Source organism: Rutidosis leptorrhynchoides, chromosome 3 (genome assembly GCF_046630445.1).
Source record: "Rutidosis leptorrhynchoides isolate AG116_Rl617_1_P2 chromosome 3, CSIRO_AGI_Rlap_v1, whole genome shotgun sequence".
NCBI classification, from domain to species: Eukaryota; Viridiplantae; Streptophyta; class Magnoliopsida; order Asterales; family Asteraceae; genus Rutidosis; species Rutidosis leptorrhynchoides.
Window position 1 is genome coordinate 670,863,335 of NC_092335.1, and position 72,089 is coordinate 670,935,423.

The 72,089-nt window shown below is 34.3% G+C and overlaps 2 protein-coding genes across 4 annotated transcripts; one reads left to right on the top strand and one right to left on the bottom strand.

Annotated features, from left to right (window-relative positions):
• Positions 1-17,790: 17,790 nt before the first annotated feature.
• LOC139903006 (serine/threonine-protein phosphatase BSL1-like) lies at positions 17,791-27,986 on the top strand. Its single transcript, XM_071885758.1, has 21 exons — positions 17,791-18,480; positions 18,595-18,655; positions 18,735-18,813; positions 18,915-18,994; positions 19,079-19,173; positions 20,126-20,225; positions 20,403-20,472; positions 21,350-21,451; positions 22,081-22,162; positions 22,243-22,404; positions 23,162-23,339; positions 23,535-23,733; positions 24,155-24,322; positions 24,777-25,015; positions 25,638-25,722; positions 25,802-25,900; positions 26,066-26,265; positions 26,392-26,467; positions 26,801-26,936; positions 27,026-27,165; positions 27,489-27,986. Exons 1-21 carry the CDS (start codon positions 18,276-18,278, stop codon positions 27,567-27,569), a joined length of 2,637 nt encoding a protein of 878 aa, XP_071741859.1. The 5' UTR covers positions 17,791-18,275; the 3' UTR covers positions 27,570-27,986.
• Positions 27,987-29,312: 1,326 nt separating this feature from the next.
• On the bottom strand, positions 29,313-37,647 carry LOC139899349 (sister-chromatid cohesion protein 3-like). Of its 3 annotated transcripts, none has more exons than XM_071882186.1 (22): positions 37,498-37,647; positions 37,204-37,378; positions 36,639-36,748; positions 36,407-36,499; positions 36,051-36,214; positions 35,728-35,964; positions 35,469-35,613; positions 35,181-35,359; positions 34,927-35,072; positions 34,715-34,842; positions 34,449-34,622; positions 34,156-34,317; positions 33,869-34,069; positions 33,547-33,684; positions 33,254-33,457; positions 33,000-33,144; positions 32,419-32,525; positions 31,693-31,830; positions 31,114-31,382; positions 30,905-31,020; positions 30,261-30,556; positions 29,313-29,610 (listed from the first exon to the last, which is right to left on the bottom strand). In XM_071882186.1, exons 1-22 carry the CDS (start codon positions 37,540-37,542, stop codon positions 29,602-29,604), a joined length of 3,381 nt encoding a protein of 1,126 aa, XP_071738287.1. In that variant the 5' UTR covers positions 37,543-37,647; the 3' UTR covers positions 29,313-29,601. The 3 variants fall into 3 exon arrangements, with proteins under 3 accessions (XP_071738287.1, XP_071738285.1, XP_071738284.1); XM_071882184.1 differs by having other exon boundaries at positions 29,313-29,607; positions 36,639-36,751; XM_071882183.1 differs by having other exon boundaries at positions 36,639-36,751.
• Between the last annotated feature and the right edge of the window lie 34,442 nt (positions 37,648-72,089).

The following is a 72,089-nucleotide window of genomic DNA, read 5'->3' on the forward strand; positions in this document are numbered from 1 at the left end:
TGTGGCAAGTTAATTTGCCACCGGTGCCAAGGAGTTGGTCATAAGGCCAACGATTGTAAAAGTGCCACTCCCGTTGCTCGAAAGTGGCCCAATGCACCAAAGACGGGCACTTGTTACGAATGTGGTCAAACGGGTCATTATAGAAATGCATGCCCGAAAAGGAAAGATAACACCAATACGCGCGGCCGAGCTTTCAACATCAACACCGAGGAAGCCCGGGATGACACTGAACTAGTCACGGGTACGTTTCTTCTCAACAATTCTTATGTCTCTTGCTTATTCGATTCAGGTGCCGATAAATGCTTTGTATCCAAGACTTTGACTCCTTCTTTTAGCACTCCACCTCTTCCATTAGATACCACTTACACCATTGAAGTGGCTAACGGGAAACTATTAAGTGCCGACACATATTACCGGGGGTGTACGATAAACATTTTGGGTAAGGAATTTGAAATTGATTTGATACCCATGGAACTAGGAAGCTTTGATGTAATAATCGGTATGAATTGGTTAGTCAAAACGAAATCTCACATTCTTTGTGATCTTAACGCAATCCGAATTCCTATCGAGAATGGTGAACCTTTGATCGTCTATGGCGATAAGAGTTGCACCGGACTCAACCTCGTTTCGTGTGTTAAAGTTAGAAAACTACTCCGTAAGGGTTGTTTTGCGATCCTTGCTCACGTTAAGAAAGTCGAGTCCGATGAGAAGCACATCGATGATGTGCCAATTGTTAGTGACTATTCCGATGTATTTCCCGACGAATTGCCGGGTCTTCCGCCTCATCGACCGGTTGAATTCCAAATCGATCTTATTCCGGGAGCCGCACCCGTAGCACGTGCACCATATAGACTCGCTCCATCTGAAATGCAAGAATTGCAAAGTCAAATCCAAGAACTACTTGATCGTGGTTTTATCCAACCTAGCCATTCACCTTGGGGCGCTCCGATTTTGTTTGTTAAAAAGAAAGACGGATCCCTACGAATGTGCATTGATTATCGTGAACTAAATAAATTGACGGTTAAGAACCGATATCCTCTTCCTCGCATCGATGACCTCTTTGATCAACTACAAGGGTCTTGTGTATATTCGAAAATCGATCTCCGCTCGGGTTATCATCAATTAAGGGTTAAGGGGGAAGATATCTCCAAAACCGCTTTCCGGACTCGTTACGGTAGTTATGAATTCCTTGTCATGCCATTTGGTCTCACTAACGCACCGGCGGTGTTCATGGATCTTATGAACCGCGTGTGCAAACCGTATCTCGATAAATTTGTTATTGTGTTCATCGATGACATATTGATCTATTCTAAAAATGAAGAAGAGCACGAACAACATCTCCGACTCGTGCTTGAACTTTTAAGACAAGAACAACTCTATGCCAAATTCTCCAAGTGTGAATTTTGGTTAAAGGAAGTTCAATTTCTTGGTCATGTTGTAAGTGACCAAGGTATTAAAGTCGATCCAACGAAAATCGAAGCCATTAGCAAATGGGAGACTCCTACTACTCCTACTCACATTCGTCAATTTTTGGGTCTCGCCGGGTACTATCGTAGATTCATCGAAAATTTCTCTTTGGTTGCACGTCCTCTAACCGCATTGACTCACAAGGGAAAGAAATTCATTTGGGCGACCGAACATGAATCCGCATTCCAAATCTTGAAAACGAAGCTAACCACCGCTCCTATCTTGTTACTTCCCGAAGGCAATGATGACTTTGTTGTATATTGCGATGCCTCAAAACATGGTTTTGGGTGTGTATTGATGCAACGAACGAAAGTCATTGCTTATGCTTCTCGACAACTCAAAATTCATGAACGAAACTATACGACACATGATCTCGAACTCGGAGCCGTCGTCTTTGCACTTAAAATGTGGAGACACTATCTTTATGGAACCAAGAGTACTATCTTTACCGACCACAAAAGTCTCCAACACATTTTCGATCAAAAGCAACTAAACATGAGACAACGACGGTGGATTGAAACTTTGAACGATTACGATTGCGAGCTTCGTTACCATCCCGGGAAGGCAAACGTAGTAGCCGATGCCTTAAGTCGAAAAGAAAGAGCGGTGCCTCTCCGTGTCCGAGCTTTAAACATCACCATTCACACCAACCTTAATAGCCAAATTCGGGTAGCCCAAGATGAGGCTCTCAAGGATGAAAACATCTCTCTCGAACACTTGAACGTCCTCACCTCTCGATTCGAAGTTAAAGAAACCGGACTCCGATATTTCGCCGGAAGAATTTGGGTGCCTAGTTATGGGGATCTACGAAGCCTTATTTTAGATGAAGCCCATAAGTCACGATACTCGATTCACCCCGGTGCCAATAAGATGTACCACGACCTTAAATAACTATATTGGTGGCCGAACATCAAAAGGGACGTAGCTACTTATGTTTCCAAGTGTTTGACATGTTCCAAAGTCAAAGCCGAACACCAAAGACCGTCCGGACTACTTCAACAACCCGAGATCCCGCAATGGAAGTGGGAAAGGATAACGATGGATTTTATCACCAAGCTACCAAAAACGACGGGCGGTTATGATACCATTTGGGTTATTGTTGACCGTCTCACCAAATCCGCACACTTCCTTGCCATGAAAGAAACGGACAAAATGGAGAAACTTGCACAACTTTACATTAAGGAGATCGTAGCCCGACACGGTGTACCTTTATCGATTATCTCCGACCGAGATGGCCGTTTCGTTTCTAGATTTTGGCGTACATTGCAAGAAGCGTTGGGAACGCGTTTAGACATGAGCACCGCATATCATCCTCAAACCGATGGACAAAGCGAACGTACAATTCAAACCTTAGAGGACATGTTACGAGCTTGCGTGGTTGATTTCAGAAAAGCTTGGGACAAGCACTTACCTCTCGCCGAGTTCTCTTACAACAATAGTTATCACGCGAGTATTAAAGCCGCACCTTTTGAAGCGCTATATGGCCGCAAATGTCGTTCACCTCTTTGTTGGGCCGAGGTAGGCGACGTGCAAATCACCGGACCCGAACTCATTCACGAAACCACCGAGAAAATCGTTCAAATCCGAGATAGGCTTAGGACGGCCCGAAGTCGTCAAAAGAGCTATACCGACAAACGACGCAACGATCTTGAATTTCAAGTCGGTGACCGAGTAATGTTAAAAGTCGCACCTTGGAAGGGTGTAATCCGTTTTGGGAAACGCGGGAAGCTAAATCCGCGGTATATTGGTCCTTTCGAAATCTTGGAGCGTATTGGAACCGTTGCTTATCGTTTAGATCTTCCGCCTCAATTGAGCTCCGTTCATCCTACTTTCCATGTATCCAACTTGAAAAAGTGTCTTGCCGAACCCGATATCGTCATTCCTCTCGAGGAGCTTACCATTGATGACAAACTTCATTTTGTGGAGGAACCGGTTGAAATTGTGGACACCTCCGTCAAGACATTGAAACAAAGCCGAATCCCGATTGTCAAGGTTCGTTGGAATGCCAAAAGAGGACCCGAGTTTACTTGGGAAAGACAAGATCAAATGCAAAGGAAGTATCCTCATCTATTCGTGAATTCGGAAACGCAAGATCTCGAGGAAGAAACAACGACTACTACGCCTACTTAAATTTCGGGACGAAATTTCTTTTAAGGAGTAGGTAATGTAACATCCCGCCTTTTTCCATTTACTTTTCCGTTATACTAATATAAAGTCCGTTATATGTTTATAACATCTCCCGTTGATACGCGTTTTAAATTATCTCGTTTAGGTAATTCCCGCACCCGAACGAAAGTTGAGGGACTAAACTTGACAAGGGATCAAACCCTTGACTAGGTCAAAGGGTCAAACCCCTTTCACCCATTCACTTTCATCTCCATCTCTCTCTTTCTCTCTAGCAAGAACACACACCCAATTTCCAAATTCATTCAATCATCATCTAAATTCGATCTAGGAGGCTTACAACAAAATAAATTACATATTCGTGATCCTCTCTTCATCCTCTTCATTTTGGTACCAACTTCATCTCGTTTGGGTAACTTTCTAAAATCACTAGATTTTGTGTTCTTGATGTTTTTAACTTATAAAAGTGTTAATTAGTGTCTATGGCTCAAGTCTAACATGAATATATGATTTATATGCTCGATCTCGTTATTTTAGTGTAACTAGCATGAACTTGAATTTTGGTGTGTTGTTCTTGAATTTTGGATGATCATATGTTGTTAGATGTTAAAAGTTGATGTTTTAATTGTGTTACTAGCATCACTAGCTTCAATTTGATGTGTAGGTTGCCTTAGAAAACTTCATGAACTTGATTATGGATTTTGGTGAATTTGGGTTAGGGTTTGATGAACTTGAAATGGACTTTTGATGCATTGAATGCCATGGATTATTATTGGTAAGTGTTTAGTTGGATTGTATGCTTGATTACCTTCGAAACGGCATATCATTCATGTAAATTGGTTGCCCGAATCATTGAATTGCATTTATGAACTTGTATGCGGTTAATGTTAAGCATTAGATGCGGTTTTGGTTGTTGTAATAGGTAGATTGTTTGATGAAACATGTTTAGTTATGTTCTTTGTCAAAAGAGCTTTCCAACGATATAAGGTGCGAGTTCTAAATGTTTACGGTTTGCATTTTGTGCTAAAACGAATTTTGGATCAAGACTTGAACATTTGAAACTGGCCAGGTACCAGCTCCCGTGTATTGTCGCGGCGCGACAATTGTGGGCCGCGGCGCGGCATAAGCCGTGTCCAGGCTCTGACCTCCATGTTCAAAAAACGAAAAATGTTTGGCATACTACGGACCTCCGATTCACATGAAACTTGTTCTAACATGCTCATATATGATTAAAAACCTCAGAAAAATAGTTCGGGACCTGACCCGAACATGTTGACTTTTTCGTTGACTTTGACCACCAAGTTGACTTTTAATCAAACTTAACCAAATATTTGTGCAATCGTTCTAACATGTTTTTATACTTGTACCTTGCATGAAACATGACAATTTGATTCACATGCTATTATGATCGAGTCTTAACGAGCCATAGGACTAATTGAACATCTTTGACCTATCGTGTTTACCGTTATTGATACAACCTATTGTTTAGGTCAAGACTAGCATTGTTCTTTGCACACGTTTACTTGTTGAAGTACTTTACTACTCGTGCACTCAAGGTGAGATCATAGTCCCACTTTTACTCTTTTTGAACTTACATTTGGGATGAGAAAACATAAACATTTCTTTACTAAGTGAACACAAGTACAGGAAAACAAACATTCTACATACGAGTTTAGAACAAAATCCTCAATTCGATTATCATTAGTTACACTTGCCGGGTGTAAGCGAGAACTTATGTTGTATGGATCCATATGGGTTTGACAAACCCTCATTTAAACGGTTCGCTACCGTTTACGAATGAAATATATTTTCGAGAAACAGTGTATGTTCTAGCACTAAGTGATGGGGTTCAATGGAAGGAAATGTTAAGCATTGATAATTGGGTGCTCGTGAAACAAACTTTTGGAATGTATTACTATTATTTCATTGATGCAAATCTTGTGGTTCACTTGTACTTACTTACTTAAACCTATGATTTCACCAACGTTTTCGTTGACAGATTTCTATGTTTTTCTCAGGTCCTTGAACGATACATGATACATGCTTCCGCTCATTATTTTGATACTTGCATTGGATGTCGAGTATACATGCATTTCATGGAGTGTCTTTTGACTTTCTTTAAAACTGTGTCGCATAGGTTTCACATGTAACTATAACTTTGTAACGTAACTTTTGGATGAACAATTCTTGTAAACTTTGAAACAATCTTTATTTTTGAAAGGAATGCGACATATCTTTGGTCAAATGTCACGTTAAAGACCTATGACCACGCAACGGGACCTAAGTAGTCGACGCCGTCAATTGACGATTTGTCGGGGTCGCTACATATTTTTGGGACTGAGAATACATGCGTTGTTTTTATAAATGTTGACGAAATAGACACAAGTACTTGAAACTACATTGTATGGTTGGATTACTATACCGAATATCGCCCCTTCAAGTCTGGTAACCTAAGAATTAGGGAAATGACCCCTAATTGACGTGAATCCTAAAGATAGATCTATGGGCCTAACAAACCCCATTCTGGAATTTGGAATGCTTTAGTACTTTGATTTAAATGGTGATTGCGATTGCCAATATTTATGGCATACTTGCGAGTATGCAGGGAATATTCTATATGTATTATGTTAATGTCGGTTACCAGGTGTTCATCATAGAATGATTTTTATACACTTGTGAGTGTAAGATTATTGAATAAATGAAATCTTGTGGTCTATTATATTAATTTAATAATATATAGGTTAAACCTATATTTCATCAACATTTTTTTTGTTGACGTTTTAAGCATGTTTATTCTCAGGTGATTATTAAGAGCTTCCGCTGTTGCATACTAAAATAAGGACAAGATTTGGAGTCCATGATTGTATGATATTGTGTAAAAACTGCATTCAAGAAATTTATTTCGATGTAATATATTTTTATTGTAAACCATTATGTAATGGTCGTGTGTAAACGGTATATTTTAGATTATCATTATTTGATAATCTACGTAATGTTTTTTTTTAAACCTTTATCGATAAAATAAATGTTATGGTTGTTTTAAAAATGAATGCAGTCTTTGAAAAATGTCTCATATAGAGGTCAAAACCTCGCGACGAAATCAATTAATATGGAACGTTTATAATCAATATGAACGGGACATTTCAAAGTGATAACCGAAAGATGCATTGGATAAAGTGGGATCAAGTTTTGGCATCTAAGGAAAATGGTGGTCTTTATATCGGTAGCCTACGTTCGTTTAATCATGCATTGCTTCTTAGATGGGCATGGCGTTTTCTAATTAATAAAGAGGCTATGTGGGTTTCAGTAATTGAGGCTATTTATGGTATCGATGGTGGGATGCAAGGTGAGATTAAAGGAAATGGTGTTTGGGCCCAATTGTGAAATTGCTTCAGAAGTTAAAACATGATGGTTTGTTGCCCGCCAACGCGCTTCGAGTGAAAGTGGGGAATGGCCGGTCTATACACTTCTGGAAGGATAATTGGAAGGGTGATGAGACTCTCGCATCTAAATTTAATCGGCTCATGCATCTCGACTCTAATCCAAACTGTTTCCTATTTAATCGAGTTGAGAATGGCTTATGGGCCTGGGACTGGTCACGCACTATTGGGCCCAGAAATGCTGCTACTATACAGCAACTTGTTGATTTCATTGGGCTGTGTGAGTTGCGGGATGAAACGGACTCATGGTTGTGGTCGATATCAGAAGATGGCATCTTTAATGTCGGGGTCACGAGAAAGTATCTAGATGATCATAGTTTACCGTCAGTGGCTAGTGATCATATTTGGTTGAAGGAAATTCCTAGAAAGATAAACATTTTTTGTGGCGAGTGGATTGGGATAGATTACCTACCCGGCTGTAACGACCCGCCAAAATTGCTATTGACACTGTACGTTATTCATTGATTTCATAGTGAGGTTTTGACCTCTACATGATACGTTTTTGTAAATATTGCATTCTTTTAAAAAGGCACACCATAAATGAATATCTAATTCCAAGGTTTTTGACATCTGATGATTTCTACATATAGACAATCACCGTAAATAATAGTTTACAGTAATACATCCGTTGACAATGCAGTCAAAATAAGATACATGGTGATGATTTTGTGAATGCAAAGTTTTCTCGAATAAAGCATGTATGACTCCATGCACATAGCTTGTATAACGTATAAGCAAACAGCGGAATACTTCTAGGAACCTGAGAATAAACATGCTTAAAAGTGTCAACACAAAGGTTGGTGAGTTCATAGTTTTAATATTTCGCATACTCTGTATATAAAGGTGGATCACAAGATTTCAGTTATTTCATCCAAAACGTTTATCAAAATATTCTACGAAATTGAGCACCCTGGTAACTAAACTTAACGTATATATAATAAGTACCCATGTTTTAACATACATGCAACCAACATGTACAATACACGCAAACCAACGTGTACTAAACTCAAATAGTATACATCCGTTTTATAGTTCAGGCTAAGGGCTCTATACCTGGAACGGACGGGGATATCAAGCCCTATGGATCCATATACAACTACACGCGCCCAACAGTTCTTATAACTGGCAGTTACTAGTTACCAAAGCTAAGGGATTTTGGGGTCAAACTCAGTGTAGAATTTAGTATGTACTTGTGTCCATTGCGTTTAAATTAAAGTGCATGTATTCTCAGCCCAAAAATATAGATTGCAAAAGCAATTAAAAAGGGATCTATAAACTCACATATCAATATTGTGGTTCAATATTGTAGGAAAAGTATGCAGACGCAACGGAGATGATAAATGAAAGGTTAGCCTTTTATTCACGATCAAAACTCCCAAACAATACCCATAACCTCCTTAACTATAACCCATAATTTCCTTAGCTCTATCCCGCTCAAAAACCAATTTTGAAAATAACTCGCTCATGACCTCGTCGTAATATTTTATGTATAATACTAATAATAATAATACTAATACTACTAATAATAATATTAGGATTAATAATAATAATATTAATAATAATAATAATAATAAATATAAATATATATATATAGAGTGATATCGAGATTGATAGAAATGAAATGGATGAACCAGAAATCGAATTCGATCGATATATATAGAATAAATATAATAATATAATAATATAAATATAATATAATAATTAAAGAGAATCAAACGTGTTAAATTAAAAGTCGCCATTCATTTGTTATTTTATGCCGACAGTTTTTCACAGAACAGTATTTCGTACTCTGTTGCTAATAATTGACGGGTAAAAGTATAAATAAAAAGAATTCCACTTTTATAATTGAATACATATATTTATTTTGGTCTTAAGTTTTATAAAACTAGTTGTAAAAAGGTCCATTTATTTATAAAATCACTATATACGTTCGATGTAGAGTGTACGTACTAGTCTGCCGATCATTCCTTGCCACCGTAAATCACGGAATTCATTCAATCGAATGAATTTTAAAATTTTAAAAAGTCGTATTTCTTAAATACTTCAGGGGTATGTTGCGTAACTTATAATTAATAATTTCTTTCATGTGAATAGTAAATTAATTAATTTCGTTTCATTTACTATTCATATGAATAGTAAATGAATTAATTTCGATTCAACTATTTAAGTTACATTGTTGTACGTTGTGCTTTAAAGCTTGTAAATCTTTGATTTAATTGCGTTTTTCTTATAAATTAAGAAAAATTACATCATAAAAATAAAACGATTAAATACGTAAAATTTTTAATTTAAAAATTGCATCATTCAATAGTAAATTTTTATCATTTCATATATAAATATTATTCGCATGTTTCCATATATATATATATACACAATTATATAATTATCACAAATTATGACGTTCGTGAATCGTCGGACAAACAAGGTGGTCAACCGTTATATAAAACTCGTTTACAAAAGTTTTAAAACTTGTCAAAATGCATTGCTTATCATGACGAAAATATTAAATTATATAGAGAATTGGTTTAAATAAGTCAAAATTTTCCGGATCATCACAGTACCTCCCTGTTAAAGAAAATTCCGTCCCGAAATTTTGACAGAGGTCGTCATGGTTGATCGTAAGAACATTTTTATGAAGAATATAAGTTGAAATTTAAAGTTTTATCACCATTGAGTAATATGGATAAAACAATTCGATTACTCGAAGCGTATGAGAGGAGCTATCGCAAAAGAGTGAAATGATGAAATCAAAGATTCGTTTCAACTCTTGACGTAGTCACAGTTAATTTCCGAGATTTAAGGAAATTAAAGAAGATCTTTGTAATCTATATAAGATTTGATTCTTCGGTGATTAAGGAAATTATGATTTTCTTTTATTAAATGCGTAATCTGCCTCGATTGCTATGTCCGTTATTTCGCTATAAATCAACCTCTTCCGTTCCATTATTTTCATCACTCCTACATCTTCTTTCTCATTTCATACCTTTAAAAGATTGTGAAAATGCTTCATCCAGTTCTGATCCTTGATCTCATTCTGACTATCACCACAATCATCCTTCTATTCCAACTTCCACCGGAGGAATCTGTTTACTTCTACTTCGCTTTTGGGGTAGTGGTTTTCATAATCCTTCCTTGCATCTGTCTTTCCATAATTATTGACATCTACGATTAATGATCTCTTCTATTTGCTGTGATTTATACTCCTCTTTATATTTTGAAGCTTTGTGTTATTGTTTTCTCTTCTCGACTTTGTGTGAAGCAAGTAATGGTCCAGAATTCGTAGGTATGAAGTTTCGGATGAACATAACTAATATTCTAAGAAAGAAATGGTAATAGCACGATCTGACTTGTTAAATTACCAGAAAATCACGGAAAAGACCGAATCATCAAGACAAATATTTTCTTGATATGTTTAGAGGTTAAATAGAATGAAAGAGTTATGTACATGGTTCATGATGAGGGTATGATCTGTGAACTTTTATCACGTTCCATTAGAAACTCAGCATGACTTACTGTAATATAACTACGTTGGTCCGACATCATTATATTATACTAATTCATGCTTCAATTCCCAACACTTCTCCAAAAACATTCATAATTTAAACTCGAAGGTTTTAGAAGTTTAGAAACTAAAACAGTTTCCTTTTTGATGTAACACAGATAGCGCAAAGAGATAAATAATCTCGGGAAATGATAGCTATGAAGATATCTTCAGAACATCTCGAGGAATTTTATACCGAAAGATACGATGATATTTTATAATTTTAAAATATCTAGAATCAAAAGATGATGCAGAAAATTTGTCTGCAAAGGTTTAGACTAAGGAGCAAGGTGTTCGCTAAAGACTTCAGCAGACCCTGAATCATTTGGATTCTTTGAAGGCAGGTTTAGTCTGTGTGATTTGTCCATAGCCTCCTTCATGGTTCGCTCAACCGTTTTGCAGTACCAAATTTTTCTCATTTTCTGAATTTTTTCAACACGCTATTTTTTATCATCAAACTTTCGACTGTTAAGGTCGTTTATAGTTTTTGCTGCTTCATCAGCTTTTTCAAAATTCCGATAACTTATTCGTAAATTGAGGTGCTTTTCAGAAATTCACAATTAAAGTACGTAAGCCTAGGAGATAGAAGTTATATGCATATATATAACTGTTGATGCTGCGAAATTCGAATATGATGATTGATGCTTCCCGGTATTTGGTATGGAAATTATCGTTAAAAGATGTAGACGAGTACATGATAGGGTTTTAATGAATAAATATAGTGATTTTTCGGAGAGACTTAAGTCACAGATTAAAGAAGTTGCTGGTGGGTTTACTGTTAATATGGTGGAATATAAAAGTTTCCCCGGTAACAAGAACGTATATATCAAGGTAATAATAAGGCTGATCTAAAAAGTCGAAGTTGACTTGTTGGAAGGGTGATAACACTGGGTACCTTAAAAAGTAATTGCAAGGTTATTTTCGGTAATAACAAAGCTAAAGGATCTAACACAGATACGTGTTAAACTTTTACTTAGGTTTCAAGAGTTTTTCAGGTGCATATCTATATGCATAAATCTTTCTTTTCATAGATAACGTGTGGTTGGATCATCCTCTCGATTGTTTCTTAATTGACTTGTTTTCAAGAATCATGAAGGGTTTGAACGCAGATTGTAATCGTCAATATACATATGATGTTTTATAATCTTGAATGATACGAATATTTTTCTGGGTTTTATGAATAGAAGTGATGTTCTAGCACAGTTTAGAAGTCAAAGTATAGCTTTGAAAGATGTAGAGATCTAAGAGTGATGTCACCCGTTAAATCTTGACCTGGATTCTGTTTCGTCAAAATCAGAATATGTAATTGAATTTGTATGAAATGATTGTGTATCACTGTGAAGGTAGTGAGTATAGTTAATGATTTTTGAATCAAAATTGAAGAATGTACAGTGTAACATATTAATTGTGAACTTAAATATTTTCCGGGTATTATCTACCCGTTAAAGATTTCACAAGTAATATTTTGTACAAAAGAATTTTTATTACATTCTTTATGAAAATATATGTAGGTATATTTTCTTCAGATGTAATACAGATTTAATGAGTTAATGTTAAATTAAACTCATTTGATTTATTGTTGGACTATAAATGAATAATCCCTAAAACTTTAGAAATTATGTAATCTTCGCGGATTATTTCTTCAACGTTAATGAAATTATGAATCAATACTTCATTATTCGTTTTTATTGACATTTCTTGGTGAAGGATGTTGGTGCTCGTGGAATTCTTGTGAACTTCGCAAGGTACGAATGATGTTTTCTAGAAAGTTTCGAGTACATTGAAGATGAAAGTGTAAAATCAAACATGTAATTGAATAATACACTTGGTTTATTATGAAATGGAATTCATTGAGTTGAAACAGAGATTGTATTTAACGATGGTTAAGTCGTTAACGAAGGATGTACATCATAGCATATTAGTAATATGAATTAACCGAGTAGTACCTACTCTTTAAAATTCACACGTAATAGCTTAGTACGAAAAGATATATTATGGTTTTCAAAATTCATATATATATATATATATATATATATATATATATATATATATATATATATATAAAATATAAATTCTTTAGAAATAATGAGTTAATACTCCATAACTCGTTATTTCAATATAACCATTGGTGATTGTGTTGTCGATATCATCGGTGGTTATGGAGCTGGTGGAGCTTGTGGTGCTACAGGTGTTGCTGGTGTTGGTGATACTGATGGTGATGCTGGTGATACCGCTGGTGGCACTTGTACAACAAGTCTAGCTTGTAAATCACACACCATTCTTAACAGAGTTTCCTCTATCATCTCTATCCATCTACTCATATGGTTTACAGTTAGAACTAGAATAAGTAATCTCTAAAACTTTTAGAAACTACATATTCTTTGCAGAATATTTCTTCAATGAAGTGATGAATTAATACTTCATCGTTTGTTGTTGTTGGTACTCCTTGGTACCTATGGTGCATATGATGTTGATGCTCGAGGTACAGATTATGATATTGAGGCGTGTGATGTGGAGGTGGTTGTTGGTGGTACTGGTGTTGTTGCTGGTGCTTGTAATCTTTGCACCATATTCTCCAACGCCACTACTCGAGCGCGAAGATCGTTGACTTCTTCTATTACACCGGGATGATTGGCAGTTCGAACGAGCTGATGAATAATATTTAGAATAGTAGATGTTACGTGATCGTTGCGAGCTATTCTGGAAATGAGGGTGAAAATGGTGTTACGGTTTGGTTCGCCGGTAAGTGCTTCAGGTTCTTCGCCCAGAGGGAAATGTGGTGGATGGAAGGGATCACCTTCTTCTTATCTCTCATGATTAAGTAGATTACGAACCCATCCCCAATTCATCCAGAATAGATGATGGCTAATTGGTTGATCCATTCCGGTTACGCTGCTTTCGGAGTTCAGGTAGAAATCCATATCGGAATAGCTGTCGGAATCTGAGGAATTTGAACTAGATACGGGATCCATCTTGTGTAATCAGGAAAATGATTTTTGATGTGAAATAGATTATAGGACTTAGATTTGGTTTTCTTCAATGCATAATTTACATATGTATATATAATACCAAAATCCCATAAATTACGGAGGAATCTTTGGAAGATGTCAGGCAAAGTTTACAGTAACATATATGCTAAGATATGAATTCGTCTGTACACTATCTATGCAATAAATGCAGAAAAACGTGTCTAGACTTAAGAATGATAAGCAGGTAATTTCCGACAAGAAATGATAAGCAAAAATCGGTAAAAACAGATACGGTCATAGTCCAGGCTCACTAATGCATCCTAACAATTACCAGTTAAACACACTAATACAAATTCTGGTTCCCTATGACCTCAAGCTCTGATACCAACTGTAACGACCCGCCAAAATCGCTATTGACGCAGTACGTTATTCATTGATTTCATAGTGAGGTTTTGACCTCTACATGATACGTTTTTATAAATATTGCATTCTTTTAAAAAGGCACACCATAAATGAATATCTAATTCCAAGGTTTTTGACATCTGATGATTTCTACATATATACAATCACCGTAAATAATAGTTTACAATAATACATCCGTTGATAATGCAGTCAAAATAAGATACATGGTGATGATTTTGTGAATGCAAAGTTTTCTCGAATAAAGTATGTATGACTCCATGCACATAGCTTGTATAACCTATAAGCAAACAGCGGAAGACTTCTAGGAACCTTAGAATAAACATGCTTAAAAGTGTCAACACAAAGGTTGGTGAGTTCATAGTTTTAATATTTCGCATACTCTGTATATAAAGGTGGATCACAAGATTTCAGTTATTTCATCCAAAACGTTTATCAAAATATTCTACGAAATTGAGCACCCTGGTAACTAAACTTAACGTATATATAATAAGTACCCCTGTTTTAACATACATGCAACCAACATGTACAATACATGCAAATCAACGTGTACTAAACTCAAATAGCATACATCCGTTTTATAGTTCAGGCTAGGGTCTCTATACCTGGAACGGACGGGGATGTCAAGCCCTATGGATCCATATACAACTACTCGCGCCCACAATTTCTTATAACTGGCAGTTACTAGTTACCAAAGCTAAGGGATTTTGGGTTCAAACTCAGTGTAGAATTTAGTATGTACTTGTGTCCATTGCGTTTAAAATAAAGTGCATGTATTCTCAGCCCAAAAATATAGATTGCAAAAGCAATTAAAAAGGGATCTATAAACTCACATATCAATATTGTGGTTCAATATTGTAGGAAAAGTATGCAGACGCAACGGAGATGACAAATGAAAGGTTAGCCTTTTATTCACGATCAAAACCCCCAAGCAATACCCATAACCTCCTTAGCTATAACCTATAATTTCCTTAGCTCTATCCCGCTCGAAAACCAATTTTGAAAATAACTCGCTCATGACCTCGTCGTAATATTTTATGTATAATACTAATAATAATAATACTAATACTAATACTACTAATAATAATATTAGGATTAATAATAATAATGTTAATATATATATATATATGTGTATATATATATATATATATATATATATATATATATATATATATCGAGATTGATAGAAATGAAATGGATGAACCAGAAATCGAATTCGATCGATATATAGAATAAATATAATAATATAATAATATAAATATAATATAATAATTAAAGAGAATCAAACGTGTTAAATTAAAAGCCGCCATTCATTTGTTATTTTATGCCGACAGTTTTTCACATATCAGTATTTCGTACTCAGTTGCTAATAATTGACGGGTAAAAGTATAAATAAAAAGAATTCCACTTTTATAATTGAATACATATATTTATTTTGGTCTTAAGCTTTATAAAACTAGTTGTAAAAAGGTCCAATTATTTATAAAATTACTATATACGTTCGATGTAGAGTGTACGTACTAGTCTGCTGATCATTCCTTGCCACCGTAAATCACGGAATTCATTCAAAATTTTAAAATTTTAAAAAGTCGTATTTCTTAAATACTTCAGGCGTATGTTATGTAACTTATAATTAATAATTTATATCATGTCGCTTTCATGTGAATAGTAAATTAATTAATTTCGTTTCATTTACTATTCATATGAATAGTAAATGAATTAATTTTGATTCAACTATTTAAGTTACATTGTTGTACGTTGTACTTTAAAGCTTGTACATCTTTGATTTAATTGCGTTTTTCTTATAAATTAAGAAAAATTACATCATAAAAATAAAACGATTAAATACGTAAAAATTTTAATTTGAAAATTGCATCATTCAATAGTAAATTTTTATCATTTCATATATAAATATTATTCGCATGTTTCCGTATATATATATATATATACACAATTATATAATTATCACAAATTATGACGTTCGTGAATCGTCAGACAAACAAGGTGGTCAACCGTTATATAAAACTCATTTACAAAAGTTTTAAAACTTGTGAAAATGCGTTGCTTATCATGACGAAAATATTAAATTATATAGAGAATTGGTTTAAATAAGTCAAAATTTTCCGGGTCATCACACCGGCTTAATATTTCCAAGCGAGGTATTGAGATAGAGGATATTGGTTGTATTACATGTGATTGTCATATCGAATCGATTGACCACATTTTCTTCGAATGCCCGTTAGCGTTGGACTTATGGAGCAAGATACGAAGATGGGTTGGTATAAACATTCCGATTTGCAGCTCGTGGGCAGTATGGCTAGATTGGTACTCTTCTGTCCATTTATCGAATACTGCAAAGATCCGTCTATTCTCGATTGTTGGCGCAACTTTATGGATTATTTGGAGATTCTGGAATAGTATGCTTTTTGGTCCGACTCGTTTGAAGAAAGATATTTTATTCGACTCCGTTAAGATTTTTTATTTTAATTGGATTGTTAGTAGAAGCAAATGTAATCCGAGTTGGAATTCTTGGCTTATTAAGCCTTTGTAATTTTCAGGCCCTCTCCCTAGTGTCTTACTAGGGGGTTGTGGTGTTTTTAATATATTTTAGCTGTTAAAAAAAGCGATTATCAATTTCCTTGAAGGATTATACTCCAAATCATCATCGAATTCCTCAATTTCATGATGAACAATGACGAATGATGAAGATGAACTGCAACTTTGATTTTTACGATTCAGTTGTTTTCAGACCTTGAATCCTTCACAAAATCTTCTAGTCGCTATTAATGGAACAAGGTAACATCAATTTCAAACATTAATTCGATTGATTTAAGAATCTGCACATTCGATTGAGTAGGTGAATTTTGTAGATAAACTCAATCTGTGTACAGATTGAGTTCAATCTGTACACAGATTGAGTTCAATCTGTACTCATATTGAGTTCAATCTGTACTCATATTGTGTACTCATATTGAGTTCAATCGATAATAACATGTTTGCTTTAATCATTTCGTGTAGTTTTTATGATGTTGAGGAGTTAAATTAAAAAAAAATTCAATCTGTTGCAGATTGAAGGTCAATCTGCATACAGATTGAAGATCAACCTGCAACAGATTGAATATCATATGTTGATTTCATATCAATCTGCACATAAGATAAGCTCAATCTGCAAGCAGATTGAAGGTTAGTCTGAAGGTGAGTCCGCTGGTTTTCTGGGTTCTCTACTACCTTTAGTTCTCTATGGATCCTCACCCATATATATATATATATATATATATATATATATATATATATATATATATATATATATATATATATATATATATATGGTTTAATTAGGTTATTTAAGGTTGTTTTATATTTTTTTTCTCTAACAATTCAATATATGCATATATTATAGTGTATTGAATTTGAGTTTTTTTTTCTTTCTTTTTTTAAAGAATAACAAATCATTATTTTTATGTCATCATATCTTATGATGTTAAGTATATAAGCAATAGCACCAACAAATCAAACTTTAATTGTAATTGTATGTTTCAATTCCACTACTATGACTCTTGAAAATAAATGAATACTAACAAAATACAGTATCCTGAGAAGAATTCTAATTGTTGTTTTTCTCAATATTTATTTATATTATTTATTATTTATTTATTATTTATTTATATTTATATTTATATTTATATTTATAATATGTAATTATATATTTAATATTTAATAGATTTATTATTTATGTAATACTCGGTATTTAATTAATTAACACTTTCCAGATTGTAACTACAAGGAAACTTTACTTCTATCAGATGCAGCTTTTCAACGTCTTTGCTGTCCCCACTTAAGTCTATACATACATATTTTCTGTATCTACATGTCTCCACCAAAATTCAATTCTAATTCAAAACATTCAATCGTCAAACTTTTTGTTCTTTACACTAATTTAATTTTATTAAATGTCAACATTTATATGCATACATACAATTGGATGAATTGAATTGCTCTTCTGCTTCACATAAACTAAAAAAAACGAAGTTTCAGGCACACCGCCGCCGCCGCCGCCGCCATCATACACCGTCCTGATACGGAGGTCTGGATTCGGTTGATTCGCCGTACTTCGATCGTTGATATGCTTCTGAATTCTGAATTCCCAGAATTATTATTTTAGTTATTGTAAGGTTAGGGTTTGAGAAAGGTTGGGGTTTATTTAGGGTTTGATACTTCTTTAATTATTAATTTAGATTTGTAATCTAAGGCTGTAACTAGTAGGTGTAAAAGGAGGGTTTGAGAATAATTTGGGGTTTAATTAGGGTTTGATAGATGGGATCAAAGCCATGGTTGCAACCTGCACCAACGTATCAGGCTTTAGAATCTTATTGGGATACAGAAGATGATGCACCCGGACCTAGGTGTGCTCATACACTAACTGCTGTTGCTCAAACTAAATCTCATGGTCCTCGGCTTATTTTATTCGGTGGCGCTACGGCCATCGAAGGTGGTGCGGCGTCCCCTGTCCCAGGAATCCGTAATTCTATCAACTTTACTTGTGTTATTGTGTTTGTATAGTTGATATTGATCTGTTAATGTTGATGTAAGTATGTGTGTTTATGTGGTTTTGTTGGTTTCATGATGATTTCAGGGTTAGCTGGTGTGACAAATTCGGTTCATTCGTATGATGTTCTTACTAGAAAATGGACCAGGTAATATTAAGTTAATTATGTTGTTAATGAAGTGAATTTGATAAATAATGAAACGCTGAATGTGTGGAAAATGATTTAGAATCCGACCGGCTGGAGAACCGCCATCACCTAGGGCAGCTCATGCAGCTGCTGCTGTTGGAACCATGGTTGTATTTCAGGTAATGGAGGTTTGTAATTAAGAAATTAAGTAGAAAATGGGCTGAGCTTTTTTATGCTTTGTTATGAGTGATTTTTTGATGAATTGATGGTTGATCATTAGGGTGGGATAGGTCCAGCAGGGCATTCAACGGATGATCTTTACGTGCTTGACATGAGTAATGATAAATACAAATGGCATAGGTAAGTTTTCTGAAGTGCATTTATGATCTTTCTTTACGATGATTGTGATTTTCTTGAACTTTTGTTCTTATCTGTGGGGTGTAGACTTGTTGTTCAAGGACAGGGACCGGGCCCTCGATATGGTCATGTTATGGACTTGGTTGCACAACGATACCTTGTTACTGTCAGTGGCAATGACGGTGAGTTCGTTTCTTGTTTAGTTTATTGATTGAAAATATAACTGATGTATTACATTAGCAATGATAAGTAGAATGCAAATATAGCTTAAGTAAATATTACTGGAAGCATTTTTCCATCCATTACTACATGGCAAAATAAAGATACTTGTTACTGAAATAATTAGACCTTCGATTAGTGATTCACCACGGCTAAAGTTCCAACGTTCATGGAATTTTTTGGTCCCTGATATCTGTAGTTACCAAATATTGGAACTGTTCATTGTGGAAAGAAGTTAATGGGTGATTGGATTCAACGACGGTTCCATTTAGTAATTTTACGTAGCGTTCCATCATATTTTTGCATAAATTCTATTATTGCTTTGTTCAATTACTAAACTAGGTAAAAGTGTTACTCGTATTTTTGCAATTCTGCACATCATTGGAGAGGTTATATGGCTTGAAAGTAGGTTATTCTAGAGAGACGGACGACTCTCCAAAGCAGGCTGATACATTCTTAGTTCACTTTTAGGTCTTATCATGTTATCCAATTATTATCTTACACATATTTGTTGATGTTTTGTAAGCATATCTATATTTGATTACTTTACAATCTACCTAACAAATTGCTTTGTGGAGTGAAGATACTAGATGAAAATAGGATCAAGCATAAGTATTTGACTTCTCCATTATAAAGTTCCATCTTTTAATTGCTTCAAGTTTAAGTTCTGGAATGGCGGAACCTTTGTTAGAATGTGAAGTTGGTTGTATACTTGTATTTAACTTGCACACTGGCAATATATGCTTTAAATTTGTAATTAAAGGATTCTTCTTGCATGTAGATTACTAGAATATAAACAAGCCTGAAGATATTCTTAGATTTAAACTTGTATAAGTAATATCAAATATGGGCTGGATTATATATGTTATCATTTTATTCGCAGTTACTTATAATAGCATCTGTGTTTTTCTCTAGGAAAGAGAGTTCTGTCAGATGCTTGGGCTTTGGATACCGCTCAAAAACCATATGCATGGCAAAAGCTGAATCCAGAAGGTGATAAACCTTCAGCCAGAATGTAAGTGGATGTTATAATTGTAATTTCATATTAGGCAGTTCCTAAGGACATTTTGAAATCAGAGGTGTTACTTTGTTTCTTTGTAAAGAACATTTTACTTTTGTTGTTACCTTAATTGAACTTGTGATTTTATAGATTAAATACCCTGTGTTAGATTACACCGTTCATTATTTGCAGGTATGCTACAGCAAGTGCCCGCTCAGATGGTATGTTTTTGCTTTGTGGTGGAAGAGACACCTCTGGCACGGTAAGGAATATCATTATCATGACACTTAGCATAATATATTACTTGCGTACTTCTTGATATATGCAATCTGATTATAGTTACAACTTCTAAGGTGTCTTAAGTTTGCTTTATAAGAGACCTTGTCATTATAAGTTATAACTATAAAACTCACGATGAGCCTATTTTGATCAAACAAAAAGTGAAAGAAAACAAAGATTCTCTCCCGGAGAAGCTTAATAAACCCTTATTAAATATTTTTAAACAAGCATAATAAGCTAACATCCTTAACCATACTTATTTATATAGACTCTCATGATAAGGAAATGGTAAAATTATCATTATAGGCAAGGAAGTAGCATAATAAGCTAACATCCGTAACCATACTTACATATATAGTCTCTCTTGATAAGGAAATGGAAAATAATCAATTTAGGCATGGAAGTAGCATAAATGCCTTATTTGACTCTCCAAATACCACCATACTACATGTCCAAATACACCCTGTATTATCTCATGTGGTAATAATAAGGAATTGCTTGTATTGTAACGCAATGTGATTGATGCCTGTTGATCTACATAGTGTTTTTTCTCATTTTATGAATGATATACTCATTGCACTTGCGGCAGTCCATTTTATACATATTGACTAGCCAACACTGTCACACCAATATTAACTCGCATAGTCCCTCTTCATGAGTGTTGCTTCATTTGGTACAATACATATGGAGCAGCTGATATATTATGTTCATTCTTCATGTATGTTTTATGCCCAGTCTACCTACATTTACATATGCCTGTATATTTTTTAATCGCTGTGATATAACCAAAACTTATAAAGTATTGTAATTAGCTATAAAATGCTATCCTCTTAACTTTGCTGATATTTATGGTTGTACAGCCTTTAGCAGATGCTTATGGATTACTCATGCATAGGAATGGCCAATGGGAATGGACTCTTGCTCCTGGAGTTGCACCTTCATCGAGATATCAACATGCCTCAGTAAGTGTTATAATTCTAATCTAAGCCTGTTCGAAGTTGTGTATGTGTGTGTGTGTGTGCAGAGTTTCAAACTCGAGGTGGTTTTTTTCTAATAGTCTGAGTTCGAGGTGCAAATTTGACCCATTTACTCATGAATGGTATTTTTATTTTTTATCAATTTTAAAAGGTCAACATGAAAAGTCTGTTAAACGCGTTGAACTGATTAAATGGGTCAAAGGTTGCCTAAAATGTATTTTCTATGCATACCAGTTCCATAAACATATCAAAAGATTTAGACTATTATGGTCACGATATTTATTACATATGTTATCATATGCCAACTGTTCAACAAATAAGTTTGTTAAATGTGCTGAACTGATTATCTATTATGTATACGTTACAAGTTCTAAATTCGATTTGGAATATATAGACAATTATTGTAACAATCTTTACTACAGTATGTAATCATATGCGCCAACTTTTTCCATGTCACCCTGGCCCACGGCGGTCCGTTTTCACCTGTGTTAAAAATATTCTATATCAACTTTTAGTTATCTAACCCATTACCCTATCGACTCAAGCTCTTAGAATTGATAACGGTTGTACTCTTACTAAGAGTCTTAATTATGATTTCTTCTGCTGGTCATCAGGTATTTGTTGGGGCCCGATTGCATGTTACAGGAGGTGTGGTCAGAGGAGGTCGGGCAGTAGACGGTGAAGCCGCTGTTGCAGGTTAATATTGCAACTGTTATAGTATTAATTGTATTATCGAAGATGAAAAATAAAAAATAATCACAAATGTGATTTTACAGTTTTGGACACTGCTGCCGGAGTTTGGTTAGATAGACATGGCTTGGTGACTGCCCCTCGCACTACCAAAACAGACGATCCTTCTTTAGAGCTTATGCGTCGATGTCGGCATGCTGCTGCATCTGTTGGCGTTCGTTTATACATCTATGGTGGTCTTAGGGGAGGTAAAGTATTTCAATATATTATAGTAATGATGTAATAATAATAATCTTTTATAGTGTTTGCATAAACAAACGGTGCTTGATTAATAGTCACTTTCCAATGCCTGATCACTTTCCAAATATTTTAGACTTCCGTGATCGTCTTACATTCTAGATAATTAATAGTCAAATATAAGTTTCTAGTTAAAGGTTTAGTAATTAAATTCTTATTTTATGTAAGCTTGATCAAGTAAAATTAGGTATTCATAAAGTTCCTCATATTTGTTTTCAATGTATATACATATTTTAAGTTTCCATTATAAATCATTAAAACATGATCATTTTTCTATCTCCAAGATTGCACACACCAATTTCAACAAAATAATTATCTCTAGGTAAATTAAAAATACTTCATTCAACCTAGTTGAGAGGCGGCTTTCACTTGTATTTCATGAAGTGTGTCATTATGCAATTCTTTCTTTACTACAATAAAACATCCATATTGGTCAGTATCTTTTAATTCCTTGTATATTGAACACTCATCTGAATATTACAAATTTACACAAAAGGAAAATGTGTACATCTTATTTCTTTCTGCTTATTAATGATATCACATAATCGCATAATAAACACACATCCAAACATCCTCTATATAAAATCACCAAATGCCTCGTGTTTTCAAGAATACAGCGCTTGATATCTGCAGTCCGATCCACTGCTATGCAATTTTGCATATTCTTTAATTCAGAAATAATAATATTACTTTTTCAATGTGGTGCAGAGCTATTGTTAGGTGATTTCCTTATCGCAGAGAATTCACCTTTTCAGTCTGATGTGAATACTCCTGTAATAACATCAGATAGGACCTCCAACATGTCCAGTCCCAGGTCAAATAATTTGAGTCCATTTGATCCTATTTCTTCAGATGATGGACAAGAGAGTCCATCTGGGGGCTTAAGGTTAGGATTTTATTCTTTTTCTTGTTGTCCATGTACTCACTCTATGCTTATCTAAAGATAGAGGTGGCAATTTTGACCCATTTACCTATAAATGGGATGGATTTGGATATTGCACGGGTTTTTCTTTTATTATTATAATAAATATTAAATATTATTAATTCTCAACAACGGAACTAATTTTAATTTGTTTACCAGCATGGATAAAGAATCTATGGACAGGCTAGTTGAAGCTTCTGCTGCCGAAGCCAAGGCTGCAAATGCCGTATGGCAAGCAGCGCAGGCACAGGCTGCAACTTCTGAAGAGACATCTGCAGCAGATGATAACTCACAAGCTGCAGATAGCAATTCAGAGGGTAGTGATGGAGAGGGAGACGTTAAACTTCACCCCAGAGCTGTATGCTTTTTCATCCTTAAGAATCTTGTGTGATATGATACATTTATGTTCTTTAGGCTAAATAACATGCTTACAGTTGGCTAAATGGACTTGATAGGTTGACCTGCAAACACTTCCTTTTCTACATTTTTTACTGATCAATATCTAAATGTTCATTTTTAAGAGTAGATAGATATGCCAATTTCTCATTCTGCCTATAACTACGTTCCCTACAATCTTAATGTAGGGAAAGGATAAAAACACTTTTTGCAATGTTAGGTAGATTGTATAATTTGAGCACTTCAATTCATATGACCCGTTCTGTTTTTAGCTAGAGTTTATGATGTTACCCATTTGTGATAAATAAGATTAACCCACATCCATGCGTTTTAAGTATATTGACTTAACTTTTCATTTCTAATTTGAAGTTCATATAATGCAGGTTGTGGTTGCTAAAGAGTCTGTAGGTAACCTTGGTGGATTGGTAAGGCAGCTATCATTGGATCAATTTGAGAATGAGAGCAGACGAATGATTCCTCTACAACATGAAATGTCATCTTCTGCTAAAAAGTTTACTAGGCAAAAGTCACCACAAGGCCTGCATAAGAAGGTGAGAATCGTGACTTGAAGTCGCAAAAACCCATTCCTCATGTTTCAGTAACCAGATTCTGCATCTTTTTCTGATTAAATAATTGGTTTCATACTAACTGCAGCAATATGATTGTTTAAGAGTAATACAAAATCACACATTAACCTCTTCTCGTTACATAATCCGAGTAATATAAATTTCCTCATATGATAGAAGTTACTAACACTCAAAACATTTGATTATTATAATGATAATCAGCGAATTTACATCCAAACAGCACTTTTTTAATGTATATATAGTTATAGTTAAGTATCAGAGACTGATGGTCCAACATCACGTACTCAGTTTAGAAACAAACATCCAACACCCTAATTATGATCCACCCTTTTTCTTATTATTATATAGTAGAAGGTAGTAGTATGTAGTAAAAAACGATAAGACTTGTGCATTGGCTGATAATATGTTATCTGTTTAGGTCATATCTACTTTGCTTAGGCCTCGGAATTGGAAACCTCCTGCAAACAGGAGGTTTTTTCTCGATTCATATGAGGTGGGCGAGCTTTGTTATGCTGCTGAGCAGATCTTTTTGCATGAGCCTACAGTCCTTCAACTGAAAGCTCCCATTAAAGTTTTCGGTGATCTACATGGTCAATTTGGTGATCTGATGCGCCTTTTTGATGAATATGGATACCCTTCGACCGCTGGAGACATAACGTATGTTTCACTTATGTGTTACTGTATCTTTTCAACTGCATTTTGCTTCCGTGTATTTACTTTGGTTTTTCATTATGTGGTCATTTATGCAATTTAATGTTTGCTTATTTAGTATACACGTCAGTGATGTAAGCATGTGATATGCTCTTAGTTTAACTACTGATAGAGTGTATATTTCTTTAGGCTGAGTTTGTGGTTTAAGCTAGAGGTGGCAAGATGGGTTGGTCAAACTTGTTTGGGTAATGTGTCAAATTTGGCTTTGGTTTAAACATGCTATTTTTAGTATAGGTTTTGCGAGGTTTGGATTTGGGTTAACATGCCTACACTTCTTTGTTGAATTTATATTGTATATAATAATCAACATGTAACATGTGATTTCAAACAATATTTATAAGTTCAAATCTCTCGAGTATTGTTGTTGTTTTGCATTTTAAAATAGACTTCAGATTACTTTCAACCCATTTGATTTGTTCCCCCTTTGTCAAATATTTTGATTTGGCCTGTTTGAGATAACACACTAATAGGAGCTACAAGATCAATGAGTATATATTCAGCGTCACTTGAATACTTAGTTGGTGAGCGACAATAATTTTAATGCAATTCTGTTATTTCTACTTTTCAGGTACATTGACTATTTATTCCTTGGTGATTATGTTGATCGAGGGCAACATAGTTTGGAAACGATCACTTTGCTTCTTGCTCTAAAGGTAAGTTCCTATCTCAAACTTTCACTTGCAGATCGTGTAGTATTAAAGCTCAAGTCTTTTTTTTTTTATGTTTTTTCAGATTCAGTATCCCGAAAATGTTCACTTGATACGCGGGAATCACGAAGCTGCTGATATAAATGCGCTCTTTGGTTTCCGTCTTGAATGCATCGAAAGAATGGTATGGGTGTTAATTGCATTTGTTTTTTGAATGGTTTGATTATAGGTGGTAATTACGACCCGTTGCTAATTGTTTTTATTCATTGGTTCAGTAGTGTCAACCCAACCCATATAAGCCCGTACTTCACTTGTTTTGACATGTTATCCAATCCACCTCTTATTACAGGGAGAAAATGATGGAATATGGGCATGGACGCGGTTTAATCAACTATTTAATCATCTTCCACTTGCAGCACTTATTGAGAAAAAAATAATCTGTATGCATGGTGGCATAGGAAGATCAATACATTTAGTTGAACAAATAGAGAAAATTGAACGACCCATTACCATGGATGCAGGGTCCCTTGTGTTAATGGATTTGCTATGGTAAGTTTTTTTTCACGTCGTGGTTCTTATTTTCATTTACTTTTGTCTTTTATTCTTCTTTTTAATTTTGTTTTATTTTTAGTTTCTTTAATTTAATGGCATATTTTTAATTTCTGCTTTTGGCAGGTCTGACCCAACAGAAAACGACAGTGTGGAAGGTTTGAGACCAAACGCTAGGGGACCTGGTCTCGTCACTTTTGGGGTAGGCATGCAGTTTCTTGATGCATTATGCAAAACTTCTACTAATTTGTGTTCACGTAATATTTTACACATTAATTGTTTAGTACAGTAATATTTTTGACAAAATATGTCGTGGGTCAACCCAAGTCCACCCGAACCAAATGTAAAGTTTATACCTCAAACCGGTTCTGATGTGTTACCCAAGCTGTACGTTTTTGCCATGTCAATCATACTTAGATCTTGTTTGTCAGACTTGAACGCCTCAACTTCTCCTTTATACACTTTTATGACCTTCAGACTTTGTCTCTTTAGTAAATCACTTTATAACTGCTCATGATGTTGTAATTGTTTGCAGCCTGACAGGGTGTCAGACTTTTGTAAAAAGAACAAACTTCAGCTGATTATAAGAGCACATGAATGTGTAATGGATGGGTTTGAAAGATTTGCACAGGGACAACTGATTACCCTTTTCTCAGCAACCAACTATTGTGGTGAGATTCAGTCATTCAGTGATTACCTTAAGCTTTTGTTTATCATCATTGTAATAAAATTTGTTCTAAGTGTGGTAATTTGTGTTCAGGGACCGCCAACAATGCCGGTGCTATACTGGTGATCGGCAGAGGATTGATGATCGTTCCAAAACTTATTCATCCAATTCCGCCTCCACTTCAATCTCCAGAAATGTCTCCTGAACGTATCCAAGATGATACCTGGATGCAGGTAACTTTCTTGTGAATTTGAGATATTTCAAGATCCCCAGGGTCTCAATTTGGGCGAGGTGGGTAACATGTCAAAATGGGTTTGGGCTGCTGTTGTCCATTCTAGTACCTTAAATGAGAAGTAAAATACTTTTTGTTTGTCTAATGAGTAATGCCTCGGGTCTCGTTGCAAAAACATATCGCCTGCAAGAACTAGAAACTTTTTGGACAAACTTCTCACGTTCAATGATTGTAATTATTGGTTTAAGGATGTAGTTACCTAGTTAAGACGCATGAAGTCTGGACGTTTTTGTTTTCGATAATTTGTTTATTCTGTTGTTTTAGGAGCTTAATATTCAAAGACCACCGACTCCCACAAGAGGTCGTCCACAGGATCATGATAGGAGCTCTCTTGCGTATATTTGATCAAAGTGAAAGGGATCGATTTTCAGCAGTTTTGCAGTACTTGTATGCTTCCAACCAAGTCCAAAACCGGAAATTTTCAACTGGATAACAGATATTTTTCGCTGTATTTTATAGTTAAGAATTTTTATTATTATAACCGGTGTTTGTCGTGTGCACATAGCTTTATTTAAAAAGGGGGTTTGTTATTTGATTTAGTGCAGAATGACCGTGTATGTTACTGTAAATTCTGGGATGTAATCATATATCATGCATGATGGTATAACAATAAGAAGAGTGTAGCTTTCACAACATTTTGCAATATGCAATTGTGCCATGTTTGGTCCAGTGTGTGAAGGAGGTCTTGCTCATCGGTTTTTGCTTCCTTCTGAACTCTTGCTAACGAAATACTTGTCCTAGACCGTATTAATTGTTATAGAAATTGTTCTAGATCGAATTAATTGTTTGTTCTAGATCGCATAAGTGATTGTTTTCATTTAGCATTAAACCCTTGGAAAGCAAGGAGAAATTTGTGCCATCTTTAGTAGACTCTGTCGTAATAAAAATTTAGGCAGCTTACTTCAATTAAGTTGTTTAATTTGTTTTCGCAAAGTAAAATGATGTTTTTTTTTATATTCAATCAATAAAAATTCAACTATTTAGAAAATTTATTGTGTATATTTTATACGATTTGCATTAGTTGTCAGTTTTTGAAATATTTGATTCGTTATGACTTATGACTACTAACTTCTATCATGTGAAAGTCTTTGTTACAAGCTAAATATCATTTGTTTCTTATAATCCTAAAGGATGTGTCATATATTCCTCATCAATGCACTCTGTAACTGAATCCTACTACTAGTCGTAGTGAGAAGGATCAACTCCTAGAAGTATAGTTATTCCTACTATCTCAAGGTCAATGGAGGAACGATATCTAGTGAGCATCGATGCAAAGCTTCATTTTTGTATATGTCAATACAAGATAATGTCGATAAAACATGTATGGATCTTTGTGCACCTTATATAAAGGGTGATGATTCTTACACCATCAAATTTTATTCGTACACCACTAATCATGTTTTATAATGTTAATGATAATATCATCAATTGATGAACTGGTAACTCAATGGCTTCATTCAACCCACATATTATATACCACTAATCATGTATATAAATATAAATATTTTCTTATTTCTATAGTTTATACTTTAGGATTATCAAAAGTAGAGTATTAGATTATTCCATCTAAAGTTGTTGAAAATATTTATATACAGAGATCACATGCACACAGTACCTCTTTTGGTTCAAAGTAGACCTCGTTCAATCGTTCTTGGTATAAACAACGAAAATGATGAAAATAAAGCATAAACAAAAGGCATGGAATAAAAAGCTATCCTTTTCATCAGTTCGATTTATTCAATTCGTTTTTGAAAATTTTGAAGACAACCTAAACTGAAAATCAAATACGTTTTTAGTTAAAACCAAAAAACCCAAAAATTCGCATTTTAACCAAAATAATTAAAATAAGTTGGTATAAATTCGACTTTTGATTCTAAAATCAGTTTTCAGTCTATGTATATTAATACTTAAATATATTATTAGTTGAATTCAGTTTTCGGTTCAACAAAATTTCAAAAAGTTAAAGCCAAAAACCGAATTCAAACTCTGTTTGCTTTTTTCCAGTTTTCATTCAGTTTGATTTTTTCCGGATTTCATTCGATTTGATTTTCAAATTAATCGGTTTGAAACCAAATATTGAACACCCCTATTAATCCAACAAAGATTGTAGAGAAAAGATACAACTGATATATAGTTTTACACTTTAGATTCAGCTAGTTATTGGACAACACGAACATCTGTGAAATAAAAGATATAAAGAGTTGGACCTAGAAAATTAGTTACCTGAAGACGTCATAAGATTACATGATTAAACAACAATCTACGCATATCTCTATTAGCTCCCCAAATATACTTTTAAGCTTCTGATTCCATGCACCATCAACAAACCTCATCTTTCTAATTTAACTCTTAACTTGATTGATGGGTCACTAATTCTCTACCCCTGCTAAACAATATATACTATCAAAAAATCATACAGATTATTAAGAACCGAAAAAAAACACCACTCCAGTATTATGTACAACTACCATGCATTGTCACTTGTTAACAAACAATTATTTACCAATTACCATACTAAATTATCACTATCATGCAATGTCGTTTTATACCGTCCACATGCATTGTTACTAGCTAAGCAAGGAAAAAGTTGCAGATGCAAACCAAAATCCATTAAACTTGTTCTGGTATTTATTAATTAAAGCTGGATTGCCTGATGAGTGATGACACACACACACACCATATTTCCAGGTTCAGTTGTTTTGCAAGGGTCAATTTGGGTTATATTTTAACCCAAATGGATAAATCAAGTAAAAACAGCATATTTAGCTAAAAAGGTAGCATGTTCAAAGTTTTCTTTATCAACCTCTTAAATCATTTAAACTGAATATAAGGATTACTTTTTATTCAGATCTGATGTGCTAACATTTAGTAAGAAACCCAACGAAAACGAACAAAGAATCTAGTGAATCGATCTGGCCCTGCCCATTTCGACACGAAACCATCACCTGACCCACGCATGAATCACCCACTAAAGAAAATCAAAGGCACAACATTAGCAATAAACAATTTACCAGATGTATAACGTGTTTAACGCACCTGATGTCCTTGATTGACTGTCGATTGTGCAGATTCCCCTCTTGATGCCTGCTGCTGCCTTCTGTTTTCTTCTCTTGAGAGTTTTAGGGACCTAAGTTTTGCAGATGCTTTCATTGAATGTATAAGCGGGACCCCCTCATCTTCATCCTTATCCACTTGATCTTCTTCATCATTTGGTGCATCACTTATTTCATCTTCTTCACTTGAACTCTTCTCATCAAACAGTTTTTTCCCTTCGATATTCTGCTTCTTACGGGGTCGACCACGTCGTCTCACCGACGTCCCTTCTTTCTCATCTGAAATCATTTTTCAAGTCAGCAACAAAATATCATAATACATACAAAATCCAAAAAAATAGTGACATGAGAATGAAACGCATCAGCAAAATCCAAAGGTGGCAAAATGGCCAGTAGGGTAAAACAGCAAAGGGTAAAAAAACATATAAAAAGTAGGATCGAAACAGGTCAGTTAGCCAGGTAGGATTGACAAAAAACACTTAACATCCAAATTCTACATATTTTCTTATTAATAATTGAGATGCCAAATATTTTGCATGAACAGGTAAACATAATTTTGTAAATACTATTATTATTTCAATCAAATCAGATAATTATTAATCAAAAGAACTAAAGAAACAAACCCACATTCATTTTTCAACGATCTCTCCCGTAGGTTCTCTACAAATGTCATATATGGGCGCCAGCCACTTGGATTTTCATCCATGTTTACATTCGCTGTTCGATCTTGAATATTCTTTAATCTGCTTACAGTAGTAAAGTTAGTTTTTTAAATAACGTAATTTGAAGTAGAATTCATTAACATTAAGTTTAATGCAAAGTAATAAGGTTCTTACATGTCAAGAATATCAGCCTTGAGAAGTTTCGATGTAAAGATACTAACAGCACACGTTAAGAAAGACAAACGCCCCGGGGCATCCATGAAGGCATACTCAACTCCGTTTTTCACAATTTTTAGAATCACTGTGTTGTATCTATCGCGTGCGCCAACACCAACAAAGAAACCAGAAAGTCGGCTAGCCAAATCTTTACATTCCTTGAATCTCTTGGCAACCATGAACTCATCATTTGAAGTTGAAGCCACCATTAAGTAACGTACATGTGCCTAGCCAAAAAGCAAAAAAATAATAAAAAAAATAGATTAATTATGAAGACATAATTGGAAAGAGTAGAAACATAAAGATGTATAAGAGAGCTTTTTTACAACGGAGGGGAACTTTTATAGGGCAATGTTTACATTCAAACGACATATGCCCTTGTTTATAAAATAAAATGATCATTTATTTATTTACACAAGGAAAAGTTAAAAAAAAAAAAAAAAAAAAAAAAAAAAAAAAAAAAACTCCTTGTATTAACATTTGGCTGCAACAGAGTAAAGAAGCATATAGAAAAATAACTCAAATGATTACTCTTACAATTTTTAGAGCCTCCAGAAATATATCGGCGACATCATCGTCCTTTTTCCTAATAGAGACAATTAGATATTTAACTACTTCAGCCACACTCGCACCATGCATCACATAGTGAGAAATTATATCCGGGGCAAGATACTCCTGCATTTTTTTGCCATAAATTAGAGGTACATTCAACAAAGCTTCAAGACCAAAAGGAAACAGTGAGAAACAATATAAAACATAGAGGCCTTTGCATTACTAAGATCGTAATTTTGACCTATTCATTAATGAACGGGTTGTTTCTGGTTATGTACTATCTCTGACAGATGAGTAAATGGAAGAGAAGGATTTGACGGTATAAACTTGCCCTAAGTGTATCTTTGATGAAAGAATCCTCCTAAATTGTTTCTTTTCAAAAACAATAAACTATTATTGTGAATAAATAATTTGGATGATCATATTTGACACCTAAATTATTTGAACAAAAACTTAAAAACTATGGACAATAAGTGTTTTATGTAAGCTATACTTCGTTTTAGACTACCAAAGGTTACCATTTTGACTCATTACCTAAGCCCAATTGATCCACTCATTTTAACTTGTATACACATCATAAATGTAGACAAGTAAATATATCAAATGAGATTCCAAAGCATGTGTTTCCAAAAAGCATGATACCTGTTAACATTTTCTTAGATTACTATTTTTATAAGTAAATCAGAATTACGATTATTGATAATATATAACCTTTGGAATAGCTCCATTTGCAACTAGCTTAGTAGCAGCCACCATAACAGCATCTCGGTTTGTCTCTTCCACATACTCTTTGTTACCATCATCATCTTCAGTCTCATCTGCCAAGTTATTTTCATGGATCAGTTTTTAGATCAGAGATGGAAACACCTAACACCAAATATTTACAACCTAATTAATTAACACTCTGTCATTTATTGTTTAATCTTAACTCTAATGGTTTAAATGGACCGGGTTAAAACATAGCATAATATTAATGAGGGAATCAAATCAAGCCAATGGCGTTAAACAGGTTGAAAGTTGTCTAAAACGTTCTTTCAATATTTTTAACCTCCTAAACCAAACAACTTAAACAACTTTGTCCTATTTCCATATATTTACCTTAAAACTGACTTGTCTCTTCATCACAAATGTAAAAATAAAAGGGAACAAAGAAACTATGTTTAGACTTGATAAAAAATTGTAATTTCATGCCTTGTTATTTTCATGCATATGAAAAAAAAGAAAGGACCTATGTAGCTTAAATTACATGTGTGCTTAGTTCCAACGTATCAAACCTCAGACGGTTGTCTTACCTGATATATCAAGTTGCTGCTCACAAAGCTTCCAGAATTTTCTAAGTGTAGAAACTTCAGGACGGTATCCTAAACGTTCCAGATTTGTTGAGGCATAGTTTGATCTTCTAAACAAAACCCATAATTCAGCAAGTATCACACATACCTTGAAGAAATTGTAGAATTTAGTAGACCAAAATTGCTTCAGAAGAATAAAAAATATATATATATAATCAAATTCAAAAAGATCCAAAAATGTGTGGAAGACTTCTCACCCTTGACGCGAGTGGGTTTCCACCATTTTCCTTAACTTGAGCTTCAGAAAGAACATGTAAAAAGTGGCTGAGTTCATCAAATAATGCATTCCTTTTGGATATTAAAGATGACAATGAATCTTCAGATACAACACTACTGTTGGTAATTGAGTATAAGCACCACTGAATATGCATATACATGTTGAGAAGAAGAAAACCAACAACCTGTAGTACAAGACGAAGTATGAAAAAAAGGAAAGTTTGTGGATAATAAGAACAAAAAAAATTAACTGTAAAGAATTTAAATCACGCACCTCGTAATCCATATTCCGGAAATTTTTTAAAACCATAACAATATCATCATACAAACCTTCAATTGGTACAGCTCTCTTTAATTGTAACTCATACAACCTTTTCATATTTACAAGAAGTAAGTACTCATCATCACCATCCTACAAAAAAAAAAAAAAAAAAAAAAAAAAAAAAAAAAAAAAAAAAATCCATGTTATATTAACTTGACCATAATATGTGTACCACATAAATGCGATGCTTAAAATTATTTAGAGTAATGTTATAGTAAAAACATGTATGTATGGTAAACTAAAAAGAAGCTTTAACTAGTTAACATAATCATACCACTACTTCTTTTATTGCAGCTTTCACTTTTAGAATAAGCTCATCCTCAAGTTCCTTCAATTTAGTTTGGGCAAAATCTTGTAGCTCTCCGCGGCTTCCAATTGTACAATAATCGAAAGCATTAACGCATGCTCTGAGAGCATCTTTGTCCCCGTGTTTGAAAAATGTTTCTTTCACCAGTTGAAGGAGTGTTTTGAATTTCTAAAAAGAGAAGAAAAAAAAACATATGAATATATGTGAAAGACTTTGCAAAGATAAATTATATCCCAAAAACTTAATCTTCATACCTGATCCTGTCTCTTTAAGGAGTAAAGCTCAAGGTTCATATAGACGATTATTTCAAGAAGCGAAGGGACTTTTGTTTTGTCAGCCATATATTTGCGCATAAGTTGTGGGTAGTTCTTGATCATAGTAACAGTTATATCCTTCCTGTTGCTGTCAATCAATTCCTAGCAATTACAACAACATAAATGGTCAGCAAGGCTCAAACTATATGTGTAATCTAGCACTAAAAACATACAAATAAGATTAAGATGCAGCATAGTACATAAAGATCCATATCAAATGAAACAAAAATTACCCTCTGAGCTTTGGTGTGATTCTGCTTACGATGATCAGCAGCAGGAACGATTCGCTCGCCAACAGCCTTTTTCACAGATGCACAAAACAAACGGGTCAAATTTGTAGCATCATCATCTGTAAGCTCAATTGAAGGATTTTCATCCAGTAACATAGAGGTTATACGCTTCCAGTCCTGTAAAACATAAATTAAATTGTCACTATAATAAGTATTAAAAGATCAAATATGGTAAGTAAAAATGCTTGACATATACAAGTACAACTCACTTTCATGGCATCCATGAACTCCCAAATGTCATCAATGACATAGAAACTCAGTACTTGATCTGTTGAGAACTCTCTTAGTATTTGCAACATCCTGAGAAGATGAATCTGTGACTGATCACCTTCATCGCCTGCATGAATCAATCAATCTCACTAATATGAAGCAAAGTTTAAATTGACAGAACAAACAAAACCGCTGATGTCACCAATTATACCTGATGAACGAGACTGTGAGCTATTGAATTTCTGAGCAATCACGTGATCGTATACAAGAGCCCCAATAGCCCGCCTGATTTCGGGAGGATCATCAATGAGTAAGTCATATAAGGAGCCTAAATCATCATCAGGAACCAACTGATGTCTGCAATGAGTCATAAAAACCAATGCGTGAGCAACATTTAAGCAATACAAAATATTATTTACAATTAACTACTTTCATAAGATAACACAGGATAAGAACAAGCGATACCTGAGTAGTTGTTTCACAAGACTGATGGCACATACTGCGACCGATGTATCAATATCATCAGCAAGATCCAACATCCTTTTATAAAACCTTTCAGTAAATAGCCCAAGAGATGGCACATTGTCATCCACGTCATACACATTTTGCAGTGCAAGGATTGAAGCTTTTCTTACACCAGGACTCTTTAGATATGTAAAATACATTAATCACTCAGTGTGTTCACATCAACATATATTATAAAAAAGACTTGAACCTACCACTAACAAAGATTGATGAACACTTATAACTTACTTTGTCATTTAATGTCCATCCAAGATATTTTAAATACAAATCCTGCAAGAAGAGTGATGGATATGAAACAATCCACACTCCAAGGGATTGTATGCATGACATGCGGATTTCAGGATCCATGTCTCGATAACGATGCACAAACAGCCTTCAAAAGGGGCATGAAAACCATTATTAAATAAGCATTCAAGCATATAACAGACTATTAAATAGTGCATAATATAATATATAATAATAATATGATATTAAAGTGTAATTGTACCCGGTAAATATTTTCCTCATCATCTCCTCTAACATTGTTATCTTTTCATGAGTCTCTGACAGCCTTTTGTTTAGCGATTCAACACGATCCCCCTCGGAGTTTTTTTTCTTCTCGGCAGTTAATTGCCTTTGTGTAGTCTGCCTTTGGGCAGCAAGTATTTTGGCAGCCCCTATGAAAGATGAGACCAACTGAAGCCCAACCAAAGAAGCAACTTGCCTATAAACTCTAGGAGGAGTACTGCAAAAGTGTGTGCACTCAGCTCATTAGCAAGATTAAGCTATTTCATTGGAAAAAAAAATGTAAATAAAAAACCATGTACCAACCATGACAAAGCAATAACATAGTCCATGCACTTGTCAAACAAGACTTGATCAAACAAAGGTCCATTTTGACACTCTGACACCAAATTATCCCAGAAGGCCACAAGGTTCTCCTTAAAACTTCTGAATTCCTTCTTTTTTGAACTTTGATAGTCTTCAATTCTACCCTGTATCCCATCAAGTTAAGCAAAAACATAGGAATGCATGTTTCATAAACCATAATATACAATAAAGTAAAAATGGTCAACGGCTTAAAGAAAGACCCTTCTACGTGTAAACATGGTTTTCCATTCAAATACAGTCTATGCACTAATATCTTACAATACAAGCATATCTGTAAGCAACAACAAAAAGGATACTTGTGCAGCCAGATTTACAAGAGCAACTACAACATCATCAACATTAGTCTCCTCCAATAACTCTTCTTCGATACGATATGTAGCTCCACATGTCTGTAAAATTGTAAGTTCGATCAGTTGAATGCTTTATTTAATAAAATAATGTGTGTCGTTTCTTCTTACTACTAGGATCCTAAAACTACATGGGAAAATAGCTATGCTTGAAAATGGAAAAGGCGGAATGTGTAGTTACCTCAAACAACATTGTTAAGAGTTCAATTACTGCAGGCTTTGGATCCTTCTCGTACTTTTCAACCCACACTTTAACCACTTGCGGAATAAGTTTCCCATTCATTTTAACCGCTTCTAATAAACAGACAGACAAAAGTAAACTTTTCACGTAAGTTAACAAATACAGTCACATGACCTAGAAAAAACAATGTCAAAGAAAAAATATGCTAAGCAAGTTTATTTCTTTTCAACTACAAGGGCTGGCATGCTACACTTGTAAACAAATAAAAACTTGCCAAAAGAGAGCAATAAGCACACGTTAAAATTTGAGTATCAACTTACAGTAAACTTATCTTCATCTATATTTCAATATATGAAATACAATTAAACAACCTTGCCATAAAACTTTTATAATACCATAAAACCTACAAACCTTGCCATAGAACTTAAATGGAACAACAGATAAATCCATAAACAAACTACAGACTATTCACTAACGCATCATTACAACTACTGATAACAATTAACTATATACAATTTACTAAACCTAATACTGCTTTCAGAAACGAAATAATCGAACAACTCACCGATTAGACTATGCTCAGAAGCTGTAGCAGTATTAGAAGGAGCTGCTTCAGTAGTGCGATTTCGAGTAGGTTTATGAATATTTTGGTGAAATTCGTCACCAGATTCCTCACCACCAGACTCGTAAATATCTCTAAGTTGACCATCGAAAGCCTTCGTCGGAACCCTAGGCCTTTTCTATTAAATATAAACACAACAATTACATATACAGATATACGTATAATAATTGCAGTAGCATCAATAATTCAAAACCCTAGGTATGAAATTAGAGTAAACAAGGAGATATCTAAACTAACCGAACGACGAATTAGTAGGTCAGGAACTTCAGGTTCGTCTTCCATGGCGTCTGTGATCGTCAATTTGTGTATGTATAGGTGTGTATCTATATGTGTGTTTACTAGTGTGAGAAAATTTGGGGTATTCCCGCCAGGAAATGAAGTGAAAAATGAAATGATTTGGGATTTGTAGGTCGGAGAGTGTTAAGTAACCCGGCGTGAGAATTAGGCGTTAGCTTTGTTTGTGCTTTTGACAAAAACTGACGTGAGTCGATTCGGCGTTAGTTTTTGACACACGCTAGCGTTAGTTGCCTAATTGACGAAATTGTTTTTGAGCGTGAGACTTATTTTGATCAATCGTTATTCAAGACACTTTTTATATATTTAATTAATTTATTTTTTCTACTCAACATTGATCATATTTTCATTACATCAACCTACAAATATTTGAAACAAAAATTTCGACTTTTTGGGTTACTAAAGCTCAAATATAGTCACATTTAAAACTCATGTATGTATCAAAAAATGCACTATTTGCCTCTGACATCACAGTCAGAGTTAAAACCAATATAAAATGTTTTATTAATTTGTGCTAAAATATTACGGAGTGTGGAGTATTAAGTAGTGTACACTAACACCACACCAGCTACTTCATAAAATTAATAATTAAAAGTCAAAAATTCTATTTAACTTGCAAAAGATTATGTATACAAATCATATAAATCTACCATGTTTATTGTAATTATTTTAATAATTGATCAAATATTATAATTATATATTTAATCAAGATAATTTGTGTGTGCACGCTTTTCAAAAAATAAAAAATAAATTTGTGTGTACACAAGTTTAAACGATAGTTTATCTATATAAGAGATCACAATGATAATTCAGTTTGTTTTGTTGTTATACTTCGTATATAAGAGATGTAAATGTATTTGGGTTTGTTACTCCACAATTTAATTTTTTAAATACAAATCAATCGATCAATGGTTTATTTGAATAGATAAACAATTATGAAATCATAATTTGAATCAGTGATTGAAATCGTATTTATAAACTCTTATAATGATCAATATTCAGTCTTTTGACAAAAAATGACATAACTATAACTTTTCTTTTTATATAAGAATATTAATTATACTTATTTTATTCGTTTAAATTACAGCTTATAATTTATTGATTAAATGTAAAATATACTTTAACAGATAAAATGAATTTGATTATTGTAAACAAGTATGACGTCAAATTTATAATTTTATATATATTTTTTCTTGTTTGTTCTAAAAGCTTGTTATTATCTTTCATACCGGTCAATTTGTTAATTAATTGGCGATTTAATTTATTTATTTATAATTCTTAAAACTCTCTTTCTCATATTTACCCCTATATCATTACAATTTTCATTACTTACTCAAATCCATATTGATGCTAAGTGTAAGTTATCCAAGTCGATTTCTTAAACTTAAGATACATATTTAGTTTGAAATTGAATTCATGTGAATATCTCTGAAAGTAACGAAAAAACGTTAACTAAATTATTGATAATTCAAATTTGATGAACTTTCACTATTTTGATCAAATCTCATTCTTACGAACTTTGATTTAGGTCATTCAAAATTCAAAGGTTTGTAGCTCATAGGCTTACAAATTTAATTACTTACACGATTTTTAGGGGTTGACCCCTCTAACCCTATTTAGACCAACACGTGCATACATTAAGTGATAAAGTATTGAAATGATATGTGAGTTATGTTTTAGAACAAGTAAAACATTGTATAGCATTCAAATTTTCCAAATGAAGATTCAAGAAAGTAATAAAATTAATTCAAGGAAAACGAAAATTGGGTGGCCAGCTGATGAACAACATTTAACTCATTTTACTTTTCACATATTTCATGAATTTTTAAATCTTTCAAATGAATTTCAACTATCTTAGTATCGTTCTCAGTGTCAGGTACTATAATATTCTTTTGAAAATATAGTCGTTATTTATTTTGTTGTCACTAACATGCATAAAAATTTTATATGGTTAATTAGTAATGATAAAGTGGCATATATTTAATTATTAATTGTGTGATACTTTTATATCTATTAATTACAATTTTTAAAATCTTCATTTATAAAAATTAATAAAGGTCTTGTCAGTTATTGACTAAGCCAATTGTGTGAATTGGTTAACCGGTAAATGACAGTGGGGCCTCATGTTTAATTCTTATGTAAATAGTTAAAACAAGAAATTCAAAGTTTGTTATTTTGGATTTTTAGCATCTTGCTTAACCAAAAACTGTTGGAGGGTATATAACATAGTTATGACTTATTATTAACAACGAGGTAGGAAGCGCGCGCGTTACGGCGATGGTGTTATGCTTTTATAAAAAAGTAAAAATAAAAATAAAATAGTTAGAACTATACTAAAAGGCAAAATGTCATGATACTATTCACTTGATTATTAGCCAATCAAGTGGTGACGTGGCATTTTGCCTTTTTGTATAGTTTTAAATATTTGACTACATAAGGTTATATAGTCAGTATGATACTAAACGCTAAAAAATTCATTATCGAATTATAGAAAATTCTTTATTGGATTATACAATTTAGTTTATTATTTATGATATATGTTAAATTCGAAAATGATTATAGTGATCGTGTTCTTGACATACATTTTTAGGTCAAAAGGCTATTATTGTGCTAAAACATGGGACTAAAAGTAGAAACTTCCTTGGCGGCGGAGAAATTCGGGGTTGTTTGATGTTGGGTTGGAATTGTTTTGGTTCTTGTTTTAACTGTTTTGTGTCTAGTTATTTTTTATCACTAATCATACTCTTTTTAGATAATGTATCGGGTTGGTTTAGTTAGTTGCTTAGTTCAAGCTTTTGTTGGTTGTTGTTTTGTTTAGTTTCTTATTCTAGTTTTCGGCTTGGCTCTCATGTATATAGTTTTCTAGGTTTAGCTGATATCAGTTTCATTTAGTTTGTTTTTTTTATCTGTGAGGCTTCTCGGTTTGTTGTACTTTGTTGGGTTCTTTCATTTATGATGAAAAGATCCTTGTTTATATTATTGTTAAAGTTTTTCACCAACCAAATATAATTGTTTTTTAAAAAAATGGAAAGCATTGTTACTTACATTGAAATTTTTTTAAGAAAATGGTTGGCAATTAATGTTGGAGTTGTTTAAGTAGGTTGTAGTAGCTAAACCACTGAGCAGTTAACTGAGTGGTATTTAGTCTTGGAATACGTGTTCCGGATCTATGGGAGAATTAAAGAACGTGACCTTGGTTCGACTCTTACCCACATGTTTTACTTCCCTCGTAATACGAGGCCCATAATCGAGTTAGATAGGTTTTCATGGCAGGTGTTAAAGGTTATGATCGGGTGGTGGGTACTCCACGTGGTATGGGCCTCCGTCAGTGACCCCTAACATGATGGTCTAAAAAACGGTTCTAGTGGTTGACTAGTTGCACTTCTAAATAATTACAAGTTAGTTGGACTATTTACAACACTTGGTGTTTGGATGTGTGTTTTCAAAGCACAACTAGTATAATCAAATGACACTTTACATCTTCTAAACATTATATGACATATTTCTCTAGTTTTCTCCATTTATTTATTTGTAAGATGTCAGACCCATTGATAGCTCTTACGCACGCAGTACAAGTAATGAACTTGCTCACGACGTTAATCACAGAAACATTAAGAGAACGCGAAGAAACTACTAATATGACTATAGTGTAAGTAATTAGATGAGGGGTGAATAGTTACTTATTACGTTTCTTAAAACTTTTCGATGATCAACGAGATTTGAGCAAACCTTGATCAACTTAATCAACTCAAACCCAATGTGTGTAGTACTTAATCAACTTAATCAACTTCCCGATTCATTAATCGGGAGTTTTGCATCACTAAGCCTCTTTCTCTAAATCCGGTGGAGATCCGATTTACAAGCCTTGTACTCCTTTGTAGACAACAGACCTAATCCTTCTATCTCTTCGAAAGATTACCTATAACTTAGATCAATTTGTCTTCATCTTGGACAAATATTAATCCCCAATGGAATTAATCAACTTCCTAGTTCCCTTTAAGCATATATTGAAGTAGTCCAAATACAACTTGTAGCACATAGCAAGACAAAGATCATACATACATATATTAAGTAATTACTAACAAATTGGTATTTATCACATAGTCAAATAATACTCATGTATTAATATCAAGTAGTCAAGTAATATTCATACAATGACTAGCAAGAGATCACTAATTAATCTAGGATTAAACATATAGTGATGACATAGCATTGTACCAAGGCTATGTAAGTTTTACTTGTAAAGTGGCATTTGCAAGATTATTGTTTAAGTATACATTAATGCGCAACACATGTACAAGGAAGGAGCAACTCTTGGTTGGGACTTGATGACCATTCTAAGTATGTCTAAATACATTTTAGGAGTACATGTTTTCCTGTAACACTTATGCGTTATCGTTAATCAAGGTTAAATCATCATTAAGGTGTCAGTAGGTGTGATTAACCAAGATTATCGTTCTAGTGACCAAAATGTAACACCCCGTCAGAATTCACTAACGGTGTATTAACTCCTGGTCCCACAGTTAACGATCACACCCTCTATATGCGACGTTTTCCGAAAAGCATTCACATTAATTTCAAAAGACGCTGTCATTAAATGTAAAGTAATTCAAAACAGTTTAACATAAATGACAAAAGTAAATAATCTCAATATTATTTAAGGTAAATAGTTTTTAATGCCAATGTAAAGTGTTCCTGATAAAGACGGTGATGGACTCCAATCCGTAACATGCAACCAAGCAAGTAGTCATCAAAGTAGCGGAAGCTAATACCTCTAAGAACCTGAGATAAAACATGAAAACGGTCAACATAATTGTTGAGCGAATCTACAAGTTTAGTAAATCGTTTATCTTTTGTTAGACCATGAGATTTGGTTCAAAGCAGTAAAAGTTATACATTTGTTATGAGCACTTGAATATAAAGCTTTAACCCGCGGATAGAGTTTTCGCTACACGACTTCCTTTACCCTATAAGTATACATTGATCAAGCGTATATGTAACGAAGTAATAAGCATTCGTTCGTTGAGTGAGGTTTGTCAGACCTAACGGACCTGTCCCTATGATTTGAGCTTACAAATGTAATTAAGATATTCAAGCTAAGGGCTTTTTGATCGAACTCATATGTATATTCAGTTTAGTACTCGTGTCTAATTCGTAAAAACAGTTTAAAACAACATGTTATCTCATCCCAAAAAGTAAAAGTGTATGAAACTGTAGACTCACCTTGAGTGCACTTAAACAAAGCACAAGTAACGAGTAGTCAGATTACTACGACCGAGTAATGTAACCTAAATATACTAATATATAGTTACATAAGTCTATTTCAATAAAGTGATCCACATTAAAGTAAAATTCAACAAAAGTCAACTAGTCATGTAAGTCAAACAAAAGTCAAACTTGGTCAAGATGGTCAACCTAAGTCAACTACATTAGTAGGTCATGTCAATGATGTCACATAGTCAAACCAAGGTCAACTCATAAGTTTCACTCATTCATTTAGCAATTTAACATTTACTAGTTCGGTCACCGTAAGTGTTCACGAAAGTCATGAAATCAGACAAGCATTATTCACAAATGACGCATCAAGAAATTAAAATAAACTCCAGATCATGTCATAAGATTTCTAGAAAGACCAATCACGCTATCATACAATTCCTAGAACTCACGCAGCATGCAAATCTTTCTAGCTCAGTTTTTGTTCGCGTATCAGTTTCATAAAAATTCCCATTTAATCTAAAAAAATGTAAATCATAAAGTGCCAATTGGAGATGGTCACAAACACCTCAAATTATCGGTGGTCAAAAGGGCTAAGAAATCCATGTAGCCAATTGATATGACTACAAAGATACGGCGAAAACGGACGGTTTTATTCGTGCGATGTCGTTAGGTCGCAGGACGTCAGAATCAGCTGATCAGGGTAGCAATCAATGGTTTATTTATTTATATTGTGCGGGGCCTAAATTTACTTTTAACTTTCTAATGTAAAAGGTGTAAGTTAACCTAAGGTCGTGTTTTTGAATGGTTTAATGAATTAAAGATCAAGCGGATAATTGTCTTTTATTTAAATTACCAGGGTAAAGATAGTAGTTGGTTTAAGCTAAAGGTCCTAATTGCAGAAAAAGTAAATAAAATGGAAAGATATCCGGAGTATGCAGATCAGGGAAATGTTGACCAAGATATTAGTTTGGGTTAGGGAAAGGTAATTATGTTGGTTTTAAAGCTATGATTGGAATGGTGTAGATCTGGTTGGATGAGCCAATTACACAGACCTACTTATCTCTAGACTCTCAGAGTTCTCGTTGAGTAGTTAAAAGTATGTCACTTGGTTGTATAATTGAAAGGTAACTATACCTCGGAGGTTATCCTTAGTAAAGCAATAGGTTTATTAGTGAGTTGAGTTCTAATCCTAACCCTCGTTATCAGTTTAGTAAACTGAATAACAATGTACCGTGTTGATTGAACACTGATCACAAACGGAAGGAGTCCGTCGGGTTAAGTTGACAAAACCTTAATTGAAAACTAACAACCATTTCATCATACTAATGAGATCATACCAAATCAAACATTATACAACATTACAGTTGATATACTGAAAGTAAAGCAGATAGAAACCTAGCAGATACCTAAACAGTTGAAATGACTTAGTCTTAGGAAAACAATCAAACAAGAACATGCAATAGGTTTGGATCATACAGTTAAGGCACTAGCTAGATCTTAACAGCTCCTAAGAGGTCTCCTTGGAACATGATGTGCCAGCGGAGGTGTACGAAATACTATTATTGTTTATTACAAAATACGATAAAATTACACAAGTTTTATTTATTTATTTATGGGATATACCTAAACCTTGCTACAACACTATAGGCAGTGTACCTAATCGTAAAGTAGTGTAGTTTTTAGTAAGTCCGGTTCATTCCACAAGGAGCTAGCGATTACGTACTATATTTTAACAACTATATTTATATAAAATATATATAATTATATATAGTAATAATAATATATAAAAGGGAGGTTTTACTGTTTAATGACCGGTTTATCGATTTTAAATAAAGCGTAAAGATAAATGACGATAATTTAAATGACAGAATTTAAATTGCGAGTAAAATGACAATAATTAAAAGTACGATAAGAAATACAATAAAAGAATTATGCTTATTTAAACTTCCGTAATCATGATGTTTGACGTTTTAATTTTAATTTATTACTCTGAGTTAATTGTCCTTTGTCCTGGATTTATTTGAAACCTATCTGGTTTTTGCCCATAATAGTCCACCGGTCATAATTATAAAATGCTCATCAAATTAACCTTATTCCCGAAGTCAAATATTCCAACTAATTAGGGATTCGAACTGTAACAATGTTTTAATACTTTGTTAATAATTACATCAGGTTATCGACTGCGTGTAATCCAAGGTTTTAATACTTTGTTAACAATTACACCAATTATCCTTGTATGTAATCCACCCCTGTTTTAATTAGTCTATGATACATTAATTTATTCACTTGGCCATAATGAATAATAAATTACCCAATCCAATTAATTAATTAAATGATTGTAAACGATGTCGTATAAACGTCACTAAATAGGACATTCGTAATCAATTTAATAATTATTAGATTAACTAATTTGAAGATAGGTTCGAAAGGTTCCAATGAGTTGTCATTCAATTAGACAATACCCCCTACCTATTAATAGTCAATAATCCAATGTTCACAAGTGTCAGTCTTTTGTCCAAACCTTAATTATGGTACAAAATCCAATAACCCCATATTAATATTTAGTCCAACATCACGATTACTTCGGCTCAAATAAGCATAATAATAACTTAGTTACGAGACATTAATTTAAAAAGAAAGAACATAGCTTACAGTGATTATTTATCGCACAGCGTTACACGGACAGAACTTCGACTTAAAACCCGTAAAACATTTCTTACATTAACCCAACTAAACCATAATTTATTATTAATCTTAATTATAATTAAAATTATAATTATAAATATATATTACATAGAGAGAAAGAAAGATTGAAAAAGGTGTGTGTAAACACGTCGAAATTCGTTGCAATTTATAGAGTTGGCCAGCATCTGGGTGCCATGCGATCGCATGGGATTTGCTCTTCCAGGCCATGCGATCGCATGGCCAGCTGGATCAGGATATTTTCTTTTGCAAAACGTGGGCTGTTCGATTAAATTAATATATAATATAATATATATAATTATATATATATTATATTATATTCTTGTGCATAGTTGACTTGTAATTTTAGCTCCGATGTCTCGCTCGTTTACGCCCGGTTTATGTCTCGGTTCCGGATTTTCGAACGTCTTTTTTTGTGCTTAGATATCTTGTACTTTGCGTTCTGTGACTTGTACTCTTGTAATTTTTAGACGTTTCTCATCAATAAATTGAACCACTTGGATTGTATCTTGTACATTTGAGCTTTTTGGTCATTTGCGTCTTCAAATCTTCATTTGCGTCTTCAGTCTTCGCACTTATTTATTTAAACGAATATTACTTGGAATTAGAACAATTGCAACTAAAAACTTTACATATTGGGATGATATTGCGACTAAATATATGTTCATTTGGAGCACTATCAGAACAGTCAATAGGCATACTAGGTCATTCATGTCTCAATTCCTAAGTTTCGTGTCCTAAAAGTGCATTAGATGGCTATTGGGAACTCCGGCCATACCGACTTCATAGAATCTTCAGATACAGTATAACCAGGGGTCTTAATCCTATGAAGTAGCTAAGTTCATATAGGTGGACAAGTTCTGATCACAACCTAGGTTGGTCAATCCTTAATATGCTAGCATACAAATCTATCAGACTCACAAGTTCAGCATAACAATAGTAACCCTACTAAATTAACATAACTACGCTAATCCAAACTTCTATCATGGCAACATACAGATTAATTAAGCTAACATGGTAATATCAGAAGGCATTATTAAACATAAAAAGTAATAATACATGTTTAATACAAAAGACAAGCGTTTCGGATAAAAACCTGAAAAGGCTGAAGAAATCTGCCCGAGATCCCAGGGACTCGCCGTGATATCCTTCGGAAAATAAAAGCTAAGCTAGCTACTACTAAAAACTAACTAAAAGGCTTGAAAATATAAAATGAATTGTAAATTGAGTGTGTGTTGAAATGGATGGAAAGAACCAGCCGTTTGCTGTGCCCGTTTGATCAGATCAGCCGTTTGTTGTGCCCGTTTGTGCTGGCCATGTGGCAGGCCGTTTGCCATACAGACAAGCCGTTTGCCATACATGAAAGCCGTTTGGCAGGCCGTTTGGCTTGCCTGGTCAGCTGAAATCACTGGATCGTAACTTGATTTCTTGTCTTTGATCGTTTTCGCTCTAGATTCTTCGTTTTAGCTCTGTTTTACTTGATTCTTATTGCATCGCCTTCGTAATTACTTAATCTACAATATCAATTGAAAGCGATTATTTTTGCCATAAAATTTTGAACCTTATGGATTTAGGGCCAAATTCGGGGGTAAAAACGTGACTTTTTGGCCGATATCAAATACTCCACACTTAGCTTTACTTGTCCTCAAGCAAAAAGCGGGAATATAAGGTTCTTTCTAATAGATTCTTCCTCGCCCACCCTTGTATCCTTTTATTATGCCTTCATCAGAAGTCGTCACATCTTTTGAAAGTATTAGAGAAAGTTTCGAACTTTGATCGTTTTGGTCGCTAGATTTCAATCGCGTCCATAGTGAAAAAGGCGTACTTTCCAACTCTCAGATGTAGAGTATACATGACCAGACTTCTCACTAGCGGATCACTCGTATCACTCAAGTGTTCAGGGTGCCCTAATCTAATTGTATTGTCGCTCAGAAGCCAGTCGTATAACAGTTCTCATCATAGGCTTGGTAAAACATCGATATCTCCACCGGTTAAGTAAGGACGACACTGATCTTCTTCCTAGGCATTCTTTTAAGAGAAAGACGGGTTATAGGGTTGGTTGAGGAATTTATGGAATGGTGAAAGGTATCCATATCTTTTGATATTCAGAGAGAATTGATAGATTTCAATTCTTCAGAGTATCCATTTTTCGATAGAGAATGGCTTAAATTCCGTAAGAGTTTCTCCGAAAGATGCGGATTTTGCTAAGACTTTGTCTAGAATTTTTCTTGGCTCTTCCAGCACTCCTTCCTTGGGCAACTTCTGGGGAGACTTTGCTCTTTATCATCATTTCATTTTTTTTTATCGCCATACCCTCTCTTCATAACTTTTGTTATTTGAACCTGGTGCCCAGAGAGGAAGTGATAATTCACTAAAAATAGGTCTTTGACCTATCAAAAACAGTCAGGGGGTTCGGAATCTTTTAACAAGTGCTTTTGAAGCAAATTTGATCGATCTATCTCTTCATTAATCTCTGGATCTTTTGATAAGCGAGGAAAAGGAATGAAGGTGAATTGGTAGTGTATTTTGGGAGTTGGGGTGAATATTTTTGATTCATCAACTCTTTATGTGAGTTGGTCGGTTAAAATTGAGTGGAGTGGAAACGGAAACGGATGACTTTTTGTCTTCTCTATTCGTAATGATTTCAATAGGAGTATCGCACCTGCACCACGTATGGAGCTTACTAACCATTGGCTTTGAAATGTATGTCAAGACCAAGTTCTAACTTAAACCGTACACTGGCAAGCTCATCAATTGAATTGACAAAGTACTGTAGTTTTGATGGGTCATACAGATACTTTGGGTCCAAGAGTCCTCACTTTTTGGGAGTAGGGATCGTGCTTGGTCATGCGTAGCCTTTGACATATTTTTTCGAAAGAAATCTTTTATCATAAATCATGAGTTTTAGCTTAATTGTTCCGTTCTAGTAAATGTTTCGAAACCTGATTTCTAGCAATTTTATAGAATCTTTTGGGTAAAAAGAGGTAAGAATTTTTCGAAATTACCTAAATATTCCTTGCTAGTCACTTTTAGACAAAAGAATTTTTCAAAACTTTGGCATTTTATGGTTACTTGACCTTAAACCTTTACCCAATATCCCACACTTCGAAGAACATTGTCCCTAATGTTCTCTGAAATAGAATTTTATAAATTAAGGGCAGTGTTTCTAGTATCTCCAAGTTTGGTGCGGGGATGACCCCACACTTAGAGATTTTAGTGCATTATAATTGAAAGAGATTTGAGGAAAGATTACTTCCCTACGGTCAGGTTACTCTCCTAGTGCTGGGCTTTCCTATGGTCGAGCTCCTAATGCTGGAAAGGACCAGTCTCTTTGATAAAATTCTGCATAAGAACAAAAAGAGAGTAGCATTTCCACTAGATATAGAACTTTTATACAATGCTTTTTAAAAGATAAAACTAAAAATAAAGTAAAGTAGTCTACGGAATACTATCCTAGCCAATGTGTCGATCAGTGTCTGCGAAGTATCCATTAGGTCCGAAGAGATCATCGTCATCCTCAAGTCTCGGCAAATGCTCAAGCGGTTGTCCTACCTCCAACTCACGACTTAAAAGCGTGTCTAGACAAAGGTCCAATGACAACTCCAGGTGTGATAGGCTCGGAAATGGCTCCTCATCGAGGATGTTCCCGGTAATCTCAAAGACCTGGGCCATGGGTGGCTCTACTGTGATAGGCACTGTCACTAAGTGGTAGCCCTCAGGTAGCTCACGAATGGGGACCGTCACAATGACTGGAGCAGGCGAGACAACTAATACAGGCGGCGTGATGGGAGTAGTGTGAGTTGGAACGACGGATGAGGCGACTGAATAGACTGAGACTGGAGTAGAGCGCCTGGGAGTTGCTTGTCGTGTCGGCTGAACATGATGTGCTAGTCTGAATGACGAAGGGCCTAGAGTACTCTTGGACATTCCTTTACGCTGAAGGTATGCTCTGAGAGCTCGGTAGAGTCTATGCTGGTCTCTAAGTAATGCCCACGTGACATCTGGGTCATTCAAGGTAGCTCCATAATGAATCAAAGTCTGTGGCTCACGTGTCTCTAGTAGCTCTGGAAACTCAGCGGGTCTCGAAGCTAGACCCCTGTAGTGTCGTACTGGAGGAGCTGGCAGTGAAGTACTGATATCCTCCTCAACACTCTCAAGGATCATACGCCTTGGACCTAACTGTCCTGTGGATGGCCTAAACTGATCTATGCTGCTCTCCGATAGGTAAACTCTGGGAGTCCTTCTCCTGCGAATCGGAGTACAATAGGAAGCTCCTGAGCTTGGCATTTTGCCTGAATACATTCAACAAATTTGTAAGTACTAAGCGCAAGTATGGCGCTTAGGGTTAGTGCAAGAGATAATATTTTTGTAGACTGAAAATAATTTTAAATAAAAAATAAAAATAAAAAGGATAAGCAAGTGGTGCCTCCCAAGAGCGCTTTGTTTATCAAGTCGTTAGAGCTCGACTTTTCTTATCAGGTCTTCATAATGGATCAAAGGAGAAAAGGTGCTCCTCCTTGTCGTGGTCTTCTAGATAAGCTTTCAATCGTTGACTTTGAAGTTTCCAGTAGGTCCTTCTAATTACATGGCTCCGTGTGGAAAGCATGTATAACTTTGTATGGCCCACTCCATCTTGATCTGAATTTTCCAGGGAACTTCTTGAATCGAGAATTAAAGGGTAGAACTGTATCTCCAGGGGCGAGCTTTGTAGGTATCAGTTTTGCATCGTGTGTCAGCTTTGTTCGTTCCTTGTAGATATATGACGTTTCGTAAGCTTTGTCTCTTAATTCAGTAAGTTCATTCATCTGCATCTTTCGATGCCTAGCGGTTACTGAAGGATCAAGGTTACAGGTTTTCAATGCCCAGAGCGCTTTATACTCTAGTTCCAGCGGAAGGTGACAGGCCTTCCCATAGATCATGCAGTAGGGTGTAGTTCATAGAGGATTCTTGTAAGCAGTCTGGAATGCCCACAGAGCATCGTCTAGTTTTTCGGCCCATTTATTCCCATGATGGCCTACGGTGCATTCTAGAATTCTCTTGAGTGCTCTGTTAGTGACCTCTACTTGTCCATTAGTCTGCGGATGATAGGCAGTGGACATTTTGTGGGTAACTCCGTATTGTTGCATCACCTTCATAAATTGGGTATTACAAAAGTGTGTGCCTCTATCACTTATTATAGCGCGGGGAGCTCCGAATCGGCAAAAGAGTCTTTTCAGGAAGTTGGTGACGACCTTGGCATCATTGATTGGAAATGTAATCAATGTCGAAGGGTCGACCAAAAATAGCCTAATTACTCTAACTTATCTAGGGTAAGCAGGATTCGTTCCACGGGAAGTTATGGTTAACAAGCAAGCAATTTCCAGATTGAGTTGTTGGTTTAACTAAAGACTACTTAGATTAATCACTACTTAAAACTTATACTTAAACTAGCGTGCAGTTGAAAAAATTGAAATGTAAACAATGAGAGTAAAGCCTTTATCCTTTCACAATCACAATTTGACATGTATTCATTCAAACAATCATTATGTTTATCAATTGTTGATCAAATCTCATGGACAAGATTTCTTGAGTTCATTACTTCTATTATTTTGGGATTAAACTATGCAATCTAAACAAGGTGTCTTTATCCCTAATCTAATGAACACTAAGTTGGATCAAGAACACACACCGTTAAATCACAATAATTTATCTTGCAATAACAAAACATAGAACTTGCATTAATCAGCAATCAACTTGATTCACAATATCATAATTCAAAAGTCTTAAACATCACAAATCACATAATCTTGAATGAAATCATACATGTTTTAATTGTTCATGGAAAGGATAAAATTTAGAAGACTAGCCAAGCATGTTGGTGATGATAATCATTGAGTTTCTTGAAGATTGCATGATGAACACACCTTGATCTTGACTTGAATCCTTGAATAATGATGATTTGATGGTGTTTTGATGTGTTTGGGAGTGTTTTCTGCTGCAAAAACTGATGGAAAAAGTGTCCTCTTCGTAACCCTAATGATATCCTTATATAGGGGTTGGATGACTTGATCACAAAGCTAATTTTCAAATTTCCCGGCACCAGTAATTTTGTGAAGGCGTATTTTACGCTAAGATTGGCGTATTTTACGCCAATGCAATTATTCCTGGGTGTATTTTTACGCCAGAGATTGGATTTTGTTCTGAATTGACCTGAGCTGTGGCGTATTTTACGCCAAAAATGGCGTATTTTACGTCAGTGCTGATTTTCTGACCACTCTTTAAGCTCTCAAATCTTGTCCATAATCCACTTTAAACCGCTGTTTTGTACCACATTTCACGCCAACATCTTTCTTACCTGTAAAACATAAAACCACATCAAAGTATGTCCTTTTTTCACTCACACATGGTTAATCTTGCGTATTTAAGCATAAATGATCGTGACAAATAAAGAACGATCAAACCCCCCACACTTGGCTTTTGCTTGTCCTCAAGCAAATTTGTTTTTAACTACAAGACAACAACACCTAAGTGGTATTAACTCAAATAATTTTTCGCAAACAAAATTAACTATTAATCAAGATGTAAGGACGATATGGGCCAATCACTCAAAACTTCAAACAACTTTTAACCTCTAACACCTTCAATCATGAACTTCTTTTCACAGAATATTTCCTTGGTTCAACCATTCCAACGCTAGTCATACCATCATAAACCTCAAACATTTCACCAAATCATCAAATGGATCAATACTTAGACTAAGTTAAACAATTATATTTCACAACTTTTATGATCCACGCTTACTCTTTTAATCAACAATATAAATGCATCTAAGTAACATGTCAAAAGAAACACAAAACGGGTTTAATTACATCCGGAGTGATTGCATAAGGGTTAGTCATGACTCAATTAAAATTGGGTGTAAAGTGGTTACGAATGTCGAACCAATCAAACTTTATAAGGTTTAGAAATTTTAACGTGACCCTCATTCGTACCAAGATAAATTAATTTAAATCGAAATGTCCACTAAAACTAGAATCATGCATATGTTTGTGTTCTTATCCTCCTTAACTTTTCAACTAGCCAAACTCATGCCCTTGTCTACACTAGTACTAAGTGCATAGCTTCTAAGTCCAGACACCAATGAACCCCCTAAGTCTAATTGGAAATACCCCATACCACAAGCTAGGTGAAGTGGATTTTGGTTACATTACCCATTTATACGAGGCATCACATGAAAGGTGTAGGTACTTTGTAAGGTTATAAGGAGTTTTGCATTCTTGACTTGACATTTCATCGAGAAAGAATTTTATGCCTCAGTGTTCCATGCTATATAAGGCACTCGTTTCACAATTTTTGGCATACTCTTCTTCTATTCTCTTTTTATCATTCATTTTTTTTCTTTTTTTTCTATGCCTCAGTGGTCCATGCTTTTTAGAGCAATCGTTTCACAATTTTTACCATATATCGTTTTCAAATTCGTCTCTTTCACTTCCTCCTCCTTTTTTTTTCATGATAGCACACATCATATAACATTTTAAGAACATTTAGGATGTAATGGTGAATATGTGGTGATGGTGACAATGATATGTAGGTATATGTATGTAACGTAGATGATGGTTGTTGGGTGTATATCTGATAATGCTAAAAACAAACATATATTTCATAGCATTATCCCTCAAGAAAGACAAGCTTTTAGTTGCAATTGTTCTATTTACAAGTGATATTCGTTTAAATAATAAAAGGTGAAGACAAAAGACAGATTCTACGAATTGAAGATGCAAACGAACAAAAAGCTCAAAAGTATAAAATACAATCAAAGAGGTTCCAATTATTGATGAGAAACGTCTCAAAATTACAAGAGTACAAGATTCGAAACACAAAATACAAGATATTAAATTGTACGCAAGGACGTTCGAAAATCCGGAACCGGGACCAGAGTCAACTCTCAACGCTCGACGCAACGGACTAAAAATTACAAGTCAACTATGCACATAAATATAATATAATATATAAATAATTCTTAAAATTATTTATATATTATATATATTTAATTAAAACCGTCGGCAGAAGAAAACAACAACATGTGAGCCTCCCCAGTTGGCCATGCGATCGCATGGCCTTGAAGAGCAAAGCTCATGCGATCGCATGAGCCCCTTTTTCAGCTCACAGGCCTATAAATTTCGAGCTTTGGTTCATCATAATCCATCAACCTATCTCTCTATCTATATCATACTATATATATATATATATATATATATATATATATATATATATATATATATATATATATATATATATATATATATATATATATATTTTAATTTTAATTTTAATTTTAATTTTAATTCTAATAATAAGGGTATGTTAGCGAATGTTGTAAGGGTGTAAGTCGAAATTCTGTCCGTGTAACGCTACGCTATTTTTAATCATTGTAAGTTATGTTCAACCTTTTTACGTTAATGTCTCGTAGCTAAGTTATTATTATGCTTATTTAAAACGAAGTAATCGTGATGTTGGACTAAAATATTAAAATTGGGTAATTGGGTTTTGTATCATAATTGGGGTTTGGACAAAAGAACGATACTTGTGGAAATTAGACTATGGGCTATTAATGGGCTTTATATTTGTTTAACTAAATGATAGTTTGTTAATTTTAATATAAAGATTTACAATTGGACGTATCTATAAATAACCACATACACTCGATCGGACATGATGGGCGGGATATTTATATGTACGAATAATCGTTCATTTAACCGGACACGGGAATGGATTAATAGTCTATGGAATTATTAAAACAAGGGTGAAATTTTGTACAAGGGCACTTGGCGTAATTGTTAACAAAGTATTAAATAGTAGGTTACACGCAGTCGATATCCTGGTGTAATTATTAAACAAAGTATTAAAACCTTGTTACAGTTTAAGTCCCCAATTAGTTGGAATATTTGACTTCGGGTATAAGGATAATTTGACGAGCATACTCGCACTTTATATTTATGACTGATGGACTGTTATGGACAAAAACCAGACGGACATATTAAATAATCCAGGACAAAGAACAATTAACCCATGGGAATAAACTAAAAATCAACACGTCAAACATCATGATTACGGAAGTTTAAATAAGCATAATTCCTTTATTTTCATATTTAATTGCACTTCTAATTATCGAAATTTCATTTATTGTCATTGTATTTAATTGCACTTTTAATTATCAAAATTTCATTATCGTTATTTACTTTACGCTTTAAATTAAGTCTTTTATTTATTTAATATTTTACATTAGGTTTTAACTGCGACTAAAGTTTTAAAATCGACAAACCGGTCATTAAACGGTAAAAAACCCTTTTTATAATAATAATATTACTTATATATATATATATATATATATATATATATATATATATTTGTATTTTTTATAAATTAAAACTAATATAGCGTTAAGCTTAGTTTAAAAGATTTCCCTGTGGAACGAACCGGACTTACTAAAAACTGCACTACTGTACGATTAGGTACACTGCCTATAAGTGTTGTAGCAAGGTTTAGGTATATCCATTCTATAAATAAATAAATATCTTGTGTAAAATTGTATCGTATTTAATAGATTTTCCTAGTAAAATATACACTATTTCATATACGCCTCGCATAACATCAAGTATTTTTGGCGCCGCTGCCGGGGATAATTCTGCTTAAACGCCGGAAGCGCATCGCTATTAAAAAAAAATTATTAATTTTTAAGTCTACTTTTATAAAAATACGTTTTTGTAAAAATACGTTTTATATATTAAAAAATATAAAAACAAAAACCAAAATTATATATTTTTAAGAATTTGTTAAATATATAAGTTCTATAAAAGTTTCTTTATCTTTATTTAAAAAAAATATATGTTTTATTTAATTTATATAAATATATTATATAATTATATAAAACAGAAAGCTGAAAAAAAAATATTAAAACTCGAGGCCCGTACTGTAGCAGCCCGTAACCTGGCCCAAAACCCTGGCTCATGCGATCGCATGAGCCCGAAGGCAATCACTCATGCGATCGCATGAGTGTCTCTGACAGGCCACAGGAAACCCTAAACAGCATTAAATACGGAGTAATTATTATTATTATTTTTTAATCAAAACCCTAATTAGGTTAGTGTATTAATTTAATTTTTATTTTAGTTTTTGTATTTAATTTGTTTTATATATTTAGTTTTAATAAATTATAAAATTAATAGTTTTATAAAATAAATAATCTAAAAATAATATTTTTATAAAAATTGTACTTTTTACAACTTTTAGTATATTTTTATATTTTGTACTCTTTTTAATTGTTTTAGCGTAATATTTGTATTTCTTTCGTATTTACTTTTAAAATATAGTTTTTGCCATAGTTATTTTTATTTCTAGATTTTTAGACTTTGCCGTAAAATCTCTTAAGTGCTTTTTCTTTAGACTAAGAGTTAGGTGCTTTAGAATTTTGCGACGCCTTTTTAAGTTTTAGTACCTTTTTAAGTTATTGCCATTTGGGATATAGAATTCCTTGTAAGCTTTAATATTTTTAGACGCAACTTTTAATTCTTAGTTTTTAGTTCTTTTTTAAGTTTCGATGCGCTACTTTCTTATTTTTATTTTCGACGTTTTTCGACGCGCTCTTTTTCTTTCTTATTTCTCGACATTCTAGTTTTAGGACATAGAATTTTCTACTTCTTATCTAAAATTTCTTTAAATTACGAAAATTTATTTTAAGCGGTTAAATTGATAGACATCAAAATTTTCTGGTTCATAGTAATAGTTGGATTTGTATGTGGACCGGGTTATTGGAGCCAAACAGTACTCAATTATATTGAGACCAAACGAATCCTGCCCCTCTGCTGCATCTTTTGGCTATTCGAAACGTGGGCAAAATCAGAAAAGTCTATTAATTGGATAACTTATATAATTTTTCTTTCTTTAAAAAAAAAACTAATAGGATATTCAGTGAATGCACCGAGCAAAACGTTCACCACCTTTTGTACGTTCACCACCTGTAACTCGATCAAGACATCTAGCAAATATTGTCGCCGTTGATTTTTCTTTAGAATCGTCATCCAGTCGACCAAGTACTCCAATTCAAATTTCCGATAATCCATTTTTTGAACCCAACCTTACAATTGAGAATCCGGAGAATATTCAGGGACAATTCATAGATCCTGAACCATTAATTTTTCCTCCGGAACCACCAATCATTCAAACAGAGATTGTTGAGGAACGAACCATTAAATCAGAATCCTCTAGTGATTCAGATTCAACAAATTCAATTATGGAGAATCTGGAACCTTTAAGTATGGAAGACCGAATGAGAGCTAAATGCACTGGCCAAGGTCACGTAATTACTCAACCTGACATTAATGCGCCAGATTATAAAATCAAAGGACAAATTATACATATGGTGACTAATCAATGCCAATTTAGTGGTGCGCCGAAGGAAGATCCAAATGAACATCTTCGTACTTTTAATAGGATCTGCACTCTATTTAAAATAAGAGAAGTGGAAGATGAACAGATATATCTCATGTTATTTCCCTGGACTTTAAAGGGAGAAGCCAAAGATTGGTTGGAATCGTTACCTGAAGGGGCGATTGATACATGGGACGTTTTAGTTGAAAAATTTCTTAAACAATTCTTTCCGGCATCTAAAGCCGTAAGACTTCAAGGAGAAATTGTTACGTTCACACAGAAACCAAATGAAACTCTATATGAGGTGATATTGCTTTAAACATACATATATTCCGACGCAATATCATTTATATTTCATCAGCTTTTACCGAAACGAAGACATTCAATTGTATAATTCACTAGAAAAATGACAAAAGTAAACACGAGCTTGAAGTTTGATAAAACAATGATAAAACGACGGATTCAAACCAAATATGTATCAAGATAATGTTTACCCGAATGTAAGTTCAAGATGATCGAAGAGAAGAGTTCAAATAAAAAGTTCCAAGTCGATATACGTAAACACGAGATCAACAGAGAGCAAAACATAAAATAAAAATTAGAAAACTGTCTGTTACACTTACGCGAAACGTGTGAGGGTCTACGCAAAACGCGTAGTATTTAAACCGTACGCGTATCGTGTGGGCACCTACGCGAAACGCTTAATATCCTGTCTAGATCCAGATTCAAACACAAATGGGACGGCTGCTTTTGTGTTTTAATATACCTTCTTTTTCAGTGGTACAGCAAGAAAGCCAATTAACACTCATTTCACCTACTACTTGAATCTAAAACTCTTATAATACGGAGTACTGATACAGTGAGAAAGATACAGAGAGGAGTTAGAATACAGGCAGATACAGTGAGAAAGGAGTAGTACACAGTTCAAAGAAAAAAATCCATATACAATATCACAATTATTTTCAGTTACTGTATTTTATTTTCAGTTTCAAAATTCAATATTTAGGATAGTTTTTATTTCAAGGGTGTATTGTTCACGATTAAGGGTATTATTGTACGCGCTAAAGGGGTGTTATTATTGTAATTTTCTACCGTTTAAAGTAAATGAGAGTGAAGATTTTCGTAAGTATATTCTATTAAAATTATTGTTATCAATTTTTATCGTTATTATTATGTTTGTATATTTATATTTTCATATTTATCTTAGTATAATGAGTAGCTAATCTCCCTAGTGTTTGCTTATATGTAGAACTCCTAGTGAAATGGATTATTATCACTTGTAAAAATTAAAATGTAACTTTAGTATTTTTAACATTGAGCCTAATTAAAAGAACCATTATTATGTATTTGGATAATTAACCCCTGTCACTTAATTTGTAAGATTAAACTAACGAAAGTTATTTTTATTTATATAAATTAAGCTTCAACATTAAAAGTGATCTAGACGAACTTATGACTAATTTACTAACACTAAATTAAAAGTAAGGTTCGGTGGTTTGGGTAATATCACGAGTCATATAATAATGAAATTGTAAAAAAGGGAAACCGTTATGATTTGGGTTTTGGCGAAGGTCAAAACTGGGTTGGGTCTCAATTTAAATACTTAAGGATTAGTAACTATCTAAATATAATCCAATGAAAATTAGATTTAATTTAGTTAGTCAAAACTTATTATTTTTTCGAAAGGAAAATATAAGTTTTATACTAAACATTTTAATACGAGCTTAAACTTAAAACAATCCATGGATCTAGAGGTGACACATTTAAGTAAATACTTCCTATTTATATATTGCTAATTAATATTATTATTATTTACGTTTATTTATTCAGTAAAGTAAAACTAAAAAAAAATTATTACACAACATTATAATTCAGTTTATTCGTCACTGTTTTGTCACATCAATCATATCATACGCGAAACGCGTAAAACTCTACACGATACGCGTATATTTTAAATCATACGCGGAACGCGTATAATACTATGCGAAACGCGTAAGTATAAATACGAACACTGTAGCGAATTAGGTTAAAATTTAGGGTTTTAAATATTTTATTATTATATTTAAGTTTTTAATTTATAATTAGTATTAATTATTATAATTTTCTTTTATACATGTTTTAATCTTACTAATTAGTATTAATTATTATAATTTATAGTTAGTAATTAGTTTATACTTAGTTAATTATTATAATTCCTATTAAATTATATTAATTTAGTTAAAACATGTTATTTAGTCAATTTAAATAAATTTATAATATAATTGCTCAAAACAAAATTCTAATCAATTAGTTTTATTAAAAGTTATTATTCTATTAACTATCACTTAGTAATAAACTTATTAGAATAACTTCAATTAATTCACTTTTAAGTTAATAATTATAAATAATGTATTCGTATAAATTAATAAGTAGTTAAATTAAATTAGGATTAAGTTATATTTTATTATTATATAGTATTATCAATTCCTAATCCAAAACCCCCTTAAAATAAGTTTAACTTCAAAGACTATTAAAAAACCATTGAACACTGTCTCCCTGTGGAACGAACCGGATTTACCAACAAACTAAACTACACGGATAGGACCAGTTGCCTATATATGTTTGAAACCAACCTAAAATCGTTAAAACACCATATAAACAATAAAACAATTCGTGTAACAAAACAACTCAAATCCGTTCATAAATAAAGGTACTGTTTCAGCACATCAACTTTTTGGCGCCGCTGCCGGGGAGCGGTTTTGTTTAAAAGATTTTAATAGACTTTAGGTTATTCGATCCTTTTATAGGAATTCATTCCTAGAAAAGCTTTTAGTGTTATGATAGAAATTAATGTATGAATTTACGTTCCTCCAACACTGAATTAACTTCTCCATATCCTGAACCCGAAAGAGAATTTCACGAACGCTTAAGAGCTCAAGAAGTAGAATCTCTAGCTGAGGACTTAGAATCACTTTCATTAGATTCTAACTCTGAACCAGATATTCAACCAATCATAGAGCCAGTTATTAAGGAAGAAGAAGAGATGGGTGTTACAAATCAAACGATGGAAGCATTAATGAAGGCGACAAGAACAGGTCAAGGCCACGCAATCATCCAACCTACGATGACTGACAGCTTTGAAATAAAAGGTCAATTCCTTCACATGGTGACTAATACATGCCAATTTGGTGGAGCTCCAAATGAGGATGCTAACGAGCATCTTCGTAAGTTTGTAAGCATTTGCAAACTATTCAAAATTAAGGATGTCTCCGATGAAGTTGCATGTTTAAAAATCTTTCCATGGTCCTTGAAGGACGATGCAAGAGATTGGCTAGACTCATTACTAGAAGGTTATATCGAAAACTGGAATGATATGATGGACAAATTTTTGTCATAATTCTTCCCTGCTTCAAAAGCAGCAAAATTGCAAAGTGATATAAATCACTTCAAACAAAAGCTTAATGAGACCCTTTATGAAGCTTGGACCCGATTCAACAAAATGCTTAGGGTATGTCCTCAACACGGGTTGAATACATTCCAAAAAGTCCAAATATTTTATAAAGGAGTAAATGTTGCTACTATAAAAGATATCGATGTTGCAGCCGGTGGTTCGATAATGAAGAAAACGCCGGAAGACGCTCACACAATCATTGCCGATATAGCAGCACATTCCCATAACTGGCATCAAGAAATAGAATTCTCTAGATCATCAACCGTTGCTAATATCAAAAGCAATGATGAAATTGCTTATTTAAAAGTACAAATGGCAAATCAAGCAAGACAAATTGAGAAAGTAACTAAGGAAATGCATGCTATCAGGGTAGGATGTGAAATGTGCCAAGGCCCCCATCTTACTAGAGATTGTGATAAAACAACGATGGAAGAGCAAGAAAATTTCCTAGGATACTTGCGAAAAGGTGAAATAAATTTCAACGATTTCCTAGCGACAGAAGCAAATAACCGAAAATATCCTCCAATTAACAACTATCAAACAGGAGGACCTTCAGGTTTAAATAATAATAACTATCAAGGAGGAAATCCGGTTTACCAAAATAACCGAAATTTCCAAAATCAAAATCAAAGAAATGCACCACCAGGTTACAATAACCTAAACAACCGAAATCAACCTCAACGAATTTATCAAAATAATTTCCAATACAATCAACCACAACCACAACCACAACCACAAGTACTTATACAACCACAACCCGAGAAGAAATCCGGTTTAGAAGATCTCTTAAGAGATTTTATGGTTAAGCACGAACAAACTGCAGAAATTCAAACTCAACAAATTTGAAATCAACAAGCTACGATTCTGAATTTAGAAAGAGATGTTGGAAGGATCCCATAGTTACTATCAGAGAGGCCACCAGGCGCTCTCCCCTCAAATACTCAAGTGAATCCCAACAACAATCAAACAAGGAATGAGCATGTAAATGCTATAACTACTATAAGTGGTTTAACTGTTAACCCAGAAACTAGTAAGACCTCAGAAGTTCCTTTATCTTCTTCTAGTTTACAAGAACCTGTTGATATAAATGAACATGTTGAGAAAGAACAAGAGAAAGATGATCCACCTGAAATCATATCAAAGAAAATTGAAGAACCACCATTGAAGGTGCACAAAGCACCTATTCCATACCCGAAAGCATTAAAGAAAGACAAACTTGCGAGCCAATATCAAAAATTTGCAGATATGATCAAACAAATTAGCATTAACATGCCACTCGCGGAAGTTCTTAGGGGTATGCCAAGTTATGGAAGGTTTATTAAGGATCTCATAGCCGATAAAGGTAAATATGAAGAAGTTTCAACCACATTCCTCAATGAGGAATGCTCAGCAATTTTGCAAAAGCAAAAGATGCCACCGAAACTCGGAGATCCTGGTAGTTTCATTATTCCATGTTTGATGGGAGATTCAGTAATGTACGATGCATTAGCTGACTTAGGCGCAAGTATCAATCTTATGCCACACTCCTTATACTTAAAACTAAACCTAGGTGATCTAAAACCAACTAGGATGTGTATACGCCTAGCAGATAGAACTTTTAACTATCCTATTGGTATTGCCGAAAACCTACCAGTTAAAGTCAATCATTTAATCTTTCCTGCCGAATTCGTTGTCCTCGAAATAGAAGAAGATAGCAAGGTTCCCCTAATTCTAGGGCGACCATTTTTAAATACCGCTGACGCAATTGTGCGTGTTAAAGATAAAAAGCTTAGTCTAGGTGTAGGGGAAGATAGAGTTACCTTAAACATAGACAAAGCTATGAAACAACCTATCTCTTCTGATGATGAATGTTATAAGGTAGATATTGTTGATTGTTGTGTCGAAAAAGAATTACTAAATGTCGACACCTCGAACTTCACCTCAGTGAGTGAAGGTGATGAATTCGATGTAGAACTTGAACTTGATGAATTATTGAAAGTAGTAATCGATGAAGATTGCTGTGAGGAAGAAATTCCCAAGGAAGATGAACCCTTTGAAGAAATTACCGATGGTAACAGGTTCCGAATAAAATCTTCCTTGGAAGAACCACCAACCTTGGAACTTAAAGAACTCCCGGAACATTTGGAGTATGCTTTTCTCCAAGGTACATCACAATTACCTGTTATAATCTCATCAAAACTCTCAGATGACGAAAAAAGTAGGTTAATGTCCGTTCTAAAAACTCACAAGAAAGCGATTGCTTGGAAAACAACCGATATTCCAGGGATTAACCCCGCTTATTGTACTCATAAGATTCTAATGGAAGAAGATTTTAAACCCGTGGTACAAAGACAACGAAGATTAAACCCTAACATGAAAGAAGTTGTCAAGAAGGAGGTTATCAAGTTACTTGATGCCGGGTTAATATACCCTATATCCGATAGCCCATGGGTTAGTCCTGTACAAGTAGTACCCAAGAAAGGAGGTACAACTGTCGTTCTTAATGATGATAATGAACTTGTTACTACAAGAACAGTCACTGGCTGGAGAGTCTGTATAGACTACCGTCGTTTGAACGACGCCACAAGGAAAGATCATTTCCCACTTCCTTATATTGACCAAATGCTAGAACGTTTAGCGGGGAAAGAGTACTATTGTTTCCTTGATGGATTCTCCGATTATTTTCAAATTCCCATTGATCCAAAAGACCAAGACAAGACAACATTTACTTGTCCATTTGGTACATTCGCATATCGACGAATGCCGTTCGGATTATGCAACGCGCCAGGCACCTTTCAAAGGTGTATGATGGCAATATTTCATGACATGATAGAAGGAAGTATGGAAGTCTTTATGGACGATTTCTCTGTTTTTGGAGACTCCTTCGATTCATGCCTTTCCAACCTCGAGCGAATGTTAATTTGTTGTGAGGAATCAAATCTTGTTTTAAATTGGGAAAAATGTCACTTCATGGTGAAGGAAGGCATTGTTTTAGGACACAAGATTTCTCGAGAGGGAATGGAAGTAGACAAAGCTAAGATCGATGTAATCTCAAAGCTTCCTCCTCCAACTAACGTTAAAGGAATTCGAAGTTTCTTAGGTCATGCGGGATTCTATCGACGATTCATAAAGGATTTTTCCAAAATCGCTCGACCCATGACTAAACTTCTCGAGAAAGACAGTACATTCGACTTCAATGACGAATGCTTACAAGCTTTCTCCATTCTAAAAAATAAACTTACGAATGCACCCATTATGGTATCACCCGACTGGTCCAAACCTTTCGAACTAATGTGTGATGCTAGTGATTTCGCGATGGGAGCTATTTTAGGTCAACGTCAAGATAACAAATTTCAACCAATTTACTACGCAAGTAAAACACTTACAGGAGCTCAGTTGAATTACACAACTACTGAGAAGGAGCTCCTTGCTGTAGTTTTTTCTTTCGATAAGTTTAGATCTTACTTAGTGTTATCTAAAACAATTGTTTATACCGATCATTCAGCCCTAAAGTACTTATTCAAAAAGCAAGATGCTAAACCTAGACTAATTCGTTGGATTCTTCTCCTACAAGAATTCGATATTGAAATTAAGGATAAAAAAGGTGTTGAAAATCTCGCTGCAGATCACTTATCCCGTCTTGAAAATCCTAACTTAGAAACACTCGACGAATCTGTTATTCACGATACTTTTTCGGACGAGTTCCTTATGAGAATTGAAACAGAAGAAGAAATTCCATGGTTTGCGGGCTATGCTAATTATCTAGCCGCAGGAATTCTTGTTAAAAATCAAACTTATCAGCAAAAGAAGAAATTCTTTACTGATCTGAAGTTTTACTTTTGGGAAAGCCCTAACCTCTTTCGTATAGGGGCTGACCAAGTTATTCATCGATGTGTATACGGCAAAGAAGCACAACAAATTCTAGAGCACTATCATGAAGGACCGGCTGGTGGACATTTCGGACCAAGCTATACAGCCAAAAAGGTTTTTGACTCAGGTTTTTACTGGCCTACAATTTTTAAAGATGCATACAATATGATAAAAACTTGTGATTCTTGTCAAAGATTTGGAAATATCTCCAAGAGAGACGAAATGCCACAACAAAGCATCTTAGTATGCGAAGTATTCGACATTTGGGGTATTGACTTCATGGGTCCATTCCCCGCTTCTAACAAATGCAAATAAATTCTCGTGGCAGTCGATTACGTTTTTAAATGGGCTGAAGCAAAAGCCCTACCCACTAACGATGCTCGAGTTGTTGTCAGTTTTCTTAAAAATATTTTCTCGCGTTTTGGGATTCCAAAAGCATTAATCAGTTATCGTGGAACTCATTTTACAAATCAACTACTCGAGAAAGTGCTTAAAAGTTACAGAGTTAATCATCGTTTTTCAACTTCTTACCACCCTCAAATGAGTGGTCAAGTTGAAAACACAAACAGAGGTCTTAAACGTATCTTAGAAAGAACAGTTAAAAATAATCCAAAAATCTGGCATCGAAAGCTAGATGATGCGCTTTGGGCATTTAGAACTGCATTCAAAACACCCATCGGTACTACACCTTTCCAATTGATTTACGGTAAGGCGTGTCATCTACCTGTCGAAGTTGAACACAAGGCATACTGGGCTATGAGAGAATGTAATACCGACCTTGTAAAAGTCAGAGAAAACCGATTCTTATAACTAAATGAATTAGATGAATTAAGACTACAAGCATATGAAAACTCTAAAACATACAAGGAGAAAACTAAAAGATGGCACGATGTACGGTTAAAAGAAAAGAAAGAATTTGAACAAGGGGATAAAGTATTAGTATTCCAATCACGTTTTAAGTTTTCACCTAGGAAACTTAGATCCCGATGGAATGGGCCATATATAATAAAACAAGTTTTTCCATCTGGATATGCAGAATTATATAGCAAAGAAGGTGGAACTTTCAAAGTGAACGGTCATCGACTCAAATTATACTTTGAAGGAATCAATACTACGGAAAGAGACGAGATCACATTCTACCCTAAGGACAAGTAAATTCAGGGTAACTTTAAAGTTTTTTTAACTCCATTCTCAAACTTTATTTTCATCTTTAAGAGTGGGGTTTGTTCGGTCTTTCCCTAGCAGACACTAAAGAACTAGTCTTCTCCCTCCATTCTACCTTTTTATTTTTATTTTCTTATTTTTCATTTTTAGTATATTTTCAAGATGCGCAATCAATATGTCTACAACCAATTCCTTTTGATGTGTGATAAAATTTTACCGAGAGACGTGGTATTAGATATAAAGAATAAATGCGATCAGGCGAGTAAAGAAATAAGGCAAAAACTTAACGAGAAAAATTATGCCAAAGGAAAATCAAAATCAGCTAAGAAACGTCGAGCGCGTCATTTGGGCAAATGTGTAAAATGTGGAAAACCAGCTCATTACGGAAATTGCCCAAAGAACCAGACAGACTCTAATTTCGAATACGTAACCTTATGCCGAGAAGGGCCTTTTAAATGTTCAAGGGAAAACCTCTTAAACCAATGAGGTTACGCCTACGAAGCCATGGGGGGCGAAATGGTACGACTCCACTATGAGGCAAGTCGACGTGGTTTCACAATCTAATTCTTTTTCTCGCCAATTGTGTTTTTGTGCATTTTTTTTGTATTTTTGGCCATTTTTGTATTTTTGAATTTTTGCGTGTTTATGTTTTGGTGTGTTTTAGTTTGTAATTGTTTGTTGTGATTTTATTAAAAAGGGTCTACCATTTAAAATTGATAAACCTTGAGTTTAACCTGTTTTCATTGAAAACGATAATGCTAAGTGTAATAACTGAATTGTCGTTCTTCAAATTGCACGAAATTTATTGTTGGATTCATAATATATCTTCTAAATGGTAAACCACCAAAAACAAAAGAAAAATTAAAACTACTAAAAATATACTTTTTATCAATTACCGTAAAGATATATAACTTGTAAACTTTTGTCGTGGGTAATGATAGGTGTAACAACCGAGATTGTCTCTACCTAGTTGATAGGAAACAAAGTTTTAAGTTTGAAAATTAGTTGGTTTAAAATTATATATAAAATTTAAAAAAATAGAGTGTATTTTAAATTCATTTAATTTTTATTTTTCATGTACTTGTTTTTAATTCTAAATATTAATTTACTTTTATAAAATTTTTTTTAAAAAAATAGAGTGTTTTGTTTTTAAGTTGTTTTTGAAAAATATTAAAAACTTTAACTTTTAAATTATTAAATTTATAAATTGAATTTTAAAATTTATAAACGGATAAAGACTGGGTATAACAACCGAAATTTCCGTAGCAACAAATATAAATTTATAAAAAGAAATTTTATAAGTTTGATTAATTATAAAGTTGAAAAAAAAGGGGCCGAATACTTACGCGGATCGTGGGGATATACACACGAAATGCGTGGATTTAAAAGCTACGCGAAACGCGTAGTGCTACGCGAAACGCGTAGAGTGTAAAACCAGTCCAGATAGCTGGTTTACCAGAAGCTTGTTCTTCACACTCTCTTATTATTATTATTTTTGCTGTGGACGAGAGAAAATCCCAAAAACCCCAAAAGTCACACCTAAACACTAAATTAACACTATCAATCTCCTCCAATTCATCTACCTTTCAACATGCCGAGATTGGTAAGGGTCCTAAACCCGTTTTTACCACTTGCTTTTCAAGTTTTTCATTTATTATTTTTATGGCTTTAATCCGAATTAATGCATGATATTGTTGAATTTTTGCTTGATTAATGCTATATCTATGTTGTTTGTAACGACCCGGCTTTTTCGACTTGCTTTTGTGCCTTGTATTTTTGCAAAACTGCGTATTTGTGCGTACTGTGTTACTTTATACTCTGGAAACTTGATTTACGTGGTTTACTTCCATTTATATGTTAAAACGTGCCTTAGAGTACGTAGGATACATAACTTGATCTTTGGAAGCCTTTATAACCGTTAGTGTTATTTGACGTTTCGAATAAACCGCGAACTACGCGCACGTTTAACTTTTGTCGTAATCGGAATATTATGACTGCGAAATATTAATTATTATTTTATAATAATAATTACCTGGGTTTTTGGATGCTTAATTACGCGTAGTAATTTAATTATGCACAATAGTTAGTCTTGTTGGACTTTCTACCTTGTTGGGCTCAAGCCCACCCTACTCTAGCTAGTGACCCAATTAATTAGCCCTTGTCCATGTCATCAATCCTTGTCAAATTCCTTGCTTATAAATACTAGCCCTTGTTCATGTCATCAATCCTTGTCAAATTCCTTGCTTATAAATACTAGCCCTTGTCCATGTCATCAATCCTTGTCAAATTCCTTGCATATAAATATTAGCCCTTGTCCATGTCATCAATCCTTGTCAAATTCCTTGCTTATAAATACTAGCCATTTACCTCTCATTCAAATCACTTGCTCATTTGGTTTTCACACACACTTGTTCTTTCTTTCTTTCCTTTCTAGTATTGCTTGTTGACGACCTTTCGGACCGACTTACTACTTGCGTACTTTCATTACCGACTTTACCGCTTTTATCACTGTGAGTTATAGCATTCCCTTTTTACTTTAACTTATTTTGGGAACTGAGAATACATGCGGATTTTATGTTTTACATACTAGGCACGAGTACTTAAACTTATATATGTGTGGGTTATACAACGGCATAAACATTCCCTTTAGCTCGGTAACATTTAATCATTGGTTTTTGAATCGTGAACGCGAATCTTAGATATGGATCCATAGGGTTTGACATCCCCACTCGGGCTAGTTGCGCTAGCATTTAACGAGTGTTTAATACTTCGTAAACATACGCACTTGCCAAGTATACTTTCAGGGGGTATTATATTATTTAAACGTTAAGTTAGTTACTGAGTGCCCACGGTTGAGCATATACTTAAACATACGGATTTGGATTACTGTTTTGAAACGCTCTTTGTAGCACTGAAATCTCGTGGCCTACTTACATTACTGTTATACTTAAACTATAGCTCACCAACCTTTGTGTTGACGTTTTTAAGCATGTTTTTCTCAGGTGCTTAAGGTTGCTTCCGCTGTTGTGCTAGTCTTGCTGTAGACACCCGCTGCTCTAGAGTTGTCACCGCATGAACTACTTTATCTTGCATTCAAACTTTAGTACTTTTGAACTATGATTTGTAACGACCATTTGGGGTCACATAAACTTATTATTTGCTTCTACTTAGTGAAGCATGCTTTTGGGTTGTAAAACTTTTGACGTTAGTTATGACGTCACCTTTTAATATGAATGCAAACTCCTTTTTGAAATCGCATATAGTACTTAACCTTGTAATGATCCCGTTGTTGATTGTCCGTACATGACGATTTAGTACGGGGCATCACATATGGTATCAGAGCCAGGCCCCGGACCAAACGTGCACAGCGAGGACGCTGTGTCCCATTAGGGGGAGGATTGTAACACCCGTGTTACATCCGTCCCACATCGGTTGGAGAGGGGAACGAAGCATGCCTTATAAGGGTGTGGAGACCTTTCCTAGCATGACGCGTTTTGGGACCACAAGCGCAGCAGATCCCATGAGAACTCTGCAGTTAAGCGTGCTCATGCGAGGGCACTACCAGGATGGGTGACCTCCTGGGAAAGTGCTCGCCGTGTGTGGTCGCCAAGAAAAATCCGTGCGCCTAAGGGCAAAGCGGACAATATCATGCTACGGGGAACGTGTTACCTGGGATGTTACATTGTTAGTGTGATGTTAAACCCGATTAGCATAAGAATTTGATGTTTAATTGATTATTGAAAAGTTAGGGTTTATGTAAATTGGGGAAATTGAGGAATTGCTATTGAATTGTGTTATTTTGGGTCTTTTTCGATGTTTTTAGATGTTTTGATAGTAGTAGAAGCTTTGAATTTAAGTTTGATTGATTGATTTTGTGATTTTAATTTTCGGCTAAATTTTATAATTTTTTGTAATTGTCATGAATCAAGTATAAAGATGATTAGGAGCTGGATTATACGCAATGTGATTGAATTAGATTATATATGCTTAGCTCATTGCGTGTTTCCACTTGGGAATTAAACTTTGTTTTTGAAACTTGATTTATGATTATGATTTTTTGTTTTATTGTTATTTGTTTTAATTTTTAGAAGTAAACTGTTGATTGATTCCTATGGTGTTGAAACAAGCTTGTATGTCAAGGATGAATTCTTTGCTAACATTAACATACCTAATCGGGACAATTCTTTTGTTTTAAAATGTTATGCAGGGATTCTTTAGAATGAGAGCTGTTAACCAACAGCAAGGGGAAGAACAAGTAAAACCGAAAATGGAACAACAACTTCAGAATCTACACCCAAACCTGAGATTTCCTGATGATGTACCTAACCGATTACAAAAGGTTAAGGACTTACTTTCTCTGGTCAGTAGAAACATCTCTCCAGTATACGTTGTGGACTGGGCTCCTTTAGGACCCCCAGTAAATTTAGATGAGCAAATAAGGGGAATTTTAAACCAAAGTTTTACAAATGAATTTGGAATGACTTTGGTTTTTAATGATTTCGAGAGTTTATTTAGTTTAAATAGCCCTGTATATAGAGAATGGTGTTTAAAGTTTTATTCTACCGTTAGAATAAGTTTACACCCAGAAACAATCAATGACACTAATTTTCTACAATTCCGACTGGGTGGGGTAGATAGAAGTATGTCCCTAAGCAACGTAACTGACGCATTAGGGATTTACACCGTTGATGAGATGTTAGCCCTCGGTTTTAGGGAGTATATTTTTACAGGGGCTAGATATACAGGTAACTATAATTCTGGTATAGTTTGGCAATCTTTCACTAATAGAAATACATATGAGCCAGGCCAGGAATCTTATCTAAAGATCACTGATGTTCGCTTTAGAATAATTCATAAGTTTATAGCGAACACAATAAACCAAAGGTCGTTAACTAATACAGATAAAATTAATTATATTGACCTTTGGTATTTGGATGCGATCAGAGATAGGGATACATTTATTAGTATTCCCTATGAAGTTGCTTACTTTTTGGCCCATGTTGGTAAGGGTGCTCGAGGGACAAGTGACATGTCGGGGGGTCATTACATCACGTGTCTAGGAAACTGGTTCGATCTCGACCCAAGTGAATCAGAACCTCCAATCCAACCGGTAGATCAAGCTGTTAAAACTTTAGGATTGGGCGTGTATAGGACGGCTAAGGCTATACAAGTGAGGGGTGGGGTAATTAGTTTAAGACGACAAAAAGTTGTCGCTTACGCTCCTATGGAGGAGGATGAGGAACCCGCTAGGGAAACTAGGAGGAGACGAAGACAGCCAGATGAGGCTAGTTCATCTAATGCAGGTTTTTCTGATTTCGATAGGCTACAAAATTCGTTTGAATCATTGAGTTTAGATTTAAGGAACTCGTATGATAATTGAGGACGGAGATAAGAAGAACAATACACTAGTTTGTCTAGGCAAATAGGGGAAATTAGGCATACCCAACTGGCTCAGGATAATATGTTAGAAAACATCCGATACGATCAGAGGGGCCAGGGAGCACAGTTAGAGTGGGCGCATCATCAAGCATATCTATACGCAGCTAACCCACAACAATACACACCCTCAGTCTTTCCTTCATATCCCCAATGGCAAGGACACGGTGACCCTCTACCTCCATCTTATGACCCCAACGCTACCCTAGCCGCAAGTCAGGAAGCTTATAGGCGTTTTTACGAGGAACAACGCCTAAATGAACAACGGCAGCAACAGGAGCGAGAACAGGAAGATCAGGGAGACCCTGCGTGGTCATTTTTCTAGTTTTTATTTTTAGTTTTAGAACTATTTATTTTGTAATTGTTTGTATAAAATAATTTTTATGGTGTGTTAATTTACTTTTACCTTTATTTATTTTATTTCTACAAAAACTTTTAGTGTGGGGTAAAATTTTTGTACTACTAAAGTACAACCCCATCTCGTTTGTGTTTGACATATTTGTTGACTGGTACTTACGATGATAAGATTCGACATAGCGAAACACGAAAGCATTATTGTGATAAACAGGATTGGATATGTTCATACATTAAGCATTTCACAATCTCCAATTGCTTAACAAAGAAAGTTCTAAACACTTTACATTTTTTTGTCCTCTCAAATTTATACATTTAATCTGATTTTATGTAATGAGGGCATTACATAATCTTAAGTGTGGGGTGGGAGTATATAAATTCTCTAGAACTTATAATTTAGTGGTTTTTATGAAAATTTTTACAATTTTTAAACAAATATAACTAATCAATTTTTAAGGTAATAACGAGCAATTAAAGATTAGGTGTCAAAAAAACCGAAATTATTGTCTCCATACATTAAAAATACATAAGTTTATTTGATTGAAATATATAAAAGAAAACCAAGTATAACAGAATTTATAAACCCCATATGTTTAGAACTATTTATCACATGTTTCTATGAAGTATTGCAGATATCATCGCTTTGGAATGTACAAACCTGGATATCTCATTAAGGAAGTAAAGTCTTCCAAAATGACACACTTGCTAACTTATGTTAGAAGATGTAGTCCAGAACAGCTGTAGGTTGACGAAAAATCTTGAAAAATCATCTCTATCATCGGCTGGAAATCCACCTCACCTCAGCATCAAACAGGGTTTTTGGTGGTCAGACTTATCCTAACCATGAGATGGATCTGTCTCGTACAATGGGGGGGCACATTGCAAATTAGCTTTTAAGACTAATGAATCTAATCCCCAGATGGATAATCTCCGTAAAGATCAACCGCATCTATGTTAGACCGCGGTCAACATACAT

Coding starts and splice junctions, on each gene's coding strand:
- LOC139903006 (XM_071885758.1), top strand. CDS start 18,276: ATGGGATCAAAGCCATGGTTGCAACCTGCACCAACGTATCAGGCTTTA. Junction 18,481..18,594: donor GTCCCCTGTCCCAGGAATCC/GTAATTCTATCA, acceptor TGATGATTTCAG/GGTTAGCTGGTGTGACAAAT. Junction 25,723..25,801: donor CTTTGCTTCTTGCTCTAAAG/GTAAGTTCCTAT, acceptor ATGTTTTTTCAG/ATTCAGTATCCCGAAAATGT.
- LOC139899349 (XM_071882183.1), bottom strand. CDS start 37,542: ATGGAAGACGAACCTGAAGTTCCTGACCTACTAATTCGTCGTTCG. Junction 33,458..33,546: donor TCCGGAATATGGATTACGAG/GTGCGTGATTTA, acceptor CTTGTACTACAG/GTTGTTGGTTTTCTTCTTCT. Junction 31,383..31,692: donor TTCTGGAGGCTCTAAAAATT/GTAAGAGTAATC, acceptor CTTTTTGGCTAG/GCACATGTACGTTACTTAAT.